Source organism: Silene latifolia, chromosome 11 (genome assembly GCF_048544455.1).
Source record: "Silene latifolia isolate original U9 population chromosome 11, ASM4854445v1, whole genome shotgun sequence".
Classification (NCBI taxonomy): Eukaryota; Viridiplantae; Streptophyta; class Magnoliopsida; order Caryophyllales; family Caryophyllaceae; genus Silene; species Silene latifolia.
The window spans coordinates 200,550,510-200,622,423 of NC_133536.1; the positions used below are offsets into that span (position 1 = coordinate 200,550,510).

At 37.6% G+C, this 71,914-nt stretch overlaps 6 protein-coding genes and 2 non-coding genes across 8 annotated transcripts; 4 read left to right on the forward strand and 4 right to left on the reverse strand.

The window, feature by feature from the left end:
• The first annotated feature begins 4,504 nt into the window (after nt 1-4,504).
• LOC141615891 (small nucleolar RNA R71) lies at nt 4,505-4,612 on the forward strand. The gene has a single exon (XR_012530279.1). It is a non-coding gene; the product is annotated as a small nucleolar RNA R71 (small nucleolar RNA).
• A 6,551-nt stretch (nt 4,613-11,163) lies between these two features.
• LOC141614666 (uncharacterized) lies at nt 11,164-12,087 on the forward strand. Its single transcript, XM_074433411.1, has one exon. It carries the CDS (start codon nt 11,164-11,166, stop codon nt 12,085-12,087), a length of 924 nt encoding a protein of 307 aa, XP_074289512.1.
• A 17,194-nt stretch (nt 12,088-29,281) lies between these two features.
• LOC141615308 (F-box/LRR-repeat protein At3g59210-like) lies at nt 29,282-31,924 on the reverse strand. Its single transcript, XM_074433716.1, has 5 exons — nt 31,837-31,924; nt 30,438-31,362; nt 30,180-30,311; nt 29,762-30,091; nt 29,282-29,571 (listed from the first exon to the last, which is right to left on the reverse strand). Exons 2-4 carry the CDS (start codon nt 31,356-31,358, stop codon nt 30,011-30,013), a joined length of 1,134 nt encoding a protein of 377 aa, XP_074289817.1. The 5' UTR covers nt 31,359-31,362; nt 31,837-31,924; the 3' UTR covers nt 29,282-29,571; nt 29,762-30,010.
• Nucleotides 31,925-32,611: 687 nt separating this feature from the next.
• On the forward strand, nt 32,612-33,634 carry LOC141614668 (uncharacterized). Its single transcript, XM_074433412.1, has one exon. The coding sequence runs from the start codon at nt 32,612-32,614 to the stop codon at nt 33,632-33,634; it is 1,023 nt and encodes a 340-aa protein (XP_074289513.1).
• A 1,023-nt stretch (nt 33,635-34,657) lies between these two features.
• On the forward strand, nt 34,658-36,018 carry LOC141614669 (uncharacterized). The gene is made up of 2 exons (XM_074433413.1): nt 34,658-34,820; nt 35,075-36,018. Exons 1-2 carry the CDS (start codon nt 34,658-34,660, stop codon nt 36,016-36,018), a joined length of 1,107 nt encoding a protein of 368 aa, XP_074289514.1.
• Nucleotides 36,019-38,631: 2,613 nt separating this feature from the next.
• Nucleotides 38,632-41,103, reverse strand: LOC141615309 (F-box protein At4g09920-like). Its single transcript, XM_074433717.1, has 5 exons — nt 40,909-41,103; nt 39,644-40,568; nt 39,376-39,486; nt 38,930-39,258; nt 38,632-38,790 (listed from the first exon to the last, which is right to left on the reverse strand). Exons 2-5 carry the CDS (start codon nt 40,562-40,564, stop codon nt 38,772-38,774), a joined length of 1,380 nt encoding a protein of 459 aa, XP_074289818.1. The 5' UTR covers nt 40,565-40,568; nt 40,909-41,103; the 3' UTR covers nt 38,632-38,771.
• A 3,463-nt stretch (nt 41,104-44,566) lies between these two features.
• LOC141612311 (peroxidase 4-like) lies at nt 44,567-49,487 on the reverse strand. Its single transcript, XM_074431052.1, has 4 exons — nt 49,230-49,487; nt 48,798-48,989; nt 48,530-48,701; nt 44,567-45,107 (listed from the first exon to the last, which is right to left on the reverse strand). The coding sequence occupies exons 1-4, from the start codon at nt 49,437-49,439 to the stop codon at nt 44,716-44,718; spliced, it is 966 nt and encodes a 321-aa protein (XP_074287153.1). The 5' UTR covers nt 49,440-49,487; the 3' UTR covers nt 44,567-44,715.
• Nucleotides 49,488-56,184: 6,697 nt separating this feature from the next.
• Nucleotides 56,185-56,291, reverse strand: LOC141615522 (small nucleolar RNA R71). The gene has a single exon (XR_012529940.1). It is a non-coding gene; the product is annotated as a small nucleolar RNA R71 (small nucleolar RNA).
• Between the last annotated feature and the right edge of the window lie 15,623 nt (nt 56,292-71,914).

Genomic DNA, 71,914 nt, shown 5'->3' on the forward strand with positions numbered 1-71,914 from the left:
ATATTTAGGAGTGCGAGATACGTCATGGTTGTGTCGATTGTGGCGGGTGACGGTGTTAGGTGGCGCTTTCGAGGCCAAGAACAGGGACTGATCGCGCAGTCTCAATGTTGAAACATGGGATTTTATTAATGCTACAACAGAAACTTTACTTTCTAGTATTATATATCAACATATGTAAAAGTTACAACTTTAAAAGCTTATAAATATGACAAGCTTGAGTATTCAGACAAGAGCAAGATTGAGCACAATTTATATGCTTTGAAACATGGTCTTGTATTATACACAAGGAAGTCGTACTGCATCTGAATTTGTAAAGCTTGAGCAATATGGGCATTTCTGTCAAGCAACAAACAATCACAAGTCAGTCGAGATGTAATCCGACTTCTGACAGCAATCAAGAAAATTGCTAACTCGATCTTAATCTTGCATTTAATCTTCAGTCACTTCATTTACTTCATTTCTCTCGTAGAAAAGATTAAGCTCATTGATGCTGCAATTCTCTTCACGGTCAACAGTTAAAGGCCTCGTCCCAGGACACGAACTTGGCAACATTGGTGAAATTAATTTCCGATAAAGGTACTGGTCGGTTAGGATTAAATGTCTGCCTAATTAGGATTAAATGTTGAATTAATTGAATCAAAACGACCCAGAATTTCAACAAATAAAGAATTAACGAATTTCCGGTTTGACTAATTCGGTGAGAGGCGTCGTTCGGTGCAGGGTGTCTGGTTCAGGTGGTCGGTTCATAGAGGGGAGGCGGCGGTGGGGGAGCCCGGTGGTTTGATGGTGTTGGATTGTCATTTGAAAGATTAGGAAAAATGGTAGACGAGGGTGTAAAACTAAGAAGGGTATAATGGTCATTTATGTCCATGATTGAGTAAATCATGTCCATGAATAAGCATAACCCTATTTATTACACCTACATTATTTTTCAGTGTGAGACGAATAATATATCTAAAAGTACACCACATTTTTGAACCTAATTCGACATCCAACTCGATTTAATAATAGGCAAATACTATATTATCTATTAATATTCATACGTCTTTTTATCATAATTAGAATATGTGCAAATGATATGAACCTATACTCTAATGATAGAATTTTTTTTAACATAGTTCTAATTATATTATTTAAACGTACTATATTTACCACACCAACATTATTTTTCAACGTTGGACATATAAAATCTATAGGTAGAAAATATAATGATATAAACTTTTAAGAGTTCTCCAAGACAATACTTAAGAGACTCAAAAGATTTTAGGTTGATGCCTAAGTTCCAAGGATGCCTCCTATTTATAATCATATAATCATCCACCTAATTATGCTATATTTCGATGTGGAAAAATTCTATTTTTTATATTTAGTATATTTGTCACACCTATATTATTTCTCAATGTGGGACATATAACATACTATGAAATACACCATCTTTAATAGGAAACTTTAACCAGAATAATCCATACTATCAGTGATATTCTCATATTAATCCTAACTTCAGTTTAACCCACAATAAACCTAACAATGACCCCCCGCATCTCAGACTAAACTTGGCATTTTTTTGACCTAGAGTTTCCGGTTAAGTATCATTTTGAGGGCCATTTAATCAGTCTTCTTCTTCTTCTTCCATACTTCATCCTCCTTCATTAAACCGTCAATTTCCCATCCATTTCCCCTTACCCCCGAAATTTTCCACTATAAATGCTAGATCTACGGCTAAAACTTTATCAAACTAATCAAATTTAATTGTAATTATATTAACGAAATTAATTTGGCTGTTTGTATTGTAGAGAAATAGTTATAGATTTATCGTGTTGATGATTGAGTTAGTGGTGGTGAGAGCAGCCAACACAGCTGTAAGGAAGGTGGCAGTGTCCCGTAGGTGATGGGTTTGTGGGCAGTCGACACAACGGTTTAATGAAGGAGATGGTGGTGAATGAATTAGGAGATGGACTGATGTGTGGATGTAGAGTAGACAAGTGAATAGTTTGCTTGATTTCTTCATTTCTCTTGCTCCTTCAGCAATTTGGTTGATTCATTTCATCTTAAGAAAGAAATTTTTGAGCTCTAGAGGCGTATTAATGGCGGAAATGTCGATTGTTTCGTAATCCAGAAGATATTGCTCGATTTGGGTTAATTTTTCTTTTTGGGATTGTTCAATTTCTCGCATGATTTCTGATACTTTTTCTGATATTAAATTGGTATTATGTTTATGATGAACTGGGTTATTGTTGATTTGCGTTGTGAGTAAAAGCGTAAAGAGCGAATTAATGGAGTGAACTGATTTTGTGTGTAAAGAGTAATAATGGTCAAATGGAAGGTTAGTAAATGGATAATAACATTTTAACCGGCTGAAAAGGTAGCCCTTCCACCGAGTTTAGTATGAGATGAGGAGGGTCAATGTTAGGTTTATTGTGGGTTAAACTGAAATTGAGATTAATATGAGAAGACCACTGATAGTATGGATTATTCATGTTAAATTTTCCTCTTTAATATGTGCAAATTATATGAAATCTATATATATATACTCTAATGATAGCATTTCTTACCATGAATCTAATAATATTATTTTCATAATTTTTTTACTGACATTATTTTGCCAAATGAAATGCAAAAGTTTTTATATAAAAATTAGAAACATCACTTGAATATAAAATAAGAAATACAGAGTATATATTATAATAATTAAAAGATTTTCCAAGATTAACTTAGGTTATAAATCATTATTGTAGAAACAGTAATACAAACTCTTTTAAGAGCTCTATTTGACAATACTTAACAGAATCAAAAGATTTTGGGTTATGACTTCTATTTATAATCATAAGATCACCCTTCCTTATGGTAATCTTCCGATGTGGGACAATTCTAATATTTATACATACTATATTCACCTACTTTGACATCAACCGATTTAATAATGGGAAAATACAATACAATCTGCACTCTAATGATAGCATTTTTTTTGTCACAATCTAATTATATAATTTTCATAAGATACTTTTTTGTCAAATGAAATATAAAGTTTTTATATCAAAACTATAAACATCACTTTAATATAATATAGAAAATGTATATATATGGGACAATTCTATTATTTATACATAATATATTCACCACACCTACATTATTTTTCAATGTGGGACATATAGAATACTAAAAAGTACATATCTTTTATATTAAAAAATTTTCTGTTAATACCTAAGTTTCAAGGATGCCTCCTATTTATATTTATAGAATCACGTTACCGTATACTAATCTTTCGATGTGAGATACATAATTTAATTATTTAGATGTAGTATGTTCATCATGCCTACATTAATTTTCAATGTGAAAGATATAACATACCAAGAAGTACATGTATCTTCTTTAAAAAACCACTATTGTATACATATTATTTTTATTTGAAGGTAAAACTATCTAGTCCCAATAGTTAGATAGGGATCTCTACATCGTACATATAACGACTCATTAACGCTCTATTACTGCATTCAGAAGACTACCATTAGTAAAATCTTTAGTTTTGTACTGTCTGAGGAAACTACCATTAGTAAAACCTTTAGTTTTATATTTTTTTATTTTCTTGTTCATGTTCTTAACTCTTTCCCGGGTAGTTCCCAACGATTTCCAGTTTATTTTTTATATCATATCGTAGATAATGATAGAAAATCTTAAGAGCTCTTTAAAACAATATTTATGAGATTCAAAAAATTTTGGGTGGATAAATAAGGTTCCAAATATGCCTCTTATTTATAATCATAGGATCACATCACCTTATACTAATCTTTCGATGTGGGACAATTCTAGTATTTGGGTGAAGAATTCTTGTTGGTTCTTTTGCATTTGGAGGACCGCTTTTTGAACATCAAAGCTTTGGTCATTGGATTGGTTGTAGGAAGGTTGATTTTGATATCCCTGGCTTTGGTTGAAAAAGAGTCTTTGAGTTTTATTTCTCATTGGAGGTGGGGTGTATGTTGGTTGAGGATTTTGGACATTTTGGCTATTGTATGAGAGATTTGGATGGAATTTGGTATTCTCATTATAATAGTTGGAATAAGGGGTGCCATTTTTGTATGCTTGGAAAGCATTCACTTGTTCATTTGTTCCCCTACATTCGTTTTGATCATGTCCCAAGGTTCCATAACTTTCACATACTCCATTTGGGATTGAGAATGATGCCATCATAGCATTGACATGTAGTTTGGGTGATTTGGAAGCTTCGTCAAGTTTAGCCATAGCCTTCTCAAACTTCAAGTTGATGGTGTCGATATGAGTACTTAGTTGAGCACCCAATTGTGTGATGGAATCTACCTTATGCTTTCCTCCTCTAGTGGCCTTTCGAGGCCTACTATATTGGGAATTATGAACCGCCATCTCTTCGATTTTGGCCCATGTTTGGTTGTCATCAACTTCAGTGAACCTCCCATTGGATCTCATATTAAGCACGTTGTGTGATTCGTCATATAAGCCGTTCTAAAACTGTTGAACAAGGAACCACTCACTAAGTCCATGGTGTGGACAAGAACGACAAGTGTCCTTAAATCTCTCCCATGCTTCATATAATGATTCCTCATCCCTTTTGCTTGAACCCGGTGATTTGGGCTCTCAACATGTTAGTCTTCTTCGGAGGATATAATTTCTTGTAGAAGGCAAGTGCTAACTTCTTCCATGAATCAATACCAAGGGTAGCCTTGTCGAGGCTCTTCAACCATTGCTTTGCGGTTCCGATCAAGGAAAAAGGAAAAAACACCCACCGAATTTGATCTTGAGTAACTCCGGTTTGAGAAATTGCATCACAATAGTCACAAAAAGTCTCCATATGTAAATGAGGATTTTCACTAGGCATCCCTCTAAATTGACTTCTCTCAACTAATTGTATGAATGCGGATTTGGCAATGAAATTACCGGTTAAATGTGGAGGTGTAGGAGTACCGTTTGGTAGGTTTTCCTCGGTTGGTACAGAATGAGATGAAAATTTAGGCATTGTTGGTTGATTTTGTGGTTGGTTTGGAATTGTGTTATCCTCTCCTTCTCTTGCAAAAGGGTTGAAAAACTCAATGTTATTTGGTTAAATGTCCACAATCTCTCCAATACCCAAAACTCTTGAAGTACCCCTAGCAACTCTTCTATTGTTGGTTAAGGTCCTTTCAATCTCGAGATCAATAGGTAATGGATTACCTTTTGATCTCCTAGTCATGCAAAATATCAAACAACTAAAAAACAATTAGAACAACCTTGAGGAGCTAGATTGACTTTCCTAAGGTAAAGAAAGACACAACTAAAACAAATAAACAAAAATCAAATCAATTGAACACCGTCCCCGGCAACGGCGCCATTTTTGGTATGTATAGTCGTTATTTCAACCAAAACAATATTTATATATTTACAAACTACTCTTAGTAGAGTAATAAGAAAAAGTCGGATCCCAAGGGACGAGTATCGATTTAAGATTTCAATTGCAAGTAGTTATGTCTTAGGGTGTCACAAATTTGGGTTGAGATGAGATGTCATCTAAACTAATCAATAAGATGAATGAAAACAAAGTAAAGTAATAATAAAAGGGGTTTGTAAACAATTGATTAAGAGCACTAGGGTGTCATGGGTTAATAAGGGAATCATGGAAATAGATCATACAAACATGTTCTCAAATAGATGCAAGCAACTTATTGTTGTGATGGAATAGAGTTAGTGTATATCTTACATTCCTAGGAAGATTTAGGTCCCGGAGCCGAGTCGATCAAGACTTTACAACACCTACAAGTTGACTTAGTGTCTTCCTATTCAACTCTATGCATGGTCTAACAAGGCTTGAGTTGGCTTATATATTACAAGCCTCATTGAAAAGATAAGAGATGGGTAAAAAATGCAAAGTTTCATAGTTTAGCATTTCATCATACATAACATGTGCATAGGTTGAAATCACAACAAGCAAGCAACTAATTATGGAAGCATATTAAATTAAGCATAGATCTAATACCATGATTGATTCCCCTAATTCCCCATTAACCCTAGCTAAGAGACTACGCAATCATGATCAAGTTTAACATGCTAATAAGGATGTCAATTATATTAACAAAGCAAAACATGATGAATAAGTAATGTAAATAACAATAATTAAGCAAAGGTAAAAGGGATTATACCAACTTGAGATGATCCAAATATAAAACAAAGAATAATAGAAGGAAACTTGATGATTGATGGAGAGTTTTCAATCCTCCAATAAACCCCAAATAATCTTCTAATTACCCAACTAAAACTAAGAACAATTGAGAGATTAAGTAAAGATTAAGATGTGATTAATATTGAAATGTGTATTACAACTTGGATTAAGACTAAATTAAGAGATTAGAATGAGATTAGGACTTGATTCTAAGGTTCATGCTAATCTAGGTAGTACAATAGGGTAGTTATACTAAAATTAAGTACAAGGATTAGGGTTACTAAGGGCTTAAATGAAGATTAAGACCCTAAAAGAAGCTTGATGGTTTACAAATCCCGAGGGACATGCGCGGCCTGAGTAGCAACTCCCCAGGGACACGCGCGTCCTGGCTTGAAGTATGCTCGGGTCTGTAACGGGATCCGCGCAGATTGAGCCTCGAGATGCCCGGATCCTGAGCTGGGACGCTCGTCCTGAGCTCGGGATGCCCGGATCCTGGGTCAGGGTTCCTCTTATTCTTGGCTACCTAACAATCCGCGGGGAGTGTCTTAGGGACGCAAGGATCTTCATCATTGCCCAATTCACTTGATTTATTTGCTTAAGCCTTTAGTGTTGGTCTCCTCTTCGATGCTTGGTCATTAGATGCGATCCATTTAGCTCCATTTTCCTCCATAAATTCAAGGCTAGCAATCCTCTCCTACCAAGGACACAAAACCTCAAAGAATATGCAAAATAGGGAACTAAAGATAAGAAATGACCCAAATAGTTGCTAGAAAGCATGGGAATGAGGTTAATTCGGGGACTAAATGTGCTCAAATATGAGTCACATCATGCATGAAGCCAAATGAAAAAATGAAAATGAATAGTGATTTTGGTGGTGTGAAAAACCTCTCAATTAATAGACTATGCCACCAGTTGTATTACAACGGCTGGTTTAGAATCCGAGTTCTGCACAAAAATTTTCGAGTTTTGTTTTAAAGAATCTAAGCTATGCTATAAAGTTTCTGAACTAACACATTTCAACATAAAAAAAAATTTAAAAAGCTCATAAAAATTACACATAAGCTCGAATAAATGTATAGTGATTGTACAATGCTCATTATTGATAAGACCGCATTTTATCCCATTTTACTAGCGGTTTTAGTTCCCTTTAACCCCTTAGCACGTGCATCATTATCTATTTAAAGTACCTTCTAGTATAAATAACCTTTCCCCGTTCCCGACTCGTCTTTTGAGTATAGTTCAAGGTCTTCCTACCTTTTAATTTACATGTTTGCTAGGAGGACAATTGCGGACACGGGGTAGAGCATAAGAGTCAAAGTCCTCAAGCTGGGCAAAGTGGAGGAGAAGTCAAGTAAGGAAGAAAAAGACCAAGGAGCATTTTGGAGCTGAAATTAAAGCAAATCTCCGTGTCGTGAAATTTCACCCGCCGGACGAAATTTCGCCCTTCGTCAGATTTTTGCATTTTCGACTTGATTCTCATCTGGTGAAAATTTTCACCCGCCGGGTGAAAATTTTCCCGTCGGGTTTTCACTTGCTTTGTGGCTTATGGGCTTTGTATTAGACCTTCATATAAACAGCTAGAACTTAGATTAAAAACCTAAGTTTCATTTGGGAGCATATCTAGGTTATTTTTAGAGAGAAAACTTGTTTCAATTGTAATCCTTCCTCAATCAAGTCCTAATCTTTCCTTAATCAAATATTAATTACGTATTAATTTAGCTTAGCATTTTTTTTTGGTGACGAGGGGGTTGAATCCCCCCCGGGCCCAATTTTTTAGCTTAGCATTAGTTGTTCTCAATTGTTTACATTTAGTATTGGGTTGTATTTTGAAGATTGGTGAAGATTATTCTTCCATTTAATCCAAGATTGCAACTTTATCTCCTAATTGGTATAATTCTTCTTTTATTATTGTCCGTCTTTCAATTGTTTACATATTTAAGTTGCTTAATTAGTTTTTCTTACAAGCATGCTTTCCTTTACATGTCACATGTCAAAGCTTTCCATATTTCATGTTGTTTGTTACCAATATGTGTGAGTAGTGCCCTACGAGGATGGAGGGGGATCTCATATAGAATTGTAGGAGAGGATTATGACATAGGAAGATTGAAACCATTGAGTTTATGCTTGTTGATTTTATCATGCACACAAGGTGTTTGTGAGAATGCTTGCGTGAGGATTTAGGCATTTAAACTATCATTTCTACTTGTTGGGTGAGAACTTGATTAGTAAATAGGAAACACATGTTAAAATCGTGGTTGAGTTAATTAAGTGAGGACTTCATCAATCTTAACTTAAGGGATAGTCTCACATCGAGAGATCGAGTCTGTCCCTTGCTTATGCTCTTTGGTTTTACCCTTGTACGTGTTTTTCTCTCCTTATCTACATGAGTGAACCCGATATCCTGGTTCTCTTAATCATCATCTTTCACCATCTTAAGTATTTAATCAATTTTCTATTGTTTTAGTCTATTTCTTTTAGTTAACTTAAACCAACTTCAATTCTTAATCTTGAACTAAACTAGTAGATTAACAAACTATCTTAGAACCATAATTCCGTCCCTTGGGTTCGACCCTCACATCTACGATGAGTTCTCGTTATACTTGCGAGGTTACAAATATAAGATTTGTTTTACATTAAGTTTTTGGCGCCGTTACCGGGAACGGCGATATTGGATAGGATTATTTGTTTTCATCTAGGCTTAGTTCTTTTAATTGTTGCTTGTTTTCTCCCTTTGTCCTAGTGCAATCTTTGCATTAGAACTATTTGATCTTTTGTTGAGTGCATGAATAGGTGTTACATAGGACCTCTCTTCCCCCTTGATCGTGAGATCGAGAAGACTTTTCGGGAACGAAGAAGAAAAGCTTTAGCGGCAATTCGTGGATCTCCACCTTTCATTAACCCGCCCAACACCCCAACTTCCACAATTGAGAACCCAAATATACCACCCTCTTCTTCCACCTTATCAGTTCTCCACACTCTACACAACTCTCCACCAAACAACTGTCCAATCAATTCTCCATGAAACTCACCAACACATTCACAATACTCCACCCATACCGACAACACCGAATCTCCACGACATAACCTAGTAAACAACGAGATGGAGGATCAACCTATGGGATACTACAATAGGCCGGACCCCAACCGAGCTTGTTCGACAATCAACTATGGAGCCCTTGCTCCTAACACCTTTGAGCTTCGGCACCATGTGATCAACTACATGCAACAAGATGTGTACCATGGGATGAAAAGTGAAGATGTCCATCAACATCTCACTACATTCAAGGAGAAAGAGGGTTCTATCAAGCATAACGGTGTAACCAAAGAGCAAATGCTTCTAATAATTTTCCCTATCACTTTGAAGGATAATGCCAAGAAGTGGTTTAATTCTCATGAGCCGGGTACATTTACTACTTGGGAGGCTATATCTAAGGCCTTCATCAACAAATTTTAACCACCATCTAAAATCGCAAGGATTAGGCATGAAATTCAAACATTCAAGCAAAGACCTATGGAAACTCTAAGTGAAGCTTGGGAACGTTTTAGAGACCTTCTATCATCTTGTCCACACCACGATATCCCAAAATGGATGACCATCCAAACCTTTTTCCGGAATATTGAACAAAGGTTTCGGGATATGATCGTGGCGACATCCGTGTGGCAATTTTGAGAACATGGACAATGCTTAAATCAGGGAAATGATTCAAAATATTTTCGAGATGGAGAGTAGCTATGCAAGGGATGTGGCCTACAAGAGTGAATGGCCTTCTAAGATAGAAACGGAATACAAAGCTAAGTTGGATGACTTGACTAAGAAATTTGAGGAGTTCAAGATGGAGAAGAAGCAAGGAGAATTATGGCAATTTCAAGAGGTCGGGCCTAGTCACTCTAAGGTATACTATGTCCAAGAGCCTAAGAATGCTTTGTTCTTCAAGGGCAAGGTGCACCAAGGGTCTCTTACCAACGTCATGCGACTTTCTACCGCGCCTTCCCTAACCAAGATCCTAAACTTTCTTATGCAGGGCAACCATTGGACCCAAGTATCAACAACCACAATACATGCCTCCACCAAAGCCCGATCACTCAAGGCAATACAACAATAATCAAGGTCAAGGCTCCAACTTCCGGAGTCAACGACAACATGACAACCCCAATTAAATTCCACCACATCAAAGAGACAACTACCGCAACTAACAACAAAACACTCCATACCAACAAGGTTATCAACATCAACAAAATCAACCGTACCAACAACCTTTCAACCAACAACAAGGGTATCAACAACAACAAACCTCTTACAGACCTCCACAAAATCAATAATAATTCATTGAACCACCTAGCCCCAACTCTACCCTTGAGAAATTTCTAAGGGATATGGAGGCCAAGGCCGAGAGAAGAGAGGCTCAAGTGGACCAACAATTCAAAAGCTTGAAGACCGAGCTCTCCAATGTCCAAGCACATCAAAGGAAATTTGACTCATATATGGCCAATCAAAACCCCTCTTCCTTACAAAGAGCTCCACATTCATTACCTCCTCAAGGCTCTCATCAGAGATATGGATTGCCACCACACCAATAAGCTCATGTGGTGACCTTGAGGAGCGGGAAAGACTTAGAAGATCCTTACAAGGACTATGAGCCGAAAAGAAAGAGGGATGTGATGAAAGATGGAGAGGAGAGTCCACCCCTCTCACCCACAAGTAGAGTTGACAACATGAAGAAGGGAAATGTGAGTGAACAACTTAAAGATGACGAGAACTTCGTCTTGGGGGAAATTGTGCTTGAAGGAGGTCAAGCAAGAGTGGTTGAAAGAGACAAAGGTAAAAGAAAAGAATCAAATGAAGTGGATACCACCAAGTAAGCTTCTACTTCCGAAAAGACCTACAACCCTCCAATACCATTTCCTAATAGGAGTAGAGCAATGAATAGGGAGAAGAAATTCTCCAAATTCTTGGAGATGTTGAAGAAGCTCGAAGTTTCATTTCCTTTCACCGAGGTAGTGAAATGCCACTCTACACCAAATTCTTGAAGGATGTTTTGACAAAGAAGAGGAGCATTGGAGGAGATGGTCTAGTGGCTCTTAGGGGGCAATGTAGTGCGGTCTTGCTCAACCCCATGCCGGAAAAGCTACAAGATCCGGGTAGTTTCTCTATTACGTGCATGGTGGGTAATGTTAGTATCAAGAAGGAACTTTGTGATCTTGGTGCTAGTGTTAGCATACTTTCGCTCCCTATTGCAAGGAAGGTTGGTTTGCATGACATGATACCTACATCTATGACCTTGCAACTAGACGATAGGTCGGTACAAATACCAATAGGTGTAATTAAAGATGTTCTGGTTAAAGTGGGCAATTTCTATATCCCGGCCGACTTTGTGGTTCTTGACTTTTCGGAAGACCAACAAACTCCCATTATTCTTGGGAGGCCTTTCTTGGCAACCGGGGATGTCAACATAAGTGTTAAAGAAGGAAAGCTCACTTTCAAAGTGGGAGGAAATATGGTAGAATTTTCTTTGACCGGGGCAATTTCACAACCAATGTTTGAGAGTGTCTATTCGGTGGACATGTTAGAAAATGTGATTGAAGATGCAAAGGATAAGTGCTCGGGGGAGCATTTGGAAGAAGACTATGAGGCTCTACCACTACTCCTTGATGAAGATGAGGGTAAAAACCCTCCAAAGGTAGATCTCAAACCCTTACTCCCCTCCCATGAGTATGCTTACCTTGATGAGGCAAACTCCTTCCCCGTTATCATTAATGCAAATCTAATGGCATCTCAAAAGGAAAAACTTTTAAATGTTCTCAAAGCAAACAAGAAAGCCATTGGGTATAGCCTTGTTGATCTCACGGGAATCGATCCTCGAGTATGCATGCACCGCATCACACTTGAGGATGGATCACTCCTTCTGCTCAACCTAAGAAGAGGTTGAATGACAAATCGAAGAAGGTGGTGAGGAAGGAATTTGATAAGTTGCTTGAGGCCGGAATTATATACTCCATCTCGGGAAGCGATTGGGTGAGGCCGGTTCAAATTGTCCCCAAAAAGGGCGGTATGACCGTGGTTGAGAATGAGGAAGGTGAACTCATCTTCACCCGACCGGTCACGGGATGGAGAATGTGTATTGATTATCGAAAGCTCAATTCTGCCTCAATCAAAGATCACTTCCCTTTGCCATTTATTGATCAAATGCTCGAGAGACTTGCAAACCATGAGTATTTTTGCTTTCTTGACGGTTACTCCGGGTTTTTCCAAATACCCATACACCCGGATGATCAAGCAAAAATTACCTTCACTTGTCCTTATGGTGTCTTCGCGTATCAAAGAATGCCGGTTGGACTTTGCAATGCTCCCGGGACATTCCAAAGAGTCATGATGTCTATCTTTTCAAATTACATTGAGAAGTCTATGGAGGTGTTTATGGAGGACTTAAGTGTCCATGGCACCTTATTTTATGATTGTTTGAAAAACCTCTCCCAAGTGCTCCAAACTTGCATCCAATATAACCTCAAGTTGAATTGGGAAAATGCCACTTCATGGTGCAAGAGGGAGTGGTTCTTGGTCATGTCATTTCTAAGAAAGAGATCCAAATGTACAAGGCTAAAGTGGAGGTGATTGAGAAACTTCCCCCACCCACCAATGTCAAAGGTGTGAGGAGTTTCTTGGGTCATGCGGGGTTTTACCGAAGGTTTATCATAGATTTTTCAAAAATCGCTAAACCCCTCACCTCGCTTCTTGCCAAGGACACTCCCTTTATATTTGATGAATCTTGTGTTGAAAGCTTTTGTAGGCTCAAGCAAGCCTTGGTATCGGCTCCAATAGTGCAACCACCCAATTGGGACCTCCCCTTTGAGTTGATGTGCGATGCAAGTGACTTTGCATTGGGAGGGGGTCTTGGTTCAAAGACAAGACAAGAAGCTTCATGTGATAGCTTATGTAAGGAAGACCTTGGAGAATGCTCAATGCAATTACACTATCACGGAAAAAGAGATGTTGGCGGTAGTGTATGCTTTTTAGAAGTTCCGGTCTTGGTTCAAAGACAAGACAAGAAGCTTCATGTGATAGCTTATGTAAGCAAGACCTTGGAGAATGCTCAATGCAATTACACTATCACGGAAAAAGAGATGTTGGCGGTAGTATATGTTTTTTAGAAGTTCCGGCCTTACCTTCTATGCTCTAAGGTAATTGTTTACACGGATCACACCACTATCAAGCAACTTATGGTCAAGAAGAATGCTGAGCCGAGGTTGATACGATGGGTATTGTTGCTACAAGAGTTTGATGTTACAATAAAGGATAAACCGGGATCCGAAAATATTGTTGCGGATCACTTGTCAAGGTTGATAAAAGAAGCACGAGGAGATGTTGATGATGGGATACCCATTGATGAATGGCTACCCGATGACTCTATCTTAGCTGTCACGCACTCTAACCCTTGGTATGCGGATATTGCTAATTACTTGAGCTATAGCTTTATTCCGGAAGAACTTGACAACCAAGCTAGGAAGAAGTTGAGATATGAGTCAAGGAGATATGTTTCGGAAGATCCTTTCTTATATAGGAGATGCAATGATGGAATTTATAGAAGATGTGTCACTCATGAAGAAGGGAAAGCAATCCTTCAAGCTTGCCATGCTACCACCTATGAAGGCCATTTGTCCACCTCTAGGACCCAAGCTCTGGTTCTTCATTGTAGGTTCTATTAGTCATCATTATTCAAGGATGGTTATGCTTTAGTCCATTCTTGTAACTCTTGTCAAAGAAGAGGAAATATTAGGAGGCGGGATGAGATGCCTCTAAACAATATTTTGGAAGTTGAAGTCTTTGATGTATGGGGTGTGGACTTTATGGGACCGTTTCCATCTTCATTTGGCAACCAATACATTTTGGTTGCGGTATATTACATGTCCAAGTGGATAGAAGCTATTGCCGCACCTACCAATGATTAAAGAGTTGTCACCAAGCTCTTCAAGGAGTAAATATTCCCACGCTTTGGAGTACGTAGGGCCGTCATAAGTGATGGTGGGTCTAACTTCATCAACCGCACCATTTATGCTTTGCTCAAGAAATACGGCGTCCGACACAAAGTGGCTCTTGCCTACCACCCCCAAACCAACGGGCAAGTGGAGGTGTCCAACCGACAAATCAAGACTATTCTAGAGCGTGTGGTGAATAAGTCTAGGAAAGATTGGAGTGCTAAGCTCAATGATGTGCTTTGGGCACTACGGACCTCTTATAAGACCCCGATAGGTACAACTCCCTACTGTTTGGTCTTTGGCAAGTCTTGTCACCTACCTCTTGAGTTGGAACACCGTGCAAGATGGGCTCTAAAAGAGCTCAACTTTGACTTAGATGTTGAGGGAAACAAGCGGTTCCTCCAACTCAATGAGCTAGATGAACCAAGGTTGGATGCTTATGAGAACGTCAAACTCTAAAAAGAATGGACTAAGCAATGGCACGATTCTAAGATTACAATAAAAGAGATATGTGTAGGGGACAAGGTCCTACTCTTCAACTCAAGGTTCCAATTGTTTCCCGGAAAATTGAGATCCCGATGGTCGGGACCTTTTGAAGTAGTGACCGTGTCCCCCTATGGTTCATTTGAAACGAAGAACAAAAAGGGTGAATGTTTCAAAGTGAATGGGCAACGAGTAAAGTACTTTTATGAGGGTCAACCTATTGAGACCCGAGGTGAAATTGATTTGGAAGATCCCCCATCCTTGGGGGACGAGTAATTTCAATCTTGAACAAGCTTTGGTTTGGTGGAGTTCCACAAGAACCACCATTTGTAAATATTTCTTTCCTTGTCTTTTTCATACTGCAATTCCAATTCCGTCATTTATATATTTTTGTTTGTTAGCATAGTTGCTAGATGGTTTGCCTCCCTTGGATTTTATGTGGGTATAGTGTTTTTGTGACTTGTGGATAGGTGTTGAGTTAAAGTTGAAACCGGATGATGTTGGAAACCAATGGAAATGTGGATGTGACAAGAGAATTGAAAAGTTGGCACTTGGTCCAACTCGAGGAGAGAGATGCTAAGCTATTGGGCGATACTTGCATCAAGCGAAATGAGTGTTGTCGACGTTGAAATGAGTCCTGAGTGAAGGGTGAAGTGCTTGTTGAAGGATAAAACCTTGCCTTCTTCAAAATATAGGTGATTGGGTTCAAAAAGAAGGCATATTCGGCGTCTCGTGAAAACTCACCAGATGGGCAAAAATTTTCACCAGATACAAAACATGCAAAATGAGCAAAATTGGCATCTGGTGAAATTTCACCCGCCAGGTGAATTATTTTTACCCGGTCATATAATACAAAAAATCTGACTGAAAATCCCATCTGGCGAAAATTTCACCCGTCCAAAAAAAAATTGCAAAAACGCCAAAATTTCCACCTGGTGAAATTTCACCCGGTGGCCCCCACCTACCCAGAATTCATCCCTTATCACCCACCAACTCATTTATCTCCACTTATTTCACATAAACACTACCTCCCTCTTTAACCCATCTTCACCAAACATCAAAACTCAACCAAAATCCTTCCTTTAATCTGTTCAAACACCATCATTCCTTCATCAAAACACAAAAATAATAGCATTTTCCGCATCTACTCTTCATTTCCTCCAAGATCTTGATGTTTATTTTTGGTTTCGTCATACCAAATTTTTCATCACCACTTCAAGGGTGCTAATAAGTTGTTGTGGAGCACTTTATTTCACAAGTAGGGTACTCTCTCAAGATACTACAAGGTTTTAACAACAATTTTTGGGACAAGCAAGGAGAGGGCAACAATGGCTTTCAAAAGACCACGATCAACCCGAGCCGCTGCAAATCCGCCTACCGCAATGGTCAGCCACTCAAATTCCGCTCTTCCTTTTGTCTATACTTCCACCGGTATAGCCTTTAGTAGTAGAGATTTACTTAATCGATTTGTGATGTTTTTAGATAAGACCTATGAGACTACCCGGTGGGCTCATAAGCCCACCTTGACTAGGATTGGTATTAGAGATGATGTAGCCTAATTGTGTCAGAGAATCGAGATTTCATTGTTTTTTGATGTCGCGGATGACACCTACCCGGCTCTAACTAGTGAATTTTTCACCACCTTTAAATTGAGCATTAAATCGGAACCTCCAATTGTTAAATTTCAATTATGTGGAAATTCAAACCGCTTCACACTTGAGCAATTTGGTGCACTTCTCGGGTTGCCTCACAACCCACATGGTGGGTATCGTCCGGGCCAAAATAGGGAATGTCAAAAAATCCGCGCCCGGTTTTGGCTACTCATTTCCCGGAGGAGACGTTTTAACGGGGGAAAAGAAAAAAATCAATCTATTAAGAACCCCATTCCCCGATATTTTGGTCGTACTCTTGCAAATTCTGTTTTTTCAACCGAGAAACCCACCATGTTTGTAGTGCCTTAGCCGTCTGTTTGATAGAAGACGCGGTCACCAACCGCGCAAGCTCCCTCAACCTCTCGGAGGTCGTGGCAAGATTTTTTCATGGCATAGCCACCAAATCACTACGAAACATTGCTTGTGGGGGTGTAATTTCATTGCTTGCACGACCTTTGGGGTACAATACCTCATACTTTACCCCGTGTCCCCAAGACAAATGGTTAGACAATGTCTATTTGCGATGGCTCTTATTTGATGACAACCATGCTTTATATGAAATTACCCTAACCCGAGCCATCCAACTACCGAATCCCGCTTGGGTGACGCTATCTGACCATGTTAACTACGGGATGCCTAGGAGGACCGGGGAGTTTTTAAGGAAGGTGGCCATTGGATCACAAAGACTTACATCAATGTGAGTGAGGAATGGGATTATGGAGATAGTGAGTGCTCCGACTCGGAGGATAATGAGGGAGGGGAGAAAGAGGTACAAATTAACCAAGTCGTGGATGACAATGTCGGGGCCTCCACTTCGGGCACAAGAACACGCCGAGAGCCCTGCCAACCCACACCTCCCATCCAACCCCATCAATCCCCTAACCATCAATTCCCTCACCATCAATCACCTCACCACTAACCCTCCCCACAACAACTTGAACAACAACAATTTGACCAACCGCACCAACCTATTTATGACTTCTTTGGCACCCCGGCTTTCCAAACTCAATGGGATGAGATGTACCGCAACACTAGAGACGCCTATGAGTACTCCTACGATGCTCTTGAGATCGCTCAGGCCAACCAAGCCCGACTCGATAAGACTTGGGACATGGTTGTGGAGAATAATGTCATGATCCAGGAGACTCATGAACTCTCCATGCACACCAACCGTATGTCTCTCTACAATCTATCTCAATTGAGAAGCGTTTAAACTACCTCGCAAGCCAACCAAGCCGCGCTTCTAGCCCAATTTGAGCAAGCGGCTCAACCCCCAAAACTACTACCCCGGCCCCTCATCATAGGCCACTTGGTAGTAGTAGTGTAGGAGCCTTATTCCCTTCATATGCTTGCTCCTTTTAGCTCATTTTGGGTTGTGCTTCTTTTGTTGGTGTTTATATCTTGCTTTTGATTGGTTCGGTCTTACCATGTTTATCATTGTTTTTCTTGGAAGAATGAGTAGATGTCGGTGTTTTTTGCTCTCACTTTGCAAAATCCAAATTCCCACTTAATCGGTACTTCTCCCCCAAATCCAAATTTAGCATACTTTAGTTTAGCTTAGCATAGATATGTGTAGTGTAGTTATTCGCTTTCATCATGCATCATTTAGCTAGTTTTGCATTAGTTCATTTGCATTTGTAATATATGTTAGCTTAGTTGCATTCATATACAATACCTTGCATTGCATTTCAAATAACATAATTTCATGCATTGCATTTGATAAAAATCAAAATACAAAAAAAAAAAATTGAAAAAAAAAATCCTCAAAAATAAGTTTTTCCTTTTCAAAAATGCCTCATAACCACACTTCATCCATCATTGGATGTTGTAAATAATAAGTGTGTGGAGAAGGCCAAAAACACACACACACACACACACACACACACACACACAAAAAAACAAGTTCTTTACTTTTTCGAAAATTCAAAAACAACAAAAATATGTTATTTCATTTCAAAAACAAATTTCAAAATCCCAAAATATGTTATTTATTTTTCCTATTCTCTCCCTATACTTTGTTCTATTGAGGACAATGTAAATATTAAGTGTGGAGAGGGAAATATCCACTTTGTGCATATTGTTAATAGTTGTATATATCCACTTGTATATATTTGAGAAAAAATTCCAAAAATGATTAAAAATTTCAAAATTTCAAAAAATTCAAAAAATATCGCATTGTATACATTTGTGTTTGGCTAACAAGTGGCATAGGTACATTGACTATCCAAGGAAAAAAGGAGACTAGAAGACCGCTTGATATAGACGTTCTTATCTCTTTCTCCTTTTCCGCTCTTTCTCTTTTTATATTGTTGTATAATATGGAGGAGGATGGGATTTTGTGCCTTGGATGTTCCCTTGGGGAACTTGTGGATTGTTGGTGTTGATGTGTTGTTAGGATTAGTCAAACTTGTTGCATGTTTCAATTCTTGTTTGTTTAATTTCCGCATGCATTTGTCTTATGTATATATGTGTCGATTTTTAATTATAGTCTTGCACTTAGTTTGTACATAAATGTTTTGCATAAAATGTGGTCAAGGGAGGGAAGCGAATACCCCAAGGATGAGTATATTCCAATTGTGCTTAACTTACTTGTTTATTCGCTTGTTCATTTATTTCATGTTCTTGGCTTAGACTTTTAGCATAGATAATCACTTCAATCTTAGTGACCGACTAGACTAAAACGAAGACTGAGACCTATAAACCATATCTAACACACCATCTCTGTGGATCGACCTCCTTACCCTACTACATTCATTAGTTTGTTATTGAGATTATAAATATTGTTTGCATATCGAGGAGTACGACAAACTCGGTATCAATTATACAACTGGAGATATAGTAGTATTTGTGAAAACCTCTAGAGATTGGTAAAAAGAGTGAATAGGAATAAAGTGTACCGGAATAAAAATAAATGGTGATTTTGGTAGTACAAAAAAAACCCTCTAGGTTGGTAAAAAGAGCAAGTAGGAGACTAGGAGTAAAAAGTTTACCAATGCATTTATAATGAAATCGAGTAACACTAAACAATGAATATCTAAAGATAGCGATTTTTCAAACTATTAAAGGAGTCGATTGGTACCCTGCTCATAACACATAAATTGTAATTCATAGTATTTGCAAAATTAGTGATTTGTGTGTTTGCCACAGTTCTATGAATTATAATTTTATAGGAAGTTGTTTACTTAGCCTCCTATAGTCTCAAGTAAATGGGACTTCATTCGGAATTCACTTCTCACATTCCAACCAAATCACCATCTCTCAATTCATGTGAAATTCGTAATTATCTAGTACGAAGTGCTTAACTTGTTAAACAAATGTCCAACCAATGTTAAATAAAAATAGATTTAAAAACCTGTATATGAAAAATTGACGTGTTAATTTGTTTTTATTACATTTAGTTGAAATTTTTGTGAATTTTTTGTTTCACAAATAGATTTTTAGCGTGTACTTCAAATAACTTATTAATAGAACCGTGATATAAATAATATTTTTTTAAGATATACGTAGTATTGTTGGTATGTTAACCTCAAGTGGAAGGATGAAAGTTGAGAAGAAATAATAAGAAAATAGATTGCTAAAAAAACCTAGCCTCCATCAATCAAATCTGGCGAGATCCGTTTGTCTGTCTCTATTTTCGGAGTTTTTTCAGTCGGAGAGAGTTGCATATTATTCAATACTGATGGGGTATATATATAGTACATGGATGAAGGGTGAATCAGAATCCTAAATACATATATAATGAGTGTAAAGCTCAATGGACATCCACACTAACTAATATTTGTTACGGAGTATTTCATAACAAGATAGCGATACGGCGCCACCCGGTGGTACTGAAACTCGACGCCACCCTAATTAATAAAAATAAAAAAATATATTATAGTTTCGATTTGCGCCAACCCTTTAGGGGTAGAAATGTAAAACTAAAGTAAGATCTTCACCCTAACTAAATCACCAATCACCTAATACATAATCAAGAAATTTTGCAGGAAAAAGAATAAAATTTGGATATTTTCCATGATAGAAACTACTGCAAAATGTTTTAGATTGAAGGATGTAAATTACGATTTGCACGACATTATGATGAATTGATGACATCCCAAGTTTGTTTATCCATCATCAACGTTATATTCTAAAGATTTTCATCGTTTGCTATATCAACAAATTTCTAGCACCGTACGAGTTACGACGTTAATATCGAATTTTACAAAAGTAATTGGTTTTAGAACTAATGTGCAAAAAACTACGAATTCGTTGGAGTCGATTTGAGTTTGTGATTAGCTTCAGATTATTATATTTACAACTCAGATTCCAATTCAGGATTTCAACTCGAGTTATTTTGCTACGCACCTAACTCCACGTCAAATTATAGCTAGAACACTCGTCGGCTTAGTTTAAATAGTTTCATTCTCGTTGTGCTATTTTTTTTCTACTAATCACAATGGTTAGCACTAACAACTATTGAGCATCATTTTAATGGTGTTTCGGTGGAACAAGGCACCTACACATCACACAGCTATTCATATAATATTGTTGGAGAAAATCAAGGAAATTAGAATATTGGAATAACAAGACTAAAAGAGAACACCACATTCCTAAATCGTCCTTTCAGTCTCAAATTCAAAATTTGGCCGAGGGAAACAAAAATGCTTACTAATTTACCATTATACGCCCGGTGGTACCGAAATTCAGTGTCACCGGGTGACGCCATCTCATTATTCTTCATAACAATAACGTTATTCTATGGACACCAAAATTGTTTCGACAAAGTACTTAATAACCAATTAACATTACCGAGATACATTTTACAATCAAATACGTACATAATTGAAAATCTTATTAATAATTACCAGGCCATCTGTCAACATGGGAAGAGATTGAGATTCCAAACTAACGTGCACATTATATCTCCATATCATGATGAATTATGATAATTAGTTGTTAATTGACGATGGAGATCTCGTTCATGGAGTGGCTATAAATAGAGGACACCCTACATCAGTTTTAAGCATTACATACATACATACGTACGTACATATATACATACATTTAGCATAATGGGAAAGCTCTTTTATGGAATCCTGGCAACTTTCCTTGTTCTTCACGTCTTCATGGCTACTGCCGCCGAATTATCCGAAGGTATCTACAGTGCTTAATTATTACTTTCTATTTTGGGTTTCTTATCCTATGCCTAGTGGGCATAGGTTAGAAAAACCGTAATTATATTAAGCTACTTTTACACATTCAAGATTAATTAATAAAGTCTATGTTGTTCCTCCTGATTTGCCGACATAAACCTTACTAGATAATGACTTATTATTCTTTCCTTCTCAATCGTTTATTTATCCACAAAAAATATAACGTAATATATATAACAAATACATGTGAATACAGAGGAACAAATGATTGAGACGAGACGGGGAGAATAATAATCCCGCCTCTCTTTTAATTATCCCTATGTTAATTGTTAACCAGTTTACTAATCTTAATTACCCTGGTTTGATTAATAAGCTGAGCTGAAGGACTGCGTTACAAAAAGGACCAATGAAAGCAGTTTACCCGAGTCTTCCAGGAATAGAATCAAACAACTCAACAGTTGGTCCCAAGACAATCAGAATAATTGCATACCATTTATGACCGACCCCGTTGACGACGAAATCAGCGACACTTGCGTCAAGGTCATAAATGGGTTAAATGGTCATGACGACGACAGCATATTGGAATTTTATAAAATTAGAAACGCTTGTGTTTTTGATCATCTCTGAATCAATCCGTTACCAAATTAGTCATTTTACTCGCTCTGTTTTAATTATTTATTTATTTTTGATTAAAATAAATAATTAATTGAAAGAGAAACAATGACTAAATATTTTAACTTGATTTTGTTGTATCTATCTAGTGGTACTAAATTTATTTTATCATTTTCATATAAAGGCTGTATTTAAGAACTAAATTACTTCCCAAAATAGAATTAAATTAGGAATTTATGACACAATTACGCGTAAATTGATGTCATTAATGCTTGATTTAAGCTTTTCTTTCCTTTTTTGGTAAGGGTTGTATTTATCATTTTCCATAAAAATATTATATGTGATTATTGATAATAATGAATATTACTACCACTCGTTTATGCGTTATTATTGGCATGCTTACTATGTAAAAGTCTTGACGTCTCTCAAGTCGACTTTAATGTGTTTTTTCTTTCTTAATCGCTTTGTATTCCATTTAAGGATTGTGACAAATGTATGTTAAATATATTTGTCATGCGTGTTGAGTTTAATAATACTCCTATATATTTATATACTAGTTTGAATGTCTATGCGTTGCAATGGGGTAATTAAATTATTTATAATGCAAAAAAAAACGTTATTAGGGTTTAATGTTTATATTCTATGTCTAATGATTTGTTTACATATTATTAAAATATCTTTTTAAAAAAAATAAAAGATTAATATATACGTGAGTTAACTCTTATTTATAATCATATAATCACCACATCTTATACTAATCTTTCGATGTGGGACAATTTTACTATTTATAAGTAATATATTCACCAAACTTGGATTATTTTTCTGATGTGGGACAATTCTACTATTTATATATAGTATATATTCATCAAACCTGCATTGTTTTTCAATGTGGGACAAATAACATGCTCAGAATTACACCATCTTTTTTGCACTTTTTTCGACATCCAACCAGATCCCGAATACCGAATTCGGACAATTGCTACTCATTATATCTAATAGTTATATTTAAATTTAATAATATGATCAAGTACTCTCCATTAATATTTGTATGTTGTTTTTCTTCAAAAAAAAAATTTATCATAATTGACATACGGAAATTTCCCGTGGTACCCCTTAATTTTATCAGATTTTCCATGTTACCCCTACTTTTAAGAATCTGCCTACGGTACCCTTGAGGTTCCATTTTTTTTGCACATGGTACCCCCTAATGTAAAGGCTGTTAAATGGACGTTAAGTTTGATGGAGTGACAATAAAATAATAATTAAAAAATAATACCCCCTTTATTGTTTTATTGGTACGGATATCTCTCTCTTTTAAATGAAAATTTAATTAACTATATCAGTATAATATTGGAAATTTCTCATGGTAACCTTGAACTTTGATAGATTACACATGGTACCCCTACTTTTAAGTTTCTAGAAATGGTACCCCTGTGTTCTCCTTTTTCTTTCCCAGAATATCATTTGACAACTTCCGTCATAACGCCATTACTCCTATGACTTGTGACGCCTTTTTCTTTTGTTATCTATTACACAAACACTTCATCATCTAATTTATAAATCCATATTTTATTTAATAAACTAACATTTAATACCTAAATAACAAAACACAAATAGCATGACATGCTCAATTACTCATCTAGTTACTCATAGGAGTAACGGCGTTATGAAAAAAAAGTAAATACAAGGGTATTATATGTAGAAACTTAAAATTAAGGGTATTATGTGTAATCTACCAAAATTTTAGGGTACCATGAAAAATTTCCGTTATAATATTGACCATTTTATCGCTCTTTCTCCCACCTAAAAAAATGTTACAACTTTAAAAATTTAACATTTAATTCAAGATTATGTTTAAAGTCTCTTATATAATAAGTATACTTTGAGAGATTCAATATATTTGGGGTGATACCTAAGTTCCAAGGATAAATCCTATTTATAATCATGGGATCACCCTGCCTTATGATAATCTTCTGATGTGGGACAATTCAACTATTTATACGTAGTATATATTTATTACACCTGCATTATTTTTCAATGTGAGACGAATAACATATTAAAAAGTACACCATATTTTTTTTAACTTAATTCGATATCCAACTCGATTTAATAATAAGCAAATACTATATTATATATCTATTAATATTCATACGTTTGTTTTTTTTATCATAATTAAAATATGTGCAAATAATATGAACCTATACTCTAATGATAGAATTTTTTTTAACACAATTCTAATTATATTATTTAAACGCAGTATATTTACCACACAATCCTACCTAAACACAAACTAGAGGATTCTTTTCTTATTCTTATCATATAAGAAATAGGAGATAATACCAAAAAAAAAAAAAAAAAAAAAAAAAAAAAAGAGAAAGTGCCGAAAAAAAAAAGGAAAGCAAGAAATAAAAAAAAAATGTGCCGGAAAAAAAAGGAGAAAAAGGAGAAAAAGGAGGAAAAAGCAATATGAGTCTTGAGATGTTGAATTCTAAGATAGAATCTAATTTTACTTCTATTCTTGGAAGGATTAATGAGCAAGACAAGAAATTATGTGAGTTGTTTGATCTCATCACAAAGGAAAAGAGAGTTGATACTAGTGGACCGAGTAGTATTAGCCCGGCGCGTCTAAACACCGTGTTGTCACGATTTGACACAAAAATCGACAATGCTCTTAAGGCCGCCGTGCGAACACACTCCGAATCTACTCATATGAGGGAAGGTTTGGATAGTTTAGTTAAGTTTGGTGATGAGCTATTACAATCTGGAAAGGAGACGAGGTCTGAGATGCATACGATATATGAAGTAGTTAAAGCTATGACTTTGAGGATTGGTAATTTCGACACTCGATTGACTGCTCAAGCTGCACTCCTAGACTATTGTCACGCGTGACTCGAGAATTTGGAATTTCGGACCCGTCCTAGGTCACGACCACCGAGCCCCCACTACCCGTGATCATCTCGCCTTACCCATCCAAACATCCAACCTAGCCTTATCTTTTTAATTCCTTTGCTCACAATAAAAGTCCATTCTTATGGATATTAGCTTTTTCAATTCCGCATTTTATTCCTTGTGTGATTGCAGGTTTATAATATTATTATGCTAATTAAGAACTAGATTGCGTTTAATATAATATGTTTTTCATGATTAATTCTTGTCTCATAATATATTATTCTAATTGTTTTATGTTTGTTCTCGTCTTTTCAATGATGCCAAGAGGGGGAATTGTTTTTATGATTTGCGACCGTCTCAAGTTAATTCTCTCAAGGCGTTCTATAGTTATAACTTTGAAAAGATTATTAGCTTCTCCGCTCAACTGTTCTATAATTTGGAAAGTATTATGTTGAGGGGGAACTAGACTTAGACACAAATCATAGGAGATTTGTCATCATCAAAAAGGGGGAATTTGTTGGACCTTTAGTCCTAATTAGTTGTTTTGATAATGACAGTAATGATTTGTATGTGGACTTAATATTATAAACATATGCGTGTAATTGTGTGCTTAAGTCTTAATATAGAAAGGAACAATTACAATGACGCAAGCTTGAAGTTTGGACCAAGGAGGTACAACTTCAAAGACACTTGATCGTTGTATTCAAGCAAGATCAAGATCAGAAATCAACCACGAGACTCAAGATGTGAGACTTGTGAAGAGACGATTCGTTCTCAAGATCTACCAAGATTAGATAGTATAGGTCGTCATCCGGTAATGGTTTTACTTTGTTTGATTTAAAGGTTAGTGAAGTTATGACCTCATAGCCATAACTTCATTACTAGACAAAAATGATGCTTTAATTTTTGGAAAATATATTTTTAATGTTTTATAAGATTAAGAGAGTATTTATATAATTGGAATTATTTAATGAGAATTTAAGTTGAATAAACTATTGGTTTGTAACACGATATTTATGTCGTCATGCAACCTAGGGTTTCAACTAAATTCTATCTCGATTTGTTGTGGGCTATGGAGGTCGAATGGACCGAAAACCTAGGGGCCGAAACCCTAGAGGCCGAATTCTCAACACCCTTGCCTCCTACTTGTTCGTCAAGTCATTTAGGGTTTTGCGCCTTCCAGAATATTCTAAAACCCTAATTCTCTACAACTATAAATACCTCTCTTCATTCAACAATTAAAAGGTGACACACATCTACACTTTCAAAGAGAAAAATATTTAAACAAAAATTATTTGAGCTTTAATTCTTATTTTACAAATTGCTTATACAAAAGTTGCGCATCATATTTGTCAATCACTCAAAGAGAAATCGTTATAGGATACTAAGTACTATTGAAAATCAAAATTATTTTAATGTGCAATTAACAACATACTTTATTTTTAAGAATAAAATTTGTTAATTAAATATTTTACTACTATTGAAAATCAAAATTATTGATTAGATTTTAATCCTAAAATTCTTGTTTATTAAAAAACACGTTCAAATATATTTTTTTTTATTTATTTTGGCGAAAATGTTCCTAATCTGAGAATTGTTAATGATGTTACAATGAAAAGTTACATGACCAAATTTTTTGCTTATACTAAAATTGGTTCGCATTTTTCGTTGAATATATAAATATTATATTTAATTATTTAAGAAATATATTTATAATAGAAAACAATAGGTTTTAGTTAAAAAAATGGTAAAAAATTAGATTTGTGCTTAATTGTACATTTTTGGAAAGTTATGAGGCTAATTTGCTAAAGGTGAAACTTAAGGAGCTGATTTGCACATAGTTCATAAAATATGGGGGTAATTTGCTACATCCCCGTTGTAATATGTATTAGTAGTTTCCTACTAACGTTGTGTATATTTAATTTCCTTATTTCCGTTTATTTCCGAGTTAATAGTTGTATTAGTATAGACCCCTTGCGATGTATGCACGGTATTTATAAAGTTTCATTTATTTTTCATGTTTCTAGCTACTCATTGTATTGATTAGAGAAAAAAAATTATATCGTAAGAAGTAACTGTAAACCATAAAAATTCGTACATAAAGAGGCACAAAAATAATACGGGAAACAAGAGTTTTATTATTGAAAGATTGAAGGTTACAATTTCCGTAACTCTCTTGATTCCATTCTAAAGGCTAGGGTTTTGATAGTGCTATGAGGGTCTTATCGACTTAATCTCGTAGAGAGATGATGTGGTCGTTTTGTGACTTGTTCCATTTACCTACAATTTGGTAGTACGATGATGGGGTCATTTGATTTCATCCATCTGCTCCCCCTCTAACCCTAGAGACGGAGTTGTATTTATAGTAGAGTAGCTTGGAGGGCAAGGTAGAAAGATTTCTAAAATATCTAAGATATTATCACAATAATTATTGATAATTATCTCTAAAATACTAAAGATATTATAAAATAAATAGATACCAAAAATGTAAAATTTTGGTGTCTACAGATGCCCCCTCGAGACTGGTTGTAGAGACTTGATGTCGGTTGCAATTTTGTCTCGAACCGCCTCTACTGAATTTGGATCCCTTGAGAATCGAGATGAACAGCCGAGCGTGCCAATTTGTAAACCATAAAAATCCGTACATAAAGAGGCACAAAAATAATACGAAAAATAAGAGTTTTATTATTAAAAGATTGAAGGTTACAATTTCCGTAACTCTCCTGATTCCATTCTAAAGGCTAGGGTTTTGATAGTGCTAAGAGTGTATTATCGACTTAATCTCGTAGGGAGATGATGGGGTCATTTTGTGACTTGTTCCAATTTACCTGCAATTTGGTAGTAGGATGATGCGGTCATTTGATTTAATCCATCTGCTCCCCCTCTACCCTAGAGACAGAGTTGTATTTATAGTATAGTAGCTTGGAAGGCAAGGTAGAAAGATTTCTAAAATATCTAAGATATTATCATAATAATTATTGATAATTATCTCTAAAATACTAAATATATAATAAAATAAATAGATACCAAAAATGTAAAATTTTGGTGTCTACAGATGCCCCCTCGAGACTGGTTGTAGAGACTTGATGTCGGTTGCAACTTTGTCTCGAACCTCCTCTACTGAATTTGGATCCCTTGAGAATGGAGATGAACCGCCGAGCGTGCCAATTTGTAAACCATAAAAATTCGTACATAAAGAGGCACAAAAATAATACGAAAAACAAGAGTTTTATTATTGAAAGATTGAAGGTTACAATTTCCGTAACTCTCCTGATTCCATTCTAAAGGCTAGGGTTTTGATAGTGCTACGAGGGTCTTATCGACTTAATCTCGTAGGGAGATGATGAGGTCGTTTTGTGACTTGTTCCATTTACCTACAATTTGGTAGTAGGATGTTGCAGTCATTTGATTTAATCCATCTACTCTCCTTCTAACCCTAGAGACGGAGTTGTATTTATAGTAGAGTAGCTTGGAGGGCAAGGTAGAAAGATTTCTAAAATATCTAAGATATTATCACAATAATTATTGATAATTATCTCTAAAATACTAAAGATATTATAAAATAAATAGATACCAAAAATGTAAAATTTTGGTGTCTGCAGTAATGAAATAAGTATTTTTCTGAAAAGCTTTTTTTTTTACCGAGAAATTATTAATGTTAATTTACAAATATTTACTAATAACATATTTTTTAGCCATAGCTTTTTATCATAAAAAGTCATTGAATTTTTAATAAATATTTACTAATAACATATTTTTTAGCAGCAACTTTTTATCATAAAAAGTCAATGAATTTTTATCATAAAGTTCTTTAAAAAACGGAATTTTTTTTATCATAGAAAGATCGGAGTGCATAATGTGAAATATTGAATGTTATAAATATTTAAATACAAAAGATTATGTTCATTTATAACCTATCATATCAATAGCTATAAATACAAAACACTATTTTAGAAAATATGTTTTAGGCGGAAAAAGTTGGAGTTTCGCCTATTCATTTAGTAAATAGGGGATAGGGGATGTGGCCTATATAAATACTTGTAATTAGTGAATATCAATAATAAGACATTTATTTCTTCGATGAAGTAATAATTAAACATTACTTTCGTGAAGGCAACAAAGTTGCTGACTTCATGGCTTCTATTGGACATTCATGTCCAACTCTTTCGAGGTGGTTTGAAAACCGGTGGCTTCAACTTACCTCTCTCATTCGAAAGGATGAGATAGGTTGGTCCTACCCTAAATGATGATCAACCTAGTTTTCTTACCTTATCAAAAAAAAAAAAAAAAAAAAATAATAATAATAATAATAATAATAATAATAATAATAATAAAATCTTTCCAAGTTTTCAGTCTTCCAGCACGAATCACATCAGAACTAAAAACAATTGAATCTAGCTGAATTAATCTTTATGAATACTTGATCAACATAAGAAAGTGAATAATCATCTATTTTACTCAAATTTAAGAAGTACAGAGTAACAAGAACAGGAAATGCAGAAGCGGAAACAGATGACAATGAACTCGCCATATTTATAAGTTTATATATGTGTAAGATAAAACCAGATAATAAGCTTCACTTCGAAACTGATTGACATTCACACTTCTAAATGACCAAAACCGGTAATTTCAGCCGTTGTTATCAGGACGCTACTCATCCTCTTCAGAGCTGCAACACAGTTTCAGGTATTGTCAGTTATCATCAAATGACATGAAACCGGCCAGTTGACGCAACACTAAATAGTCGTCATGTTGACGAATTTAACCAAAAGTTGGTTATCCGTATTCTGAATAATAAGACAGCAAAAGTATGAAACAAAAGTTGAGATATGAAAAGCATTGAGGAATCAAAGCATTACCTTATCATTATCATGTCATCTGATTCCATTTTCTCTAGTTCACTGTCGCTCTCGTCACTTGCCATATTTGCATCCCCGTTTACAATAGTGATTTTACATTTAGTTGAGGTCCTAGGAATGCCCAATAATGACTTTATCACTTCATTCTCTGATTTAGAATCCATCCAACTGCGCAAATGAATTTTCAACTCTCTGAGCGCCTTAGTGTTGATCAAGAAGAACTGTATCATGGAAATACCTTCTTCAATCTCAATCGAAGCAATGACACTCAATTTCTTCCAAAGATAACGCCTTGTTCTTGGGTGAAGTATTAGGCCAGTCATACATCAACTACGAAATTCACATGTAAGCCAAGTCAAAAGAATACTCGCTCTAACTCATAAGGTTCTTTACGTTTTTAAATAACCTAATGAATTACCTTTTGTATGCTTAAATGTGTAAGATGCGGGGAGTTTTCAACGATTTGTAGTATAATTGGCCAGGGACTATATGCTACTTCCAGAACGGTTAAATTCTCAAATGTCGGCAGCTTACTGACATTATTACGACCCTGCAGATTGAAGCAAACAATGTTACAGTTCATAGGTCATGATGAAAACAATGTAATAACAGGAACATTAACATTTCCTGCAAAAAAAGAGGCACAAGAAAGAGCTAGGGAGATTAAAGCACTTACATCCAGAATAATTCCAAAAAGCACCAGAGTCTTTATGAAGCGGAACTTCTGAAGTAAATTAACCCATCTGACAGTCGAACACCACACCTCAAGCCTTGCGTCAACCAAAGATGGAAAATCATCAACCAATGATTGCTTCATACCAATTGATAGGTAGAGGGATTCGAGATTGGGTGTTTTAATTGTGACTCTCTCTTTTCTTTTACTATTGGATATCAATCTTAGTGTCTTTAGAGAAGACGATTTCACAGAGAGCTCATCAAAGCCTATGCAACGATCAATATTTAATTCCTCAAGGATAGGGCAATTATATAAGATGTTCGCAAAAGGATCCTTCACTTCTTCGAACTCTGGGTCTCTAAACGCCACTTCCTCAAGAGAAAGGATCCTCAGACATGGAAGATGGACAAGCCACGATAAATCATAGAAGCAAAGCCTTTCTAACTTTAGTACAACTAGCTCTCCCTTAGCCAGTACATGTTTTGGTGGTACTCCGAAAATTGGAGGACACTTATTACTTAGATAAAGTTCCTTTACACTTCGCCTTGCTATAACCTGAAGCCATTCAAAGGCAGTATATGGAGGAAGGCAGTCATAGGCCTCAAAGCGCACACGTTCTAGGCAAGGGGCATCATTCAGTAATAGGACCCGGTTCATGAAATTCCTAAAGCAGACCAAGTAATCTTTTTGGAAGGTACCGTCCGTGTTTGTGGATGGTAAATCAGTCAAGTCAAGAGCAGGAACATGTACCCAAGTATATCTCCATTTCTTCGACAATATACAGGTAGCTACGGCACATTTTGTAGAGAGGAACCCCAAAATATGATAGATAAGGTTGCTAGGTAATTCAGTTAAGCGGTCCAAAGTTTCTGTGTTATCGGTGTTAAGATTTGAGGATTTCGAATGCTCTGAATCTGCCATATCTCTGCATAAATGTTCCACTTAAAAACAATCAAAAACACCTCAAAGGCTCCAAGACATCAATCATTATAGCCTTGTACGATTCTCATTTCATTCTGGTCAATTGTTTACCTTTGTGGTTATTGTTATCAGATGATAACCGAACAAAATGGATGTGAAAAAATCAAATTACCGACTAGGAGCATTTTTAATATAGACAAAAGTGGAATAGGTAAACAAATGAAAAGATAAGGAACAATATCCGACGACTGTTACAGATTATAAAATAGCGAAATCCGATATGCGAACATAGATTGGAAAACGAGATTCGTAGGCAAATCCAGTAACATTACACTTATTTAAACCACTACCATAATACTTCCTCCGTTCATTTAGATATACCGTATTAAACAAACGTATGGAATCTAAATGAACGGAGGAAGTATCATTCAACTGTACAAAATATAAATGAAAAAAGTTACGGTAAGGATTGACATACCAAATGGAAGATTGAACAGTTCAAATTTGCAGTGTGATAGAAGCGTAAACTGCAATTGTGTACTTGTGTAATTGTGTGAATAAATGAGGGTGACGATTGAAACTTGTCTTTTGAGTTTCTTTTTCTTTTTTTAAACTTTTTCCGGTTTGCCGCTTAATTTCATTTTCTTAGCTTGAACTAATGGTCGGTCAATCGGATCGGGTCACTTTGGTTTGGGCTATTTTGGGTTTGCAAAGTTTGGGTAAGGTCGGATCGGGTCAGGTCAGGTCATTACCAATAGGTGGTGCTTGATTTTTGAGGCGATAGGCACTTAAGAAAGAGAGGGTCTCGTTGTAATTCTCGAATTAAATGATGGAAGCTGAGAACATATAAGTAGTTAGGGATCTATCTAACTAATTAGAGCTGTAACTAACAAAATCCTAACAAACTCTAGTTAGTTAGAACCGACCTATTGACTACTATATAAAGAGAATCACTCTCCTGTCATCAGATACTCTTGTAATACACAAAAATAAGATCAATAATATACACACAAATATTTCTACTGACAATCAATGTGTTCTATCAAGCTTACTTCATCAATCTGGTTTCATATGTTATCAATCGCTCGTTCGTTTCTGGGTTATTAATTCTCTCTTCCGCTGTATATTCATCATCTTGAATCATTCTGGTATCGATTTCTTCATTCACAATCATTGTTATCAAGTTTATTTCTTGATTAATTCATATCATTCCGTTTCAAATTCTGTGAACTTTCTTGATACACGATATCATCATGCCTGAATCAGTTAATAATTCTGATGATTCTCCATATGCTTTCTTTGATGATCCATTGTTTCTATCAACTAATGATCAACCATGCTTAAAATTGATTGACTACAAGTTCAATGGTAAAAATTTTTTGAATTGGAAAAGGGATACTTATGTTGCTTTGATTTCTAAAAACAAAGAGGGGTTCATTGATGGATCTGTTAAGAAACCTGATATTTCTGATAAAAAGTACCATCAATGGATGAGATGTGACATATTGGTTAGACAGTGGATGCGTAATTCTATGGATGATGATATTAAAGAAAATATGTCTTATGCCAATTCGTCCAAAGATTTATGGGATGAGATGATTGAGAGGTATGATGATGTTAATGCCATAGAGATATATCAGTTTCGTAAAGATTTGAATGTTATTAGTCAGGGTAATACACCATTGATTGAGTATTATGGTAACCTCAAGAGGACATGGAAGAATCTTGACACTCTTGACCTTATTCCCACCTGTACTTGTGGAGCATTGTCAGCCTATACTTGTCAACTCCTCAAAAGAATTATTGACAGGGACACTCACACCAAGTTAATACAGTTTTTAATGGGATTAAATAGTGGGTATGAGGGTGTTAAGACCAATATTTTGTCCATGGAGCCATTACCACCTCTGAACAAAGCATTGTCCTTGCTTCAAAAGATCGAGAGACAGAAACAAGTTTCTGATGCTGTCGATGTTCTTGCTGAGGCAAATGCATATGTTGCTAATGCTGAGGTCAAGCAACCAGATGTTAAAAAGGCAAAGATTGACAGTTCAGCAGTTGCTGATGCTGAAGTTGTTGTCAAGAAGTGTACTCACTGTAACAGGAAAGGGCACACAATAGATGAGTGTTATCAACTGAAGACCTGTTCTTTCTGTGGTAAAAAGGGTCATATTCAGTCTATTTGCCATTGGTATAAGCAAACAGGGGCATTAGAGGCAGAGGTGGCTATCCTAGAGAAGGATCTACTAGAGGTGGTTATACTGGTAGGAATGTGAACAATGCTGATGTTTTGCAGTATGATGATTATATACAAGATGAACCTTTAATGGAGTTTGCTCCACATTCACAAGTTAACTCTGCTTTTGATTCTGATATGGTTGATGGCATTGTTGACTCAGTTGTGCAGAAAGTAATGCAAAATATGGATGACAAGGCCAACACTAGTTCTACAGCCACTGCAAATTTTGCAGGTAAATTTGGTTGGTCCAATGTTGTAGTCAGCTATTTTGATTCTTATAATTGGATTGTTGATACTGGGGCGTTAGATCACATGACATCTCAATTATCAATTTTGAGTAATATCCAGAAATTAGAGAAGCCTCTTATTGTTGCCTTACCAGATGGTTGTATTAAATTTGTTTACCAAATGGGAAGGGTTGTTCTAACTCCTACAATTACATTGGAAAATGTTCTAGTTATTCCTGGTTTTAGACAGAATCTTCTCTCTGTAAGTAAGCTTGTAGAACAGTCTAAAATGACAGCAATATTTACTCCTACTGAATGTATCTTACATGATTTTTCAAGTAGGAACATTCTTGGGAGAGCTAGACTAATTGGAGATCTCTACGAGCTTAGACCAGCAGCAGGGAGCATGACTGGCAGGAATAAACCAGTAGCAGGAAGCTTAACTGGTAGGAATACTAGAACAAGTAGTTGTAGTTTTAGAAATCATCAAAATACTGTTAGTAGGAAAGTGTTCAATGTAAAGACTATTGATACTCAGCTAGTTCATGATAGACTGGGTCATACATCTTTTGAGAAGTTAAAGCATGTAGTGGGATTGAATAAATATGTTCTTAAACAGTTTCATTGTGAGACTTGTGCTATTGCCAAGCATCATGCTCTTCCTTATACAAGGAGTCTTTCGCATGCTCATGCTCATGCTCAATTTGATTTACTACATGCTGATTTATGGGGCCCTTATAAGACACTTGCTTTGAATGGTGCAAGTTAATTATTTTCTTACACTGGTTGATGACTGTTCCAGATCTACTTGGATTTATCTACTCCAGAATAAAATGCAAGTACCAGCTCTTATTAATCAGTTTTTGAATCAGATCAACACACAGTTTGAGAAAAAGCTCAAGGTGTTTAGAAGTGATAATGAATCTGAATTTATTCAGGCACAATGTCATGAAATGTTTAGTCACAAAGGCATAATACATCAAACAAGCATGGCAGGTAGACCACAGCAAAATGGCCGTGTTGAAAGAAAGCATAGGCATCTCATAGAGACTGTCAGATCTTTAAAGTTACATGCTCATTTACCTGCAAAATTTTGGGGAGATTGTGTTTTGGCTGCTACATACCTCATAAATAAAATGCCAACCAAAATCCTTAATTGGAAAACTCCATATGAGATTTGTTTCAAAAAAAACCCAAGTACGAAGAATTAAGGGTATTTGGATGTCTATGTTATGCAAGTATTCCATTAGGACAGCCTGATAAATTTGCAGGAAAAGCTAGGAAATGTATTATGATTGGTTACCCCTTTGGCAAGAAAGGGTACATAGTTTATGATATAGAGACACACAAATGTTTCTTTAGCAGGGATGTCAAGTTTCAGGAGGACATATTTCCATTCAAGAAAATTCCAGTGAGTAATTCAAACAAGACATCAGAAAAGATTAATTCTGATGATCCACTTACTGTGGTTAATCCTGGTGCATCTCAGCATCTTATTTTTCAAAAGCCAAATAATGTGACTTCATTTGATGCCAGTACTGATATTCCAACCTCAGTACATGATGGTACAAGGACTAAAGAACAAACTATTTCACGCGCTAGTGTTGATATACCAACACCTAACTCAATATCAACAACTCCTGCAACAACTTCTGGTTCTGCAGGATCTGATATCATCAATGCCACTGAGACTGGGGTAAGAAGATCCACCAGACCTGTTATCTCTACAAGAAAGTTTAAGGAATATCAGTGCAGCATAAAACTTCTTACCAGATCCACATCTGGTCAAGCAAAACAAGCGCTGAATGCATCCATATTAGCTGATCTCACTCAGTTTGATAAAGAATATGTTGCTTCTTTATCCAATGTTATTGCTGAGCCTGAACCTACTCATTATGCTCAAGCAGTTAAGAATCCAAAATGGATTGAAGCCATGAAAATGGAATTAGAAGCATTGGAAAGAACAGAGACAAAGAAGCTGACTGAGTTACCACTTGGTCATAAAGCAATAGAGCATAAGTGGATTTATAAAATTAAACACAAGCTGGCAGATGGTACCATAGAAAGGTACAAGGCTAGACTAGTTGCCAAAAGCTATAACCAGCTGAAAGACAAGGATTACAAAGACACATTTTCACCAGTAGCAAAATTCACTACAGTGAGATCTCTTATTGCTCTTGCATCTGCTAAATAATGGCCCTTACATCAATTAGATATCAATAATGCTTTCCTACATGGATATCTAGATGAAGATGTTTATATGACAGTTCCTCAAGGCTATACAAAGGCCAAACCTGGTCAAGTATGCAAGCTAAAGAGGTCATTATATGGCTTAAAGCAGGCCTCAAGGCAATGGAACAAGGAGCTTACAAAATATCTGCTTGGTATAGGGTTTAAGCAATCCAGACATGACTATTCTTTGTTTACAAGAAAAGATGAAAAAACTGGAGCATTTCTCATTGCCTTTGTCTATGTAGATGATGTATTACTCACAGGAAGTGATAAAGATCAGATTCAGAAGGTAAAGGATGGATTGCACACAAAATTTACCATCAAAGATTTAGGTCAAGCTAGGTATTTCCTTGGACTGGAAATAGCAAGGAATGACATAGGAATCATTATAAATCAAAGAAAATACATTCTTGATATTCTTAAGGATATAGAAATGGAAAATTGTTCAAACACTGAGTTTCCTCTACCTAAAGGACTGCAGTTGAGTATTGAAAAGGGAGATTTATTATCAGATCCTGAACAATACAGGAGATTGATAGGGAGAATGCTATATTTAAGTCTGAGCAGGCCTGACATTTCCCATTCTGTCCAGCATCTGAGTTAATTTTTGACTCAGCCAAGAGTGCCACATCTTACTGCTGCCTTACATGTAGTCAAATATCTAAAATCTACTGTAAACCTGGGGTTATTTTATCCTGCACAGTCTGATATGACACTAAGGGCATACACTGATGCAGATTGGGCACAATGTCCATTTAGTTCTAGATCCCTTAGTGGTTATTGTGTGTTCTTGGGCAAGGCATTAATCTCATGGAAAACGAAGAAACAAAAGACGGTCATTAAGAGTTCTACAGAAGCAGAATATCGCAGCATGTCATACACCACCAGTGAATTAGTTTGGTTAGCTGCTCTACTTCAAGATATGCAAGTCACTGTGCCACTGCCCATTCCTCTCTATTGTGACAACAAAGCAGTCCAAAACATTGCAATGAACCATGTCTTCCATGAAAGAACTAAACACTTAAATGTTGATTGCCATTTTGTTCGAGACAAACAGGAAGAAGGTTTCTTGTACACTCAACATGTGAGCTCTGATCAACAGTTAGCTGACATTATGACCAAGCCTCTTGGTGGTCATCAACATAAGGAGTTATCTTCTAAGCTTGGACTTCTCCATCTTACCAATGACTGTCCAGCTTGAGGAGGGATGAGAACATATAAAAGTAGTTAGGGATCTATCTAACTAACTAGAGCTGTAACTAACAAAATCCTAACAAACTCTAGTTAGTTAGAACCGACCTATTAACTACTATATAAAGAGAATCACTCTCATGTCATCTGATACTCTTGTAATACACAAAAATAAGATCAATAATATACACACAAATATTTCTACTGATAATCAATGTGTTCTATCAAGCTTACTTCATCAATCTGGTTTCATAGAAGCTCCAAGAGGAAAATTGACAAAATATTTTTGGCATAAATTGCTAATAGCGTCATTAGGTCCAGTGGCGGAACTAGCCTAATTCTACTAGGGTTATATCCCTAGATAGATATGCACTGTCTGAATTTTTTTTAGCCAATACGCTTCAATAGTCTATAAATCTAGTTCTAAATAGATTTTATTTCTGATTCCGCCCTGATTAAGTCTGATTGTTCAAAGCCTCAAAGAGGGATATATATTCGACTTGGGAAAAAGTGGAGCATATTATTTTAAAGGAAGTGGTAAAAGACGGCCCGTTTGGTAAACGGCGGATTAATTTCAACATAAGCAGATTGTAAAAGCAGATTATAAATGACAGATTTTATCAGAAGGTTTGACCAGCATATTATAATTAACATATTTAATTTGACTGTTTGGTAATTGGCAGATTACGATTAGTAGATTGTTAGAAGTGGTGATTGACCCTCATAACTTTGTGCAATCATGAAATTAACCCCCATAACTTTCAATTGGAGTGATTAGGCCCCGTAACTTACATAATAAGTGAAATTAAACCCCTTTGTCCAAATCTCACGAGAAATTCAATTCATCATATCACAAAAGTAAATATGGTTATATTTTTATGAAAAATACAAAATAAAAGTTTAAAAATTTAATTAAAAAAATAGCATATTAGATAAAAAAAAATTAAAATATTTTACGAAAACAAACAATTAAATTCTTTGTTTTCGTAAAATATTTTAATTTTTGTAAAATATTTTGTGAGATTTGGCTATTTTATAATCGGATCAGTTCTTTGGTTGGTATCGGTTTGCACTTGGATCGGTTATTTTATCGGATTTGGCTATTAAATTCTTTGGTTGGTATCGGTATGCACTATTTTCGGGTTGGGTCACTTGGATCAGGTTAGACTTTCTATTCACAATTTAGAGTTGTTGTATCGTCATGAAAGTATGGGGCATAAGGACGAACGTGATCACTAATAAAAGTGGCATTACTGAGAACTCCAACAACACCAAAGCTCTTGCAAAGACAATGAGTATGTAGTGCTTAGAGTTGAGAGGCGGGAAGAAAAGAAGTTCAGTGTGCAGACGTGCCGATATTTTGGGTAACGACCTGATGATGACTACACTTACGAAACTGAAACTGGAAATGAATAAATCATCTATTTTACTCAAAAGTTAAAAACTACAAACAAAATAACAAGAACCGGAAAAGCCGAGGCAGAAACAGAGAACAATGGGCTCGTTGTCGTCATCATCAGGTCGCTACTCATCGTCTTCAGAGCTGCAACATTGTTTAAGGTAATGTTAGCTATCGTCAAGTGACATGAAAACAGACCTGTTAACCCAACACTAAATAGTCATGTTGACGAATTTCATCAAAAAAATTGAATATGAAAAGGACTGAAGAATCAAAGCATTACCTTATCATTATCATGTCATCTGATCCCGGTTTCTCTGGTTCACTGTCGCTCTCGTCACTTGCCATATTTTCATCTTCGTTTACAATAGTGATTTTACATTGAGTTGAGGCCCTAGGAATGCCCAATAATGACTTTATCACTTCATTCTCTAATTTTGGATCCATCCAACGCCGCAAATGAATTTTCAACTCTCTGAGCGCCTTGGTGTTGCTTAAAAAGAACTGCATCATGGAAATACCTTCTTCAACCTCATCAAAGCAATGACACTCGATTTCTTCCAAAGATAACGCCTTGTTCTTGGGTAAAGTATTAGGCCAGTCATACATCAACTACGAAATTCACATTTAAGCCAAGTCAAAATAATACTCGCTCTAAATCATATGGTTCTTTACGTTTTTGAAGAACCAAAATGAATTTGACAAATAAATATGAAACCAAAGGATTACCTTTTGTATGCTTAAATGTGTAAGATGTAGTATAATTGGCCAAGGGCTATAAGCTACTTCCAGAACTTCCAAATTCTCAAATGTCGGCAGCTTACCAACAACATTACGACCCTGCAGATTGAACCAAACAATTTTACAGTTCATAGGTCATATATCAATGGATTAACAGGAACATTAACAGTTCATAGATCAGAAAGTACCAGAAATTACAAGTACTAAATTAGCATAACTTGGAAGAGCTTAATTTTCAAATGATTAAAGCACTTACATCCAGAATAATTCGATACAACACCAGCGTCTTTATAAAGCGGAGCTTCTGAAGTAAATTAACCCATCTGACGGTTGAACTCCAAACCTCAAGCCTTGCGTCACCCAGAGATGGAAAATCATCAACTGAAGATTGCTTCATACCAACTGAGAGGTAGAGGGATTCGAGATTGTGTGTTTTAATTGTGACTTTTACTTTTCTATTCTCACGGGATACCAATCTTAGTGTCTTGAGAGAAGACGATTCAACAGAGAGCTCATCAAAGCCTGTGCAGCGATCAATGTTCAACTCCTCAAGGATAGGGCAATTATATAAGATGGTATCAAAAGGATCCGTCTCTTCAGGATTTGTACTATCAAACAACATTTCCACAAGGGAAAGAATCTTCAGACATGGAAGTTGTATAAAACATGATAAATCATTAAAGTAAAGCCTTTCTAACTTTAGTACAACGAGCTCTTCCTTAGCCAGTAAATATCTTGCTGGTACTCCGATAATAAAAGGACCCTTATTACTTAGATAAAGTTCCTTAACACTTCGCCTTGCTAGTGTACGAAGCCATTCCTTGGCAGTAAAGGGCGGATAGCAGTCATAGGCCACAAAGCGCACGCGTTCTAGGGAAGGGGCTTCATTAAGTAATAGGACCCGGTTCATGAAATTCTTAAAGCAGACTAAGTAATCTTTGTCAAAGGTACCATCCGTGTTTGCGGATGGTAGATCAGTGAAGTCAAGAGCAGAAACATACACCCAAGCATATGTCCATTTCTTCGACAATACACAGGTAGCTACGGCACATTTTGTTGAGAGGAACCCCAAAATATGACTGATAATGTTTCTAGGTAAGTCACTCAACCGGTCCAAAGCTTCCGAGTTATCATTGTCAATTAGATTTGAGGATTTCAAATGCTTTGATTCTGCCATATCTCTGCATAGATGTCACATTTTTCAGTACATATAATCAAACAAGAGACTTTGAAACATTATATACTCCTACATTTATAACAATGGCTATATATATACCCACAAAGCGAATAAGGTTATATTTGCAATTGCATGCCTTGGAGGCCACGGCTAAAGAGCAACATTTTACACGCAACTAATGTAGTGCCGACATACATTTGGCTTGTTAAGGGAAGTCATTCACCGGAAAAAAAAAAAAAAAAAAGAACACGCAACTAATGTAGTGCCGTAAATAACATAGAATTCAAATGAAAGAAAGGACGATTCAAATGAAAAAAGCAAAGGAAAGGAAAGAATCGACATACCAAATGAAAGAATGGGTACTTTAAATTTGGAGTGTGAATAAGTAACTCTTTGAAATTTGCTTGGCTTTGTATGTAACAAGTAAATGACTGTTTCGGGGTTTTAAAGAGTCAGATTATTGTCTTTTGAGTTTCTTCTTTTAAATTTTCTAGTTTGGCGCTTAATCTCGTTTTCTTAACTTGAACCTATGGAAGGGCAATAATTACTCAATTGGTATGAATTCAAGGCATTGTTTGAATTTGAATCTGTATGAATTTAAAGAATGAGAGGTCATCGTATGAATTCAAAGAATGGGACGGTATCAGTTAACAAGATTGAAGATTACACCATAGTCTGATTATTTATAAGAAATTACTTTGTACGAGTATAAACCATTTTACATTTGTGTTATTGTAAAACCGAGTCTTTTTTTTTTCATATAAAGGTGGCTACCAATTATTTTATGAGGGCTTTTAGGTAAATAAAATACGGTTTTGCATTAAGCATATTGTAAAACTACCTTATAAAAAAAAAATTCTTATTTATATTATACTGCTAGTTTTAATTATAACCTTTGAAAATTTACGAGTGTTTTTTCCACTTTGTCTATCCAAAATTCTACTACTATAAACCCATAGATTTGGAAACCATCTCTCCAACATTTGAATTGAGCTGAAATTGGCTCACTTAAAATTGAAAGGGATATTCTACATGGTACTTTTCAGTTTTTTGACTTTTTACATGGTATCCTACACTTTTTAAAACATACATGGTATCCCTAATTATTGTCATTATCACTAAGTGTACTCCTAAACATTATTTTCCATCAATTAAACTCAGTTTTAGGCGTTACGCAATGACTTGGACGCGTAACCAAACTTGTCATTTATTATCCATGACATAAGGACTCTATTAGGCTCATTATCCCTCTCGATCCTAATATTTATTGATATATATTGGCTAAAAAAATTTTGACGAAAAATTTATTGATTCCTTGCCAAATTATCACGTCCAAAGATGGATATTGAGCCTAATAGAAATCTTATGTCATGGGATGATAAATGACAAGCTTGGTTACGCGCCCAATTAATCACTTAACGCCTAAAACTGAGTTTAATTGACGGAAAATAAAGTTTAGGTGTACATTTAGTGATAATGACAACAATTAGGGGTACCATGTATATTTTAAAAAATGTAGGGGTATCATGTAAAAAGTCGAAAAATTGAGGGGTACCATGTAGAATATAGTGATGTAGAGAACACTATGGCCAGAAAAGATACTCATAAACGATGGAGTTTGATTCTTATCTGTCTTAAACTCTTAATACTCCCTATGTTGCATAATATAAGTCGTTTTAGTTTATTTCACAAGAATTAAGAATGTATTGAGAAATGCTGCATTATTAGAGCAATAACAATAGTGGTTCTTATTCTTGGGTTTGTTAATAAGAACCAAAAATAAAAAGTTTTATCTATTGCAACTACAAGTTGGTTCTTAATTTTAAGAATTAAATTCTAAAATAAGAACTTGGTTGTTCATACATGGAAATTTGGTGACCAATAAACATGACTTTGAAAATTGTGATTACCAATTACATATTTACTATTTTCCATTTAAGAACTTTATAAAAATGTCATCTATTGTAGATAAAAGTTCTCAAATATTTAAATTAATGAAATGTGTACATGGCAAAAGAACTTTATATAAAGTTCTTCTACTGCTATTGCTCTTAGTTATGTGTTATAAATGTTCTTTGAAAATGGAAAAACAAACATTTTCCACTAATAAAATGACTTTATTTGCCTCTTTTTGTTAATTATTCTTCGTGCTTTGGAAAATGAAATATTTAATACATGGAAAATGTAAAACGAGATATATAATGAAAATTCTAATGTTATACTGCGTACAATATTTCTTTTTTTGTTCTACTCTTTAAGTTTTTCGTTTTTATTTTTATTTGAATCTTTTATTTTTGAAATTTGTTATTTTCTTTTCACCATCATTATCATTATTCTAAATATACTTTTTTTTTTTTGGAACGGAAGAACATAATATTAAAAAGAAGTCAAGTTCAAGAGAAATACATCAAGGGGGCGGGTCGGGGGGAAGCGGCTCAATGGCCGAAATAAAGTCCAAAGTACACAAGCTACTAACAAAAGGTGGCAAAGTCCCAAGTAAAACAACCATTACAAGAAGTGATATCATTTAAAGAGAACTTGGCAAGAGCATCCGCAACTTCATTAGCCGACCTCTTCTCAAACAAAAGCTTCAAATGGTGAGAGCTTTCCAAAAGATCCCTACACTCAAGTATAATGTTAGAATACGGGCCACAAGGTGGGGCACTACTCAAACTGTTATTGACCGCAACAAGACAATCCGAGGCAATAATACACTTATCCAAAGAATGAGCACAAAACCGGAGACCCTCCCGAATGGCGAGGATCTCACAAACCAGGGGGTTAGGGGCAAACAATCTAGACGACCACCCCTTAACCCAAGACCCAATATCGTCCCTGACAATACACCCAATGGCAGCAAAGAAGGAGGAGGGGGAAAAGGCCGCATCCACGTTGACTTTGAGCCAACTATGCGGAGGGAGAGCCCAGCTACACGGGTAGCAAGAGGCAGAGGGGGGGGGGACGCATACCGGGGTCGGAGGGGCACAGTTTGCCGCGACCCAGGCAGCGGACAAGGCAGAGGCCGTTCCACAGAAGGCCAGGCTAGTGATGGGCGAGGGGGACGAGAAGATAGAGTCACACCTCTTGGTCCAAAGACGCCATAAGAGGAAGGTGAAGGTAGTGGGCCAAGAAAAATTAGAGGACAAGCAATTAGAGTGAATCCAGGGCTGAAGTTCCAGGGAAAAGAAGGAGGGAGGGACATCGAACTGAGCCCACACAAACGAGGCAAAACCACAATCACAGAGAAGATGCAGGGTAGATTCTTCAAGAGACGGGCTAGAGCAAAGGGAGCAGGATGGAGATAAAGCAATGGAGCGTTTGAATAGGTTGAGGTTTTGTGGGAATTTATCCCACCAGGCAAGCCAGAGGAAGAACTTGATTTTGGAAAGGGTGGGGAGATCCCAAAGCCACCCCAAGTCAGGCGTGAAGGAGGGCGGGCACAGGGAGAGGCTACAAAGGGAGGAGTAGGCGGAACCAACAGAAAATTTATTCTTGGGGGCAAGAGAGGTAGTAAGGATGTCACGACGACCTGGGGAGGGGAGGGGAATTGTTAAGATGGTGCTCATGATGTCACAGGGAAGGACAAAATCAAGGTTATCAAAGCACCACGACCCATTGGAAATGATGGAACTAAGTCTAACTTCATTAGAATTCGCATTGAGAGGACCATGGATGGCGCTCCTTAAGGGAGCAAGAGTGGACCACCTATCATTCCAAAGAGAAATGGAGGTCCCGTCTCCAATGGACCACGTGAGATGGTTTTGGAGAATAGGAGCACCGATACCCACATTTTTCCAAATATGGGAACCGGTTCGGAACGAAGTTTGGCGGGGGAATGGACCTTTATTTGATGTTGTGGACGTTTTTAGATGATGCTTTATGTAAGTTGACCTAATAGTTTTAGTCTCTAATTTTGTATTTGTTGAAAAAAAATGGGATAAAGAAAAAATTTCTCATTCAACTTTAGGAAGTACTAGTACAAAACATTAAAAAAATTCAAAATTTCAGAAGGAAATTTAACCCATAATAATGAAAAATAGCATAATTTCAAAGCAAAATAAGATAATAACACCAAATCCACACTTAAACATAAACATAATTTTAGTCCCTAAATAGCATATATTTATATATATTTATCAAATGTTTGATAATTAGTTGATTCTCCGGCAGTTGGTTCTAATTTGGCCTTGTGAACCGGTAAGTGGCATGATATCTCCCATATTAAGCATCCCAGTTATGAAGTCGGAGCTAAAGGCACCCGGGTTTGAGACATAGGTTTGGACCAACATGTCGGTGGATCCGCCATTGTACAACTCTTGGTCTGAATGAAGAAGAGATTGCTTGCTAACAAGGCTTCTGTAATAAGTGTTATCAAATGTTGTAGGAGTTTGAGGGTCTAATGGTGCCAAGTTGCCGTCTCCGTTTCCGGAATTGCTAGGGCATATTGCTTGGTTTGCTCTTGCATATGACGGATCGATGTTGGTGTCGTTGTAGATGTGTGGCCTAAAGGATTTACATCTTGCTTGTCCAATTGTGTGAGCACCTAGATTTGTTATCAATATTAAACAAGGTTAAAATTGGCTTCTGTAATAAAGCTCGTAAATTGTACACAAATACTATCCTACAACCAATTGTATAGTGGCATTGTACAACCATCTCAAAGTTGTTAAACTCTTACACAAAGTAATTGAGCTATTTTACAAGTTATTGAGCTATTTTACGAAGTTATTTAGCTTAATAATTATTATGTTAAACTCAATAACTTGTATCCCAGCTCGATAATTTTGTTAGTAGAGCTAGTTGATAACTGATGCGAATTGGCAGCGGAAATTATTTGACAGCGGAATTTATTTGACTGAACAGTGCTGATGACTGTTCAATTGTCGAAATTGATGAAAAGTAATGTTTATGTGTTTTTTTGATATTGTAAATGAAACAAGAAATAAAGATATTTGTTTCGAATTATGTGATTAAATCGAACCAATGGGATATTTGCTTGAGCTAGACCTATAACTCAAACAATGGTGATTGTTATCCAAGACCTATTGAATAGCAATCGAAAGTTTAATCGAAATCGCGTTTCAACCAAACCAGTTTTTGTTTCTCAGCAAGAAACGATTTTAACACAAGTGTTACATTCTAAATTTCTGGATGTTTTTATTCATAAGCTTGAAGGCATTATATAGCCCCCCAAAGCAGCCCAAAAGGCTTAGGAAGGTGAAAAGGTGATCATTCCTCTTCACTTAAACTTTAAGACTTCTAACTTTAAGACTTCTAGTGGCTTAGTAAGTTGAAAAGGTGACCATTCCTCTTCACTTAATTACAAACTTTAAGACTACTAGTTCATTTAGACAATCACTAATTAAGCTAACATTTTATTGTAAAACATAATCTGAAATGTAAAGCTAAAAATGTGAAATTGGTCCGTCCTCTTCCTTGGCATGCGTGTGTGATACATATTTGGACCATATTCAATAAAGTCGAGATTCATTTAATCATCCCGAGATTCATTAAACCAACCCCAAAAAATCATCGGAATGCATTAAACTGATATCCGACATTCATTGAATCCGTCTTTCCATTGATCTGTATCCCAACTCGCATCATCCGCCCTTTCTTCAAAAAGAATCGTCCCGATTCTTGAACCTATAATATAGGTTATCAAAAGTCGATCAACCCTCGAACTACCTCGCTCAAGTTTAACCTTTGAATTCCAATCGCAACCGGAAATTCAACCAACAACTTGACTTCGACACACCTTAAGCCCGTTTGGGACAAATTTTTTTTTTTTTTTTCTCACGGATGCGAGTTGGGATACAGATCAATGGAAAGACGGATTCAATGAATGTCGGATATCAGTTTAATGCATTCCGATGATTTTTTTGGGGTTGGTTTAATGAATCTCGGGATGATTAAATGAATCTCGACTTTATTGAATATGGTCCAAATATGTATCACACACGCATGCCAAGGAAGAGGACGGACCAATTTCACATTTTTAGCTTTACATTTCAGATTATGTTTTACAATAAAATGTTAGCTTAATTAGTGATTGTCTAAATGAACTAGTAGTCTTAAAGTTTGTAATTAAGTGAAGAGGAATGGTCACCTTTTCAACTTACTAAGCCACTAGAAGTCTTAAAGTTAGAAGTCTTAAAGTTTAAGTGAAGAGGAATGATCACCTTTTCACCTTCCTAAGCCTTTTGGGCTGCTTTGGGGGGCTATATAATGCCTTCAAGCTTATGAATAAAAACATCCAGAAATTTAGAATGTAACACTTGTGTTAAAATCGTTTCTTGCTGAGAAACAAAAACTGGTTTGGTTGAAACGCGATTTCGATTAAACTTTCGATTGCTATTCAATAGGTCTTGGATAACAATCACCATTGTTTGAGTTATAGGTCTAGCTCAAGCAAATATCCCATTGGTTCGATTTAATCACATAATTCGAAACAAATATCTTTATTTCTTGTTTCATTTACAATATCAAAAAAACACATAAACATTACTTTTCATCAATTTCGACAATTGAACAAATCATCAAGACTGTTCACCAAATAAATTCATTTGTCAAATAATTTCCGCTGCCAATTCGCATCATATGGTATCAGAGCTTCGGCTCTTGATTTTCCATAATCGAGACGGTCCTAGGCGTGTCAAAGCCAAATTTTTGGTTGAATTTCCGGTTGCGATTGGAATTCAAAGGTTAAACTCGAGCGAGGTAGTTCGAGGGTTAATCGGTTTTGCATCTCGGGAACAAGTTTCTAGTAATTTGTTATTCAAGCGTGACGGAGACACAAAAAAAAAAAAAAAAAAAAAAAAAAAGTTACTGTTCACAAGCCGTGTTACTGTTCATCCGTGAGAAAAAAAAAAAAAAATTTTGTCCCAAACGGGCTTAAGGTGTGTCGAAGTCAAGTTGTTGGTTGAATTTCCGGTTGCGATTGGAATTCAAAGGTTAAACTTGAGCGAGGTAGTTCGAGGGTTGATCGACTTTTGATAACCTATATTATAGGTTCAAGAATCGGGACGATTCTTTTTGAAGAAAGGGCGGATGATGCGAGTTGGGATACAGATCAATGGAAAGACGGATTCAATGAATGTCGGATATCAGTTTAATGCATTCCGATGATTTTTTGGGGTTGGTTTAATGAATCTCGGGATGATTAAATGAATCTCGACTTTATTGAATATGGTCCAAATATGTATCACACACGCATGCCAAGGAAGAGGACGGACCAATTTCACATTTTTAGCTTTACATTTCAGATTATGTTTTACAATAAAATGTTAGCTTAATTAGTGATTGTCTAAATGAACTAGTAGTCTTAAAGTTTGTAATTAAGTGAAGAGGAATGGTCACCTTTTCAACTTACTAAGCCACTAGAAGTCTTAAAGTTAGAAGTCTTAAAGTTTAAGTGAAGAGGAATGATCACCTTTTCACCTTCCTAAGCCTTTTGGGCTGCTTTGGGGGGCTATATAATGCCTTCAAGCTTATGAATAAAAACATCCAGAAATTTAGAATGTAACACTTGTGTTAAAATCGTTTCTTGCTGAGAAACAAAAACTGGTTTGGTTGAAACGCGATTTCGATTAAACTTTCGATTGCTATTCAATAGGTCTTGGATAACAATCACCATTGTTTGAGTTATAGGTCTAGCTCAAGCAAATATCCCATTGGTTCGATTTAATCACATAATTCGAAACAAATATCTTTATTTCTTGTTTCATTTACAATATCAAAAAAACACATAAACATTACTTTTCATCAATTTCGACAATTGAACAGTCATCAGCACTGTTCAGTCAAATAAATTCCGCTGTCAAATAATTTCCGCTGCCAATTCGCATCAATAACTTTATAACAAAGTTCAACTACATTGAATAAGTTGTACATATAACCAGTTGTATAATACATTAATTGTTGTACACATTGTACATGGTTAAAATTAGGTAAAAGTATACATACCGTATAAGGCGACCAAGTCACGGGCTGAGAGTCCTTTGCTTTGGAAGTTAGAGATGAGGGCACTAAGGTTGGAGGACGGAGGAGGAATACCGTTACTAGAATTGGCAGCGGCGAAGCTTGCTGTCATGGCGTCTCTTCTACCAAGCTTCACTTCCCATTCCGGACCCCTAAGCTACACATTTGCATAAAAAAAATGTATAAACATAATTTAGAACGTACGTAACCCTTAAATTCATTGAATGATCGACGATTTAGTTAGACAACTCACAATATTAACGGAATCCTTTGCAGCAATCGCCAAAATATCAGCACAAGAAACAACTCCTGGACATACTTGCTCAACCGCGGATTTGATTTGATCAATGACTTCAAATCCTCTAACCGAGTTTAGGTTAGGTGCTGCGGTTTTTTCACCTAGCATTGTTGGTGTATCGTCAAGTAAATTCGACGCATCACATCCCTGTAATTACAACATATTTAGGACTATTAGGAGAATCATTCATAATTGTCATTTCGCGAAAATAATTCTAACTAATTTTTGATAAAGAATTTGGAAGAAAATAAAGTTTTGAAAACATAGAAATTTTTAACTTTTCAAATTTTTATTCTCAACCATATTATGGCAATGCAAGACGTCGACGTTCAAAATTGCATAAGAATAACAATTAAATAGCTTTAGCTAGGGTTAGTGATTAATTACATTGATAAAGCAATCATGGAAATGCAAGCGAAGAAGCGAAGCACCCATACGAGCCTCTTGTGCTATAGCCTCTTCAACAACTGCTCTAACAGTCGGAAATAATTGAGGGCAAGTTTCGCAATAAAAATTAGTCGATAATTGAGCATTAGAGCTCCCTACTAAAATTCCAACAATGAATACAACAAACATGGATACAAAACTTGAAGCCATTTTGTAAAATTATGTAATGGTTTAAAGTTGTGAAAAAGTTGTAGATGAATCAAGGTTTATATAGGGTTGTATTGGGTATTAAATATGTATGACAAAGTCTCTCAAGGTGTTGTATACCGTGTGTAAAGTATACCTAACAATCAAGACTTAGAGAAATGTGGTTAAAATATAATTGACAATTTTGACAAAGTAAACGTGGTAGGGCAAAGATTATTAAGCAATCAAAGGCATGATAGCATACACAATTTAACTACTACGTTTATTTATTTATTTTTTGCATTGTGATTGAACGCGGAGAAAATTGTGTGTTTTGAAAGGTTTTAAAATGTTTACATATTGCTCAATTCAATGTGACTCGTAAAAGTAATTGGCATTCTTTTTTGTTTAATTAATTGGTAATGGCGTTGTTATTATGTAGGGTCATAATTGGAGTTTAGTAGCACCGTTTAGTAGGTACCGTTTATAAGTGAGTTGCAATTCATCTTAGTTAGATCGGTCAAACAGGTCGGTAGGTCGAGTTCAAAGTCAGGTTGTATGGACTGGATCAGAATACCGGCCCGGTTGAAAACAAGTCGATAATAAATGCATGGTATATAATTTTTTTTAAAATAAATAACTTATATAATAGTGTTATATTATTAATTATTGTTCATATTTCTCGTCATTGTATTTTTCTTTGAGAAAAAAAAGTTATAACTGACAATTAATCAAGAACATTGAATAATGTGTTGAAATGTATTTTAAACAAAATATTTTTTTATACCACAAAGCTAATGATTTTAATTTTAAAATTCTCTTAATATTTCTGTCACGAAAGTAATAATAGCGATTTACAGTTTGTTTATACGTAATATGGGTCAAGTCATTCTCAAATAATAGCATCAATAAAATATGTAGTAATTTATAGTTTTATATTAATTTTATTTATATTTTAATCAAGAGAATATATTTTGGCTCTGTTTGGTAATCAACAGATTGATATTAACAGAAGCAGATTGGTCAAGCAGATTATAAATGACAGATTGAATTAACAGGTTTGACTAGTATATTTCAATTAGCAGATTTAGTAGAAGATTTTGGTAATTAGCAGATTTTGGTTAATAGATTGTTGTATCTATGTGTAGATTGTTGACGGATTCATATTTCACAATCTACTAATGTGAATATGCTGGGTAGAGCAGCATATTGGAAAACAGTAGATTGAGCTCCAATCTACTCTTTCAATTTGCCATTTACCAAACACTCAAAATAGTAGATTGGTGAGTTAAACATGCTAAAAGCCTTGAATATGCTGAAAATTTCCCAATCCGCCATTTACCAAACACCCCCTTTAGAGTTTAGTGAAAATAATATAAAGATGAAAATATTAATATTATTGAAAATATAATTTAATAAAATAAAGAATAATTATTAGTTTTCTTATTTAGTAAACGGACTTAATTGTAATTATCTTCCTTACTTTAAGAATATACTTTTTGGTGGGAAAAATTTTAGATCCACTTATTCTTTTAGTAAATACGGGATTACTGATTGTTCTTTTTTATTGACTGACATGACTCCTCAGTAACTTATCGACTACTTTAAATTTGCTGACTGAAATCGGACGGTGAGTCTTATTACCGACCGATTTTTCAGTAGGTAAATCACATGTTTCTACTAGTTTTTTAAAAAGAAAAAAAAAATACATTTTAAAAAAGTAAATTATACCCCTTTATCTCAATCATTTGTTTACCTTTTTTTTATTATTTATTACGGAACATTTTAACTAGAGGTAAATTAATGAATGAGACGAAAAGAGAATTATATTAGAGTACTCCATATTATACAATTTCAATCATTATCATTACATAAATTAATTATAAAATCGGTATCAAATACTACATCATTAGACATGAAGAATCTTAAATTGCCTTATCCATGATAGAGATGGAGTCAATGGGCATCGTCAATCGGATCATATGCATGTTATTGTGATTAAATCATCATTTGAGAATTTTGAGCCCTTCTTTAGACTTTTAATTGAGTTGAATGTTTGAGATATTTACGCAAATGATGTAAACTAATCGAATATTCTTACTTCCAAATTAATGGATTACCTTATGCATTAAGAAGAGGACAACTATGTCAAAGGCATACTATTGGACGACAATTTTATGTCCTTGACTTTTTCCAAACTAAAAAGTTTAATTGATTTTATGTTTACGGATTCAATGCATTATTTCATTTAACTTTAATTTGTATTAATGATGATTATGATTCCTAATCATGTACTTAAAAAAAAAGGTGCATACCATTCGAATTAATCTGAGTTTGAGCCAGGTAGGACTATTAGATGGGTAAAGCTTTCTCTCATTAGTCGTAAGTTTTAACATTGTTGCAGTTTTAGGAATCGAATCCCAAACCTTACCAGTTGATTATGTATATGTACTCTTTTAATTCGGTACATAGCTTTTTACCAACAAATTTGAAGAGTATTCAACGTTTTAAGTAAACATGCCCTAAAATTGGAAAAGTTCAAAGGTTATTTTATAAGTTAAGGCTTGAGGCAATTAAAGAGCCTGACAATTAAAGGGAATGTGCTTGAAATTGAAATTGTACAAGGAAAAGTGAAAATAAGAGAAGCAAGCTTGAGATAAGATCACGTTTATGTATTTGTTAAATTAAAATTAAAAGAATTAAGTGAAGTATATTAAAGTTTTAGAATGGATGCAATGGTGAATTGTGGTCGAGTTGTAAAGGATTTTAAAGTCACATGTGTTTAAATTGTTAGTAGTTTATATACTCTCTGTCCCGATCATTTGTTAGTTATAATTTTTCAATTTTTTCGAGTTTTCATAAAATCATTATCCATTCGCTTTTTCGGCGTCAATTCCTAACTGCACCACTACTCATGTGAACAATAATTATAATATTATAATATAAATTATTCATTCAGAAAACGAAATAACATGTTGGTCGTGGCCTTTGCTTAAAGTCACCTACTAAAAAGCATAGTTTAACCAAAGTATATTGCATATACACTATTGCTTTGGAATTATTACTCGTGTGTGAATTGAAGTTTTATCAAAGATTCGACATCAGTTAGTTAAGAGTGAGCATAAAGTTTAGAGTTTTCTATCATTATCTTTAAAAGTAGTCAACAAATGCGTCTCACCAAGGCACCATAGGGTTTAACCTAGTCTTGTCGGTTGAAATTTCTGAAATTATTAAATACTTCGAGCTAGTCTCTTTTATAAAATAATTTTATAATAAGAGAGAAATTAATAAAGGTTGGTCCCAATGCTAAAGAATCCAACCCCTAATTTTAAGGTTAGAGCTTCAATTCCCATATTGTATCACAAATTCTTGTTTGTGACGGCACATATCCGTCACTCTTGAGTGACGGATACCATTTTACCTCACAAAGTACCCACTTTTTCTCTCTCTACAACACTATTCATGTGGTCCCCTTTCTCCACTAACCCATTTTGTTACCATTTTAACTCACAAAATATCCGCCACAAATGATAACCCGTCACAAGGGAGACCAATTGATATTGTATAGCCCTATTTTTAAGCAATTTATAAATACTACTCTAAACCCACAAAGAGGCCCGTGATCGATTCTCGCCTTCGACTGAATAAGACATACCTTTGACCTAAACTTTAAAAAAAAAAAATGAAACATTGTAAAATCATATTACCAAGACATGAATGTCGTTATGAGGGGAAAAGTGATGATCGGTGGAAGTTATTTAGTAGGATTATTTAGGTAAAATATTCTTTAGTTTTACAATAAAATTTGAGTAAAACGATTTTATATAAGAATTATTGATTTTTTTTTTGCAACGATAAACTGTAATTAAAAGATAGCGTCTTACAATACAAACACAGGAGCATCTGAAGCAAGACTACTGATATAGGACCATTTTGCACTCTTTTTCCTCTATTTTCATGCTTATTCGACCCCGTTTAAGGCGGTTTTGTGCCCCCTTTACTCTCGTTTCTAGTCCCGATTCCCTCTACTATGACATTGTGGCCCCCTTGTAGAAACTGAGGCGGGAACGGGCAAAGTGAGGCTAAAAAGACGGGATTTCTAAGCCTTGCATGAAAGAAGAAGGGAAGTATCTCTGAGATGTCCCCTCGGCCGGTAGGGCTTTGCAGAGGGCTAGCTACCGGGAGTACATCTACAAGGAAAAATGAAGGAATTGATCTTTGAGAGAGGTACTCTCGGCCGGTAGGTGGCTTTGAGCTAAGCTAGGCCACTGGGAGCACCTATATACAAGAAATGAAGAAGGAAACAAGGAAGGAGTGTTCCCAGTAGGTGGCCGGCGGCTAAGCTAGCCGGCCGGGAGGACGATTGGTCAAGAAACAAAGAAAATGGAAGAATGTTACAGAAACTCCCAGTAGGTCAAATGACCGTGGCCAATAGCCCGGGGAGTTCCTCAAAAGCAAAAAGTCAAGCTTCAAAGTCAAGCCCCACGGTCGGGGACCGTGACCGGATTGACCGGCCGTGCACACCTGATGACTTCAAAACTTGTTCAAAACTTCCAGGGATCTCCCAGTAGGTCAAATGACCGTGGCGGTCGGCCGACCCCGGGGAGTGCATACACGTGTTTCAAAGCCCATTTCCAATTTCAGTCCTAATCCTTGTATAACCTATATATACCCCCTCTTAAACCCTTTTGTACACACAACCCTAGATCTGAATTATTTCCTTTTCCAAGTTTGAAACTTTGTTAATTATTTCACTAATCATTCCCTAATTAAGCTAGTTCTTCAATCAATTAGTGATTGAATTTGGGTTTGTAAGAAGATTGAAGGATTTCCTTCTTTATTATTTCTATCCAAATTCCTCTTTCACTATTTTGTTGGTATTAATTCTCTCCCTATTTTCATTTGTTTACATTTTGTTCTTCTTTTATGTTTGTTTGATTGTTTATGTTAAAATTGTTGTTGTTGTTTGTTTGTTGTTGTATTTCCATCATTGTTCATCTTTCTATTGTTGATCTTTCCTTTGTTTCTCTTTCATTTGTTCATCCTTGGGTAGTTGTCCTCAAAGACTCAATCTTTGGGTTGATTTGGTTAAAGATTTTGTCTTTAGGTTTAATCACTCTTGCTATTAGATTAAATCATCTTTCCCTTCACCCATTGTTAGATTGTTGCATGTTTAGTAGTGAATTTCATCTTCTCACCATGTTTGTGACCCAAGTTTCCATCTTTATTGTTTATTTTGCAATTAGGACCATGATTAGTGAGTAGTCTCCCACTAGGGCTCGGGTTGACCCAACATGAGTAATTTTATTAGTTGAATTTCATAAAGGCTAATTATTTGGGAAATTGGTGAGGGTAGGTTAGAGGATTGACTTGGTTTATGGGTTGACTTTTGGGTAGTGCCGACTTACGACCCTTGACCACCAACGAGAGTTGGTTAGGTTGTGATTTGGATATCCTTGATTTGACCCTATTGTTGACCTTGGTTGAGACCGAAAGGGAGAACCGTGGTAGGACACCTCTAATCTAGCGTTTGAAATCGACCCTCGAGAGAGGGAGTGGGATGACCCGGGTATTGATGGGGCTTAATGACCTTGGCGAATATCGGACTACCTCGGGAAAATGCATGTTTTTGGGGTAGTGGGGTATTGAGTTAGGGATTCCGACCTTCGAACCCGAGAGGGGGGTTGGTGGGTAGTGCTAGTGTCCTATTTCGAACCCGAGAGGGGGGTCTTAGGCGAATTAGAGCCGTCACCTCCTCACCTATCTACCTTAGTGATTAGCCTAGAAATTTAACCATGTGGAATTGCGAATAGTTTGGGAAGAACCGAGTCCTAGGCCTTTTTAATCATTTGAATTACAACTTATCTTTCGTTGTTGCCCTTTTACCTTGCTTTTGTTTAGATTGCATCTCATTTCATTTTAGGTAGCATTAGTATATCAACCATCATCTTTTATTTTCGACTTAGCTAAACGATCGGATTAGAACAATTAGTAATCTTTTCAACTCCTTGTGGGATCGACCCTTAATAGTGTACAACGATAAAATCGTGCACTTGCGAGGTATAGCTTGACACCATCAAGTTTTTGGCGCCGTTGCCGGGGAGTTCGGCTAGATATTAATTGTTTTCATTCTTGTTTAGACTAAGTCCTTTGTCACTAATCCCTCTCTTGAGTGTGTAGGACTTTTTGCATGAGAAGGAGAACTCGAAGAGGTCATCCAATACGTCCGATTGACCACGAGATCGAAGCAACCGCAAGAAGACTAAATTCACTTCGTAGAAGAGGGCTTATAGAAACACCGATTCCTCAAGAAAATCCAGTAATTGAGAACCTTCAAGAAGGACCACGGGTCTTTGAAACTTTCGAAAATCCTTTTGCAACACCGGAAACGGAAGTAACAATGGCCGCGGTCCCTATGAGAGATAACTTGGCTCCGAAAAAAGTGGTGAATCCGAGTATTGTGAAGCCACCTATTCAAGCCAACAATTTTGATGTGAAAGCCACCTTGCTACAACTTGTCCAAGGGAATCAATTCGGAGGGGGAGCCACCGAAAACCCCAACGAGCATCTCAACGAGTTCTTGGATAGTTGTGACATGTTCAAGGCCAATGGAGTGACGGAGGATGCCGTACGCCTTAGGCTTTTCCCTTACTCTTTGAGGGGAAGTGCCAAGGAGTGGCTTAAAAGTTGTGAACCCGACTCTCTTCGGACTTGGGATGATGTCTCTAAGGCTTTTCTCAACAAGTATTTCCCACCCCAACGAACCGCAAGAATCAAGAGTGAGCTCCAAGGGTTCACCCAACAAGAAGATGAGACCCTTTATGAAGCATGGGAGAGGTACAAGGGCCTCCAAAGGCTTTGTCCTCACCACGGTATTGGAGATGATGAGCTCATCAACAATTTCTATGAAGGGTTAAACAATGAGATGAAGATGAACCTTGATTCCGGCTCGGGGAAGGGAGCTTTGGATAAGATAGATCACAAGACGGCGAAAGAACTTATTGAAGAAATGGCTTCTCGTACCTTTCATTGGAACAATGATAGGCACAAGAGGAAAGGGAAGTCAACGGTCGAGTCGGCCAACAATGTGGAAGTGAAAGAGATGATAGAAGAGCTTAAGCAACAAGTAGCCTTGATGAGCTCAAGCAAGACATCTAGCAATTCTTCTATGAGGAACCAAGTCTATAGTTGTGAGCTTTATGGAGACCAAGGACACCCACCCAATGAGTGTCCCTTGGTGGTTGGAGATGGAAGTTGTATGGAGCAAGTGAACGGGATATGGGAGTCTAGTCCGGCCAAGCAAGCATTTAACAACAACCAATATCACCCGGGATTGAGAGCTCACCCAAACTTCTCCTATGGCTCTCAAAATGTCCAAAACCCAACCTTCCAACAAAAATCACAACAACCAAACTTCCAAACTCAAAAACAAAACACAACATTTAATCAAGGTCCACCGGGTTTCCAAGGAAGAACCTTCCAACCAAGACAACAACAATTTCAATCACTTAACCCACCAACCACCCAACCATTCCAACAAACCACCCAACCTTTCCAACAAAATTTCCAACCATTCCAACAAACCACCCAACCAAAGTCAAACTTGGAACTCATGATGGAACAAATGATGAATCATCAAACACAATTCATCAACCATACCACCCAAAAACAAGAAGAAGCAACTACATCCATCAACCAACTTAGGACCCAAATGCAAGCTTCTCAACGAATGACGGACAACCAAATCTCCCAATTGGCTACTCAAATGAGCCAACTACAAGCCTCCCAAGGGAAATTCCCGGGTAAAACCGAGGAAAATCCGAAAACCATGAATGCTATCCACTTGAGGAGTGGTAGAGATTTGGAAGACCGGGAATTTGTCAAGAAAAGGAAGAGTAGTAGACCGGGTAATGTCATTGAACCTCAAGTTGTGGTTGAACCTCCTAAGGTGATTGAAGAAAAGGAGGGAAAAGATGAGCTTGTGGAAATTGTGGTGGAAACTCCAAGAGTGATTGATGAACCAACAAAGGTGGTTGAAGAGCCTCAACAACAAGTGGTGAGAACTTATGTACCACCGGTTCCCTTTCCACAAAGGTTGGCAAGAGCCAAACTTGAACAAAAGTATGGGAAGTTCATGGATATGATGAAGGGTATCAACATAACTATGCCTTTCATTGATGCCGTAAGGGAAATTCCAAGCTATGGAAAGTTCTTGAAGGAGCTCATCTCAAACAAAAACTCCTTGAGCCCGACAACCACGGTGAACTTATCCAAGGAGTGTAGTGCAATTCTCATGAATGAGGCTCCTCAAAAGCTTGAAGACCCGGGGAGTTTCTCCATTCCTTGTAAGATTGGGACCGTGCACATTGAGAGGGCTTTGTGTGATTTGGGGGCTAGCATTAGTCTTATGCCCCTCAAAATTTTCAAGAAGTTGAAAGGTTATGAGCTTTCACCAACAAGGGTTTCTCTCCAACTTGCCGATAGGTCGGTAAGATACCCGATTGGTCTTGTGGAAGATGTCCCGCTCAAGGTGGGGAAACTTGCATTTCCATGTGATTTCTATGTAATGGACATCCCCGAAGACTCAAATATTCCCATCATATTGGGGCGCCCTTGCCTTGCTACGGGGGGTGCCATGATTGATGTGAAGAATGGGAAGCTTTCTTTACAAGTGGGTGAAGATAAAGTTGAATTCTCTTTGAACAAGGCTATGAAAGAGCCTTCGGAAGAAAAGTCTTGCTATATGATTGATGTGGTAGAAGAATGGGTTGATATGAAGAAGTTTGATGAAGACAAGGGTTTGCAAGGGTTCCTTGAGGGCAAGGTAAAGGATTGCAAGGAGCACCGGGAGTACGCTTTAGCTATGGAAGCAACAATTGAAGAAGACCCGGAAAAAGAATTTGAAAGTTTGAGAAGAGATGATAAGAAAGAGGAGAGATCCACGCCTCCTCAAGTGGAGTTGAAACCTCTTCCTTCTACTCTTAAACATGCTTTCCTTGGCCCTAATGATACTTACCCTATTATTGTCAATAGTGCACTCAATGACACCGAACTTCAAAAATTACTTGATGTTGTGAGAAAATACAAAGATGTCATTGGGTACTCAATTGATGATATCAAGGGGATTAGCCCTTCTTTTTGCACCCATCGCATTCACTTGGAGGATGAGAGTGCATCTTCCATTGAGCCTCAACGCCGCCTTAACCCCGCTATGAAAGAAGTGGTTAGGAAGGAGGTGTTGAAGCTCTATGATGCAAGCATAATTTATCCTATCTCCGATAGTGCATGGGTGAGTCCGGTGCATGTTGTGAAAAGAAGGGCGGGGTCACGGTAGTCACCAATGATAAGGATGAACTAATTCCAACAAGAGTCACAACCGGGTGGAGAATGTGTATAGACTATAGGCGCCTCAACAAGGCAACTAGGAAAGACCATTTCCCCCTCCCTTTCCTTGACCAAATGTTGGAAAGACTTGCCCAACATTCTCATTTTTGCTACCTTGATGGGTTTTCGGGGTTTTTCCAAATCCCGATTCACCCTAATGACCAAGAAAAGACCACATTCACATGCCCATTCGGCACTTTTGCTTATAGGCGCATGCCCTTTGGGCTTTGCAATGCGCCGGCCACGTTTCAAAGATGCATGCTAGCTATTTTTTCCGAATATGTTGAGAATATCATGGAGGTGTTTATGGACGACTTCTCGGTCGTAGGCACCTCATTTGATGGTTGTCTAGCTAATTTGGGGAAAGTCTTGAAAAGATGTCAAGAGAGTGGTCTAGTCTTGAATTGGGAGAAATGTCACTTCATGGTGACATCCGGGGTAGTTTTGGGTCATGTAGTGTCAAGTAAGGGCTTGGAAGTTGATCAAGCCAAGATTGAAGTGATCAAAACTCTACCCCCTCCCACTAATGTTAAAGGAATTAGGAGTTTTCTTGGGCATGCCGGTTTTTACCGGAGGTTCATTAAAGATTTTTCTTTGATTGCCCGACCTTTAACTTTGTTGCTTGGAAAAGATGTGCCGTTTGAATTTACTAATGAGTGTTTGGATGCATTCAATAGGTTGAAGGAAGCTCTCATCACCGCTCCAATCATGCAACCTCCCACTTGGGGAGAGCCTTTCGAATTGATGTGCGACGCAAGTGATGTGGCGGTGGGAGCGGTGCTAGGGCAAAAGAAGAATGGCAAGCTCCATGCCATATACTATGCAAGCAAGACTTTGGATGAAGCTCAATCTCATTACACTACCACCGAAAAGGAGCTCTTGGCGGTGATTTATGCCATGAACAAATTTCGCTCCTACTTAGTTGGCTCTAAAGTTATTGTGCACACCGATCACACGGCATTGAGGCATTTATTGATCAAGAAGGAGTCGAAGCCGCGCTTGATTCGGTGGATACTATTGTTACAAGAGTTCGATATCGAGATTAGAGACAAGAAAGGTGTAGAGAATGTGGTAGCCGATCATCTTTCTCGGCTACTACATGTCAAAGATAAGGATGGTTTGCCAATCGATGATACATTACCGGATGATCAACTATTTGCACTAGCTTTGATGGATACCCCGTGGTACGCGGACTATGTAAATTATTTGGTATCCGGGGTCATCCCACACGGTTATGATTCCCATAAGAGAAAGAAATTCTTCCATGACCTTAAGCAATATTTTTGGGAAGAACCGTGTCTCTACAAAGCTTGTGCCGACGGGATAATTAGAAGATGCATCCCCAATGAAGAAGTCCAACCCATAATCTCTCATTGCCATGACATGCCGAGTGGAGGGCATGGTAGTTCACGAAAAACCGCCGCGAGGGTGCTCCAATGTGGATTCTTTTGGCCTTCCTTATTTCACGATGTGGCCACCTATGTCAAGAAGTGTGACAAGTGTCAAAGAAGTGGTAACATTTCAAAGAGGCATGAAATGCCAATGAACTACATACTTGAGGTGGAGTTATTCGATGTATGGGGGATTGACTATCAAGGCCCTTTTCCCTCATCAAATGGGAATGAGTATATTCTTGTTGCGGTGGACTACGTGAGCAAATGGGTTGAAGCAATTCCAACAAAGACTTGTGACGCAAAATCCGTGACCAAGCTCATGGAGACAATCATTTTCCCCCGGTTTGGAGTCCCACGAATTGTGATAAGTGACCGTGGAACCCATTTCCGGGAGAGGACTCTTGATGCTTTACTCAAGAAGCACGGGGTGCAACATAGGCGGAGCCTTGCCTATCACCCACAAGCCAACGGCCAAGCCGAAATTTCTAACCGTGAAATCAAGATGATCCTCGAAAAGACCGTGAACCGGTCAAGGAAAGATTGGTCTACCAAGCTCAACGATGCATTGTGGGCTTACCGGACCGCCTTTAAAACACCAATAGGAACTTCACCGTTCCGGTTGGTACGGTAAGCCTTGTCATTTACCGGTTGAGTTGGAGCATAAGGCACATTGGGCCATCCGTCTACTAAACTTTGACCAAAAGAGCGCCGGGGAGAAGCGGCTACTTGACCTCAATGAGCTTGAAGAATTCCGACTAGAGGCTTATGAGAGCTCTAGGTTGTACAAGGAAAAGACCAAGCGGTTCCATGACAAGGCTATTATAAGGAGGGAATTCAAGGAGGGGGACTTGGTTCTCCTCTTTAACTCAAGGTTCAAGCTCTTTTCGGGAAAATTGAAGTCAAAATGGTCGGGGCCTTTCACCGTGGTCCGAGCTTTTCCATATGGGTCGGTTGAAGTTTCCGATGGAGACCAAACATTCAAGGTAAATGGACAACGGCTAAAGCACTACATTGCCGGAACCCCTATTATCAAGAATGTGGGCTCAATTGCCACTTTTATTCCAAATTATTGATTGTTATTCATAACTCCGTCGAGCCTACGACATAAAACAAGGGCGCTTCATGGGAGGCAACCCATGCATCTTTGTATATATCATGCATTTAGGAAAAATTCGAGGAATTTTGGATGGATACTACTTGTCAATTTGATTGTTGTCGGCCATGAGTGTTGAAGACTTGGGGTTTTTTGTTTGATGAACAAGCGTTTGACCATTTATTGGCCTTTATCCGACGTCCCGAGTCGGGTTTGAAAGTCGAAAACACGGAAAACGAGGCCAATAAATGATGGGAATTGGAATAAGGGGTTTATTGAAGAAATCATGATGAAAAGGAGTCCCAGTAGGGTGACCGGCGGCGGTCCCCCGACCGGGCCGGGAAGTTCTGTAAGTTTGATGGATTTTTGAAGAAAACACAAGGAAAGTAGTCCCACCAGCGGCGGCAAATGTCCACCGGGGGGAGTACGTATACAATTGAAATGTATCAAATTGGATTGAAGGGAAGTCCCAGCCGGCAGGCCGGCAGCCGGTCCACCGGCTGGGGGTACGCTTAGGAGGGATTTTCAACAAGAAGGAAGTCCCAGCCGGCAGGCCGGCAGCCGGTCCACCGGCTGGGAATGCACGTATGAAGAAAATGGGCTATGGGTGTTCTCCCAGCCGGTTGACCGGCGGCCGGTCTCCTGACCGGCTGGGAGTTTTCTGATCCTTTTTATGGAATTTCAAAAATCACCCGAACTCCCAGCCGGTTGACCGGCGGCCGGTCTCCTGACCGGCTGGGAGTACTCTGATCGTGTTTTAACACCAAAATCACCCAATTTCCTTCATTATTTTCGACCCTTTCTTCCCCTCTCTCTCACTCTAACCCTAACTCCACCTCCCTCATCCCCTTCAACAACCTTTTTCGCCACCACCCACCACCACCTCAACCACAAACAACCACCTCACCTCCTTCCTAACCTTTCACCCACCATCAAAATCACAATCATGGCCCCAAAAAAGAGAGTGAGGAGAGGAGACTTGGCTCTTCAACAGGCGGAGGCGGTAGCGGCGGCGGCGACCGACATGAGCTCCGACCCCGACTTCCCGGACATCCAATTCACCTCAATCACAATGAAAGGTAAGTTTGTCTTGTTCAAGAAACGCCCTATTGTCCCTACCCGATTCATTGATCGTCAATCCATGAGGGAACTAGGATTAGATCAAGTTACTCTTGATTTATTTGATGGGGTGGGCATGAAAATGATGTATGGAATTCATGAGCGGACCTATGTTCGTCTTACTTGGGAGTTTTTGAGCTCCCTCCGTCTTGATAAACATCGCCAAACCCAAAAGGTAGCCTTTTTGCACTTTAGATTGATGAACAAGGACTACTCCTTGACCCTTCCGACCTTTGCATCCCATTTTGGGCTTGACACTAGCCCTCCTCACAAGGCACCCGAGACATTTGACCATGGGGCCTTATGGAAGGCTATTACGGGTTTAGATGATGTTAAGGGGGTCAAGAGAGCCGCCAACACAGTCCACAACGCGGCTATCCGGGTTTGGCATAGGTACATGGGTTGGACCATCTTTGGCCGAGAGGAAAATCATAATTTTAGAACGGAGGAATTGGAAATTCTCGGCTCTTACCTTCGCTCCAACCCAACTACTTTCAAAATTGACATTGCCCACCATTTGGCCCTTACTTTACAACGGCTTAGCAATTCTCCGGCCTCCAATACGGCCGTGGTCGTGGGTGGACTCATCACCCATTTGATGAAGAGGCTCAATCGGAGGGTCAACTTGGGTGGCTTGCGTTCTATGATTGGTGATACAATGTTGTTCAAAAATTATCTCCACCACAACCTCGGTTGGTTGAAGACCAACCCGAATGATGGCCTAGACTATTGGCAAATTCGGGTTGATGGAGTTGATCGGAATTCTATCCCTCTTCCCAACCCCGACAAAATGAAAGTAGTGCCTAACCAAGAATATTACTTGCTTGAGATTGAAGATCTTGTTGATCCCTCCATCCCCCAACAAATTAACCCTAACCTTCGGTATGCTCGTGGCCGACCCATCATTCCCGCAAGGTCTACCTTGCGGTATGCCACACCGACTACTCCTTTTGTCCCCGGCCCCTTGCAACAAGGAGAGGGGACCTCCAGTCAACAACAACAACAATCGCCCCCTCTCCATGCCGACCTCATTTCCTTCATGGCGGAGATGAAAATTAATATGACAAACGCCGCAAGTGAGCGGCATGGGCTTCAACAAAGGCTAGACCGGATTTACTATGACCATTCTCTTGGTCAATTCCCGGTCTATGATGATTGCATGAGAAACCAATACAAACACCCCTCCGGCCTTCACCCCTCCTACTATTTATTCCCGGATGGTGGACATCCGGAAGATGGGACCTTCAAGTACGGGGATATTAACTTACGGCCCGACTATTTTAGTGCCCCGGTCTTTCCCACCCCGCCTACCACCCAAGGGGAGGGACATGACGCGAGGTGGTTCGGGGGTGCCCCTTCAATCTTCCAAGAGGGCGGGTCTAGTGGTGCCGGAGGGCACCCGGAGATGTTTGTTGGTATGAGCCAAGCCATGGAGGATTTTAGCTCGGATGTCCACTTGAACACGGACGATTTCATCCATGACTCCGAGTTCGGGGGAGTTCAAGGTGATGGTGATGGAGATGAAGATGGCGACGGTGATGGTGATGATGACTTTGAGTAGAGCCTAGTAATGAGGGCTCTACTTCTTCTTCCAAATGACAAGTATGATTTCTCCCTCTTATCCAAATTTCTCATTCATGTTTAAATTCTTCGCATGCATTTAGTTGATAATTCATTTAGTTGCATCATATAGGATTGCATTAGATTTCAATTTTGTACTATATTGTCACATTTAGTAATGCATTCACTTAGCATAATTTGCATTGTCAATTCCATTTTGCATGTAGAATAGAACATGCATTGCATTTTCAAAATAAAAACCAACTAAAAATTGAAAAATGACAAAAACCACCAAAAACATGTTATTTTATTTCACTAATATGCCCTCCCATGTCTATAAATAAGTGTGGGGAGGGCCTAAAAAAAAAACATGTCTTTTACTTTGTACTCCCTCCACACATTTATTTCCATTTGAAAATTATGTAAATAAATAAGTGTGGGGAGGGAGTTCTCATATCTAAAAAAACCAAAAATATGTCTTTTTAAATTTTCAAAACCAAAAATCAAAAAAAATATGTTATTTTCCCCTTTGAAAAATCAAAAATCAAAAAAATATGTTCATTTCTTTTCCTTATTCACTCCCTATGCTTTTGTCCATTGAGGACAATGTACATCTCAAGTGTGGGGAGGGAAATATCCACTCTTGTGAATATTTGTTTATAATTGTAAATGTTTATAAATTAGAGAAAATGCCTAAAAATTGAAAAAATTCTGAAAAATTCAAAAAAAAATTGCATTGTATATATATGTTTTGTCTAACCTTTGGCATGGCACATTGACCACTTGAGGCAAAAGGAGCTTGAAGACCGCTTGGTATAATCCTTCCTATCTCTTGCTCCTTTTTACTATTCTTTCTTTTTGGTATCTTTGATATTTTGAAGGAGAATGGGAATTTTGTTGCCTTGGGTGTCTCCTTGGGAGACCGTTTGGATTTGTTGGTGTTGATGTGCTGCTAGGTTTAGCCAAATTGTTGCACGTTTCATTTCATGTTTGTTTAAATTTCCGCATGCATTTGTTCACATGTATATACTTGTTGCATTTCATTTCCTTTTGCATTAAGTTTGTAAATAATTTTTTTTTTGAGAAAGAACATGGTCAAGGAAGGGAACCAAGTACCCCCATGATGAGCTTATGTGCCCAATTGTGCCTTTCCCCTCCTCGTGACTCGCACCCGTGGCCTCTTAGTTAGCCGAGGAAGGAGGGCTTGACCAATGAGTCTAGACCGATCTTGTGAGACCTAGGGCCGTAGACTAGACCTTCGGCTCGACTTAGCTACTCAAAGGTAAGGGTAGAGCCTCCTAGGGTGGGTACATTCATACCCCGCCCTCATCTAGGTTTGAGAGTAGGCCTCCTCGCGAGGCGTGTCACATCACTACGCATAAGTGTGTCGCATCGTCCTTAGACCATAAAATTGCATTACATTTTTGTGCACATGTTATGGAGCAAAAATCAGTTTTATGAACCTCACAATAGCCAAATTAGCTTAGTTTCGTCCCTTGCATTGATTTCCTTTTTGATTCACCCCTCTGAGCCTTAGCCTATTCATTTTGGCATACCCACTAAAAGAGCTACATCCCAAAAACACCCCTCCTTAGTCAAGAATGGGTCATGATTTGTAGAAGTGTCTAGGTGGTGGAGTCGGAATTTGGTGATGGACGAAGTACAAGTCCATTGGGTCAAAGACTTTGTCTACATTTGGTGTTGTATATAAATAAGAGGTTGTAAATTGTAATGAAAAAGCAAAATAGAAAAGTGAAAATGTCTTGAAAAATCAAAAAAAAAATGGTAAGTCATGTTGTATATATTATAAAGAAAAGAAAAAGGCAAAGCAACACCCCTACTCATCATTTAAAGGGGTAGAAAAAGCCGTTGCTAAATAAAAAGGGGCAAATTGATGTTTTTCCAAAATGAGTCGGGTTTACACAATTTTTGCATAACTTGGGAAACCGAGTCGTTGTTACGGTGTAGACGTTACCATTTGTTGAAATAAAAGGAGTTTTATCAAATTTTTCCTACTTGAGTTGGGTTTATGCAATTTTTGCATGGTTTTGGTCATCAATGCTATGTTAGGGCATAGACGTGTCTCATGTGTTGCAATAAGAGATGGGATGTGATGTGTCGACGATTCTTGATTTGAACCCCACATGTCCAAACGGTGCTTGCACCAATCCCGTTTCGACCTTCTCCTTAGCCCCATTGTAACCCTTGCTTCATGTTTTGTGCATTTTTCCCTTTGTTTGCATTTCATTGGACATAGGACGGTGTTACACATTAGATTGCGGGCACGTTTTCGCTAGTCGAGTTAGTTGAGTGATTTTGGTTACTTTTTGTCTCAAAAATCACCTTGTTCTTTCATTGAGTGACGAGTGAAAACCGTGAGGATGTCGTTGCCTTGGTCTCCTTAGTCATGGGTCCTTTGGTTGAATCTTGTGTCAGTTTTGTAATTCTCGGCGGACTTGCCCTTTCTTCCCTTTCCCCGCTCTTGAATTTGTTTCTTGAGCATTGGTCACACAAGGGTTGCTTTTGTCATGTTTAGGGGGTTGGCACCTCAATTGGCACTTCTGAGACGGTACTCCCGACCAAGACCGTGTTTAGTTATTTGAAAAATTCGGCCACTTAGATGAGGAAAGTGGACCATTTTGTTAGATGCATTCTACTTGTTGATTATGTGCTTTCATGATGAATGTGTCAAAAAGTTTTGTAGCAAGACCCAACTTGCCTTGCAATAGGGCACTCTCCCCTCATGGGTGTCAAATTGTGAGTTGAAGGGGCGTTGAGTGCGCTAATACTCGATCGGCTTAAGTAGTAGTTTAGTTGAGTGATGCTTATATTGTGCATCCACTCTCCATGTCTATCATAATAATGCTTTGTACATTTGGTTTAAGGACTTACTCGGGGACGAGTAAGGATCAAGTGTGGGGAGGTTTGATATAGGACCATTTTGCACTCTTTTTCCTCTATTTTCATGCTTATTCGACCCCGTTTAAGGCGGTTTTGTGCCCCCTTTACTCTCGTTTCTAGTCCCGATTCCCTCTACTATGACATTGTGGCCCCCTTGCAGAAACTGAGGCGGGAACGGGCAAAGTGAGGCTAAAAAGACGGGATTTCTAAGCCTTGCATGAAAGAAGAAGGGAAGTATGCTGAGATGTCCCCTCGGCCGGTAGGCCGGCAGCCGGCTAGCCGGCTGGGAGTACATCTACAAGGAAAAATGAAGGAATTGATGCTGAGAGGTACTCTCAGCCGGTAGGCCGGCAGCCGGCTAGCCGGCTGGGAGCACCTATATACAAGAAATGAAGAAGGAAACAAGGAAGGAGTGTTCCCAGCCGGTGGCCCGGCGGCCGGCTAGCCGGCTGGGAGGACGCATTGGCTGAAGAAACAAAGAAAATGGAAGAATGTTACAGGAAACTCCCAGCCGGTCAAATGACCGGCGGCCGGCTAGCCGGCTGGGAGTTCCTCAAAAGCAAAAAGTCAAGCTTCAAAGTCAAGCAGTCCCAGCCGGTCAGGGACCGGCGGCCGGTTGACCGGCCGTGCACACCTGATGACTTCAAAACTTGTTCAAAACTTCCAGGGATCTCCCAGCCGGTCAAATGACCGGCGGCCGGTTGACCGGCCGGGAGTGCATACACGTGTTTCAAAGCCCATTTCCAATTTCAGTCCTAATCCTTGTATAACCTATATATACCCCCTCTTAAACCCTTTTGTACACACAACCCTAGATCTGAATTATTTCCTTTTCCAAGTTTGAAACTTTGTTAATTATTTCACTAATCATTCCCTAATTAAGCTAGTTCTTCAATCAATTAGTGATTGAATTTGGGTTTGTAAGAAGATTGAAGGATTTCCTTCTTTATTATTTCTATCCAAATTCCTCTTTCACTATTTTGTTGGTATTAATTCTCTCCCTATTTTCATTTGTTTACATTTTGTTCTTCTTTTATGTTTGTTTGATTGTTTATGTTAAAATTGTTGTTGTTGTTTGTTTGTTGTTGTATTTCCATCATTGTTCATCTTTCTATTGTTGATCTTTCCTTTGTTTCTCTTTCATTTGTTCATCCTTGGGTAGTTGTCCTCAAAGACTCAATCTTTGGGTTGATTTGGTTAAAGATTTTGTCTTTAGGTTTAATCACTCTTGCTATTAGATTAAATCATCTTTCCCTTCACCCATTGTTAGATTGTTGCATGTTTAGTAGTGAATTTCATCTTCTCACCATGTTTGTGACCCAAGTTTCCATCTTTATTGTTTATTTTGCAATTAGGACCATGATTAGTGAGTAGTCTCCCACTAGGGCTCGGGTTGACCCAACATGAGTAATTTTATTAGTTGAATTTCATAAAGGCTAATTATTTGGGAAATTGGTGAGGGTAGGTTAGAGGATTGACTTGGTTTATGGGTTGACTTTTGGGTAGTGCCGACTTATTTACCCTTGACCACCAACGAGAGTTGGTTAGGTTGTGATTTGGATATCCTTGATTTGACCCTATTGTTGACCTTGGTTGAGACCGAAAGGGAGAACCGTGGTAGGACACCTCTAATCTAGCGTTTGAAATCGACCCTCGAGAGAGGGAGTGGGATGACCCGGGTATTGATGGGGCTTAATGACCTTGGCGAATATCGGACTACCTCGGGAAAATGCATGTTTTTGGGGTAGTGGGGTATTGAGTTAGGGATTCCGACCTTCGAACCCGAGAGGGGGGTTGGTGGGTAGTGCTAGTGTCCTATTTCGAACCCGAGAGGGGGGTCTTAGGCGAATTAGAGCCGTCACCTCCTCACCTATCTACCTTAGTGATTAGCCTAGAAATTTAACCATGTGGAATTGCGAATAGTTTGGGAAGAACCGAGTCCTAGGCCTTTTTAATCATTTGAATTACAACTTATCTTTCGTTGTTGCCCTTTTACCTTGCTTTTGTTTAGATTGCATCTCATTTCATTTTAGGTAGCATTAGTATATCAACCATCATCTTTTATTTTCGACTTAGCTAAACGATCGGATTAGAACAATTAGTAATCTTTTCAACTCCTTGTGGGATCGACCCTTAATAGTGTACAACGATAAAATCGTGCACTTGCGAGGTATAGCTTGACACCATCAACTACTACAAAACCAGGTACTCGCACTAAAAGTATAAGAGTAGCTAAGCGAAGTAGAAAGACGGCATTTTTTTAGAGGATAATATTGGTCGTCGAAATCAAAAAAGTGATACTCCTTTCTCTTAACCCTTTTAGCAATTGCAACATTCCAAGTGTACCTGCAAGGAACAAATGAAAACCCTATAGAAATCGAAGATCGTTTTCTTAAGTTAACACTAGCTTGAATCACTCGGCTTCGTCGATGTGTGTAATCCACCACCCATCTACACTCCTTGCTTGAATACGTGCGTCCCGCAACAAACTGCAACTCAACCGCTGAAACCTTGCTAGCAAGAGAGGACCCCAATGAGAGCCGCTTCTTCTTTTCAAAATGGATGATATCTTCTTCCTGAAATGTCTTGATACTCTTAGGAAAAGTTGATGAAAGCATATCATGCTCCTTGGGCAAAGGAGAAGGAAATGGAACTTCTGCTGCCCTTGAAGAGTATTCATGGGGACTTTTCGTCTGGATAGTTTTTGAGGTGAGGGAACGAACCCTCAAAAAAGATGATGATCCTGGGTGGAAAAAGTGGAGCTCCTTCCCGAGGATCAAATTTTCATAATCTTGAGTTGAAATATGTAATTTATTTTTAGCTTGCTTCCTATTGGAGGAATTAGGTGCGTTGTATTGCCTGTAGTCGACAAAGGTGGTTTAGCGTCACACTTATGGTCCAAAACAATAAAATCTGGGTCTGCCTCGCAGCCGTCTTCGCCATGCATAGGAGCCATGATAACATTCGAGCTATTACCAACACCATCTTGGTTAATTGCTACTTCAATTTCCTTTGAACTACTACTACAAACCTTATCTTGGTCAGTTGCAACTTTAATGTTCGTTGGTCTATAGCTACAAGCTGCGACGCTACAATCTGTCACAGGATTGCTAACCTCATCATCACAAAGAAGAAGCTTCTTCCGATCCCTTTATTTGTTGAGCCCATTAGGTCAAACGGTAAGGCAACCTGCTTTCCGTTGGGATTCAATACCAATCTGTCAACCACATCAAGCATCTCATGGCTAGCTTCTTTATTATTCGGGTCAATCTGGAGAGCATGCTCGAAGTCCTCAAGAGCCTCCTTGAGGAGATTCAACTGTTTCTTTGCTAAGCCTCTGCGATATAGGGCTTTAACATTGCGGGGATCAAAATGTAATATAAAATTACAATAACAACCCGTCTGATTAAAATGAGAGAGTTTCAATTTGCAGACAGCTAAGTTAAGAACAATGGATAAGGCTAGGGAAATGATAGCATGTTGATCATGAGAGAGCGAAGAGCCAAGAATGCATAAAAAGGTAAGAGCTTGTCTGTAAAGGTTGGCTGCTAGAGGTAAGTTTCCTTCTTTAAAAATGGAATTACCCGTATCCTCCATCATATGGATGCTGTTAAAAGAAGGTTCCCCCATACTCATAATCCACCAAATTAAATTCTCATCATCCACCTCAGTGTCATCACAAATAAACAACTCACAAAGATTTAGAAGAAAAGATTGATAATCCATTGAAAGAGAAATTAAAACAGGTAAACAGAAGTTGAGAAATATAAGAATTCGTAAATAAGAAGAAACGATGAACAAACCAACTACAACCAACCCGATCGCCAACATAACCAAACTCAAAACATCACCTCCGAAGAGGTTTAACCATGGAAAAGGCCGCAAAACACCAACGGTAACAAGAAACACCGAAGACCTCCAAAGAACACGAAAACCCTGGAAAAAAACTACCTACTAAACTAGAAATTCGTCTCCAACATGCACTCGCCCACAATCAAACACATAAAAAGGCAGAAGAAACCCAAACGAAAAGGAAATTCGGGTGAAAAAATTCATTGGATAAAGGTACCCGCAATTTAGGAAAGAAACAGCTTGCAAAACCCAAAGAAAAAATGAATACAGCCATGAAGGAGGGATGCATCAAATCCTTCAAAGTCTCAAACGGATTACTTAAACCAGAAAAAGACAAGCTCTGATATATAAGTATAAATAAAAGTAAAGCAGAGATCCCAGAAACCTAAACCTAAACCAGGTACAACAACCAACAACTCAGTCACTCAGAGAAAATCAAATCGATTATAAAGAAAGAGAGGTGAGCATACCGATAAAGGAGATGCGAATCTCGGGACATAAAACCAATTACTACGACATAGAAAGTTGGAGACGAAACTGAATCACGCACAACTCAAGACAGAAAGGCTGAGTGAAGGTAGGGTCGGTGGTAGAAACAATAAAAAACAACCATGGTCAAACAATAGGAACCGCCAGAGATCGGCCAAGGAACATCAGCATCTCTGGCGGTATCGGAGGGAGGCAGGGGTTATACGGAGGAAGGGGTGGAGGTAGTTGAAGGTTTCTTTAAGGGGTAGGAAAGGAAAAGGTCGGTCTATTTACTCTCTCTATCTCTAGCTCTGTTGAAGTTTTTAGAATTATTGATTATAGAATGACATTTATTTTTGGGTATTGCTCTTTCACAGACGCATTTTACTCTTTTACATACACAAATTACCTTTTTATCCCTTTTATTTTCAACAATATTAAAAAAAAAACAATTGCCTCTTCCCCATCACTGCCACCAGTCCACCACCGCCAACCACCCCAGACCTCATCCACCAAAGATCGACCTCAGACACTGGCTACTTTCGCCAACCAACGAATATAGCCGATGATCCCCAGTCAATCCCTGTTATCCTATGTTCCTATGTGTGAAATAATGAATTAATTAATTGAAAGAAAAATGTCAAGACAATCAAGTCTTGAATTGCAATCTGATTAACTCTGTATAAAATTGATGACAATGAATGTATACAAAGAAACTTTGTGTAATG

Bases quoted from the DNA above. Each gene is read 5' to 3' on its own strand.
- LOC141612311 (XM_074431052.1), bottom strand. From the start codon at position 49,439: ATGGCTTCAAGTTTTGTATCCATGTTTGTTGTATTCATTGTTGGAATT. The intron at 48,990-49,229 runs GTAATTAATCAC...TTGTAATTACAG, and splicing joins TCCATGATTGCTTTATCAAT to GGATGTGATGCGTCGAATTT. The intron at 48,702-48,797 runs GTGAGTTGTCTA...GCAAATGTGTAG, and splicing joins CAAAGGATTCCGTTAATATT to CTTAGGGGTCCGGAATGGGA.
- LOC141615309 (XM_074433717.1), bottom strand. From the start codon at position 40,564: ATGGCAGAATCAAAGCATTTGAAATCCTCAAATCTAATTGACAATGAT. The intron at 39,487-39,643 runs GTAAGTGCTTTA...TTCAATCTGCAG, and splicing joins TGTATCGAATTATTCTGGAT to GGTCGTAATGTTGTTGGTAA. The intron at 39,259-39,375 runs GTAATCCTTTGG...TGAATTTCGTAG, and splicing joins CACATTTAAGCATACAAAAG to TTGATGTATGACTGGCCTAA.
- LOC141614668 (XM_074433412.1), top strand. From the start codon at position 32,612: ATGCCTGAATCAGTTAATAATTCTGATGATTCTCCATATGCTTTCTTT.
- LOC141615308 (XM_074433716.1), bottom strand. From the start codon at position 31,358: ATGGCAGATTCAGAGCATTCGAAATCCTCAAATCTTAACACCGATAAC. The intron at 30,312-30,437 runs GTAAGTGCTTTA...TTCAATCTGCAG, and splicing joins TTTTTGGAATTATTCTGGAT to GGTCGTAATAATGTCAGTAA. The intron at 30,092-30,179 runs GTAATTCATTAG...TGAATTTCGTAG, and splicing joins CACATTTAAGCATACAAAAG to TTGATGTATGACTGGCCTAA.
- LOC141614666 (XM_074433411.1), top strand. From the start codon at position 11,164: ATGCCACTCTACACCAAATTCTTGAAGGATGTTTTGACAAAGAAGAGG.
- LOC141614669 (XM_074433413.1), top strand. From the start codon at position 34,658: ATGCAAGTACCAGCTCTTATTAATCAGTTTTTGAATCAGATCAACACA. The intron at 34,821-35,074 runs GTAGACCACAGC...GTATTCCATTAG, and splicing joins ACATCAAACAAGCATGGCAG to GACAGCCTGATAAATTTGCA.